Source organism: Passer montanus, unplaced genomic scaffold (genome assembly GCF_014805655.1).
Source record: "Passer montanus isolate IOZ18808 unplaced genomic scaffold, ASM1480565v1 scaffold20, whole genome shotgun sequence".
Lineage (NCBI taxonomy): Eukaryota > Metazoa > Chordata > Aves > Passeriformes > Passeridae > Passer > Passer montanus.
Genome location: NW_024366592.1, coordinates 8,340,158 through 8,401,105, shown reverse-complemented (window position 1 = coordinate 8,401,105; position 60,948 = coordinate 8,340,158). Strand labels below are relative to the sequence as shown.

The 60,948-nt window shown below is 40.1% G+C and overlaps 2 protein-coding genes across 2 annotated transcripts; one reads left to right on the top strand and one right to left on the bottom strand.

Moving 5' to 3' along the window:
* Nucleotides 1-3,054: 3,054 nt before the first annotated feature.
* LOC120501642 (protein mono-ADP-ribosyltransferase PARP12-like) lies at nucleotides 3,055-19,563 on the bottom strand. Its single transcript, XM_039708188.1, has 12 exons — nucleotides 19,208-19,563; nucleotides 18,302-18,443; nucleotides 16,386-16,680; nucleotides 15,334-15,432; nucleotides 12,640-12,763; nucleotides 11,689-11,884; nucleotides 10,996-11,116; nucleotides 9,628-9,724; nucleotides 8,478-8,556; nucleotides 7,169-7,299; nucleotides 6,392-6,543; nucleotides 3,055-5,523 (listed from the first exon to the last, which is right to left on the bottom strand). Exons 1-12 carry the CDS (start codon nucleotides 19,522-19,524, stop codon nucleotides 5,255-5,257), a joined length of 2,022 nt encoding a protein of 673 aa, XP_039564122.1. The 5' UTR covers nucleotides 19,525-19,563; the 3' UTR covers nucleotides 3,055-5,254.
* A 2,089-nt stretch (nucleotides 19,564-21,652) lies between these two features.
* SPIC (Spi-C transcription factor) lies at nucleotides 21,653-45,861 on the top strand. The gene is made up of 6 exons (XM_039707953.1): nucleotides 21,653-21,714; nucleotides 38,175-38,201; nucleotides 38,819-38,912; nucleotides 40,533-40,645; nucleotides 41,601-41,709; nucleotides 45,294-45,861. The coding sequence occupies exons 2-6, from the start codon at nucleotides 38,199-38,201 to the stop codon at nucleotides 45,719-45,721; spliced, it is 747 nt and encodes a 248-aa protein (XP_039563887.1). The 5' UTR covers nucleotides 21,653-21,714; nucleotides 38,175-38,198; the 3' UTR covers nucleotides 45,722-45,861.
* Nucleotides 45,862-60,948: the final 15,087 nt, after the last annotated feature.

Here is a 60,948-nt window from a genome sequence, read left to right as displayed (position 1 = left end):
CATGCTGCATATACTTGCAGAGAGGCATTCAAGTTGGGCTGGAGTGGCTGGAATTTCTTTGTGCTGCTCTTCAGGTGCTCTCCTGCTGAGCTATGAACCCTCTCCAGGCTCTGTGCATCTCTTGCTGGCACTGGCATCAAACTGGTATGACTGGGATGCATTGAGGTGCCTCTCCACCAACATAATTTCAAATATTGATGCCACAGGAAGATTAAACAGTCCTAAAGTGGCTGCTGGTGTGTATCACATTTTACAGGCTTGGAAAATGAACCAAGAGTCTTTCTCAGCTGCATCCACGTTGAACATGGACAGTATGTGCTCAAGTAAACTCACTTGAGTCTGTGCTAAGCATCTTTCAACCGTTCTGCAGGCTTCTGGTTAGGAAGTGTTCTGTGTTTTCACCTGTCAGTTTGTAGCACTATGGAACAGAGAAATTATTTTTGCATTTGAAGTCAGCTTTCTGGAAGTGCATCAACCCTTGTTCTACATGCAGACTGAGACAGACAGCTAGAGAAGACAGGAAAAAGCCTGCCAACTAATCCAGGAAGAGCCCCAAGCCATTTGTTCCTTCTCATTAATGGTTGGTGATACAGCCACCAGACACTGCAGACATTGCACCAGGCACTCAGTGGCGCTGGACCTCACCCTGGCTGTGTGAGCTCAGCATCACACCCACAGAGTGAGCTGTGGCAGGGATCAGTGAGCCTCTGGAAGCACACATTTCCAGGAAAACAGGGCACTAGATTGCCAGCAGCTTTCCAAAACAGAAACTGCTAATGTCACTGTAATCACGGTGTGTTTGTGCGTCCACGTTGAACATGGACAGTATGTGCTCAAGTAAACTCACTTGAGTCTGTGCTAAGCATCTTTCAACCGTTCTGCAGGCTTCTGGTTAGGAAGTGTTCTGTGTTTTCACCTGTCAGTTTGTAGCACTATGGAACAGAGAAATTATTTTTGCATTTGAAGTCAGCTTTCTGGAAGTGCATCAACCCTTGTTCTACATGCAGACTGAGACAGACAGCTAGAGAAGACAGGAAAAAGCCTGCCAACTAATCCAGGAAGAGCCCCAAGCCATTTGTTCCTTCTCATTAATGGTTGGTGATACAGCCACCAGACACTGCAGACATTGCACCAGGCACTCAGTGGCGCTGGACCTCACCCTGGCTGTGTGAGCTCAGCATCACACCCACAGAGTGAGCTGTGGCAGGGATCAGTGAGCCTCTGGAAGCACACATTTCCAGGAAAACAGGGCACTAGATTGCCAGCAGCTTTCCAAAACAGAAACTGCTGTCACTGTAATCACGGTGTGTTTGTGCACCTATATAATATGGTCCCAAACCGATCTTGAGCAGGGCTGGTTTTAGAATTAATTTTTTAAAAAACACAAAAAGAAAGCTACCAAAAAACCCTCCAGAACAAAAGCAAAAAAATAATAACAAAAAAACCCCACCCCCAGCACTATGTTTATAATTGCAATAGCAAAACATAGCTTTATATCCTTAAGTAATGGTAACTATTTAGCATTCTGGTACAACATGCTGCAGTCAGCAGCAGTTGGGTCTAGGGAGGAACAAGGAAGCTGGTTTAAAATTCCTTTCCTCAGAAACAGCAAGTGTGTTGTCTTGCATTGCTGAGCTGTGAGTTTGTTTAAAATCGGGCACGTCTGTGTTACAAAAGGGTTTTAGTCATTCTCTGACAGCTGATACGAAGCAAAGGCTGCTTGGCAAAGGAAAGCTTCTATTAAATATGTCTTCTGGTCTTTGTAATGATGACAGAAAGCTGTCAGTATGAAATGGTATTTTTAAGGAAGCTGCTGATAGCAAAAAAAGCTTTACAGTTTTGTACTTTAAAAATAGTATCCCTAGAAAAAGAGTTGGGTGGCAGAAATTATTATACTTCATGGATTGCAAATTGGAACTTTGTAGTCTTACTTAGCATTAAACTGCAAATTTCCTCTCTGTGTGAGATACTTAGGGGATCACCTCCTCATTTCCCTTTGTTAATCATCCTGGACATAGCTTCACCTGATACCAGACTCTTCCAGGTGATTACAGCAGAAAGCAGGGCAAAAGAATTTAAAGCTGATTTATAAACTGTCACTGCTTGGTTTATACTGGCCCCGCTTTCTTCTGACCTTGAAAAATATCATGTTTCTAAGATGTTTTTCTCCCTGCACTGCAGGGGGCTATGGCTACTTTCAAGGAGGGAGTATTCCCTCAGTTGCTAGGATTTCTGCATGCAGAGATGAATTTGTGATGGGCCTGAAGCTAGAGCAATGGAGCAACGGAGGCCGTGAAGTCTATCCCTTGGACAAACAGGGAAGCACCAGCTATGCTGCCCATGCAAAAGCCATCCCACCCGGATCTTCTGCTGGATGTACTCCAAGTTAAGCAGCGTTTCTGCAATTTCCACTTGCCCTTTGGCCCTAAGGCAGCCTTGGTTCCTAGAAGCAAAGCTCATTCTCCAAGCAAAGCCCAGGAGCACTGAGCACACCATGGCAGCTGGTATCTGCAGCCACCCAAGTTCCTCTCACCCACCAGCCCCTACTTTGCCAGGCTGCAGGTATCCAAACCGGATACTGCCACTCCCTTGCTGCCAACACTTAGACAGGATTTTGGCACCCACACATCATAAAATCCAGTCAGAATATCAAGACAAACCTGGCTCCAGGTAACCCTCATTAAAGGGTGGAGTGACCTGCCTTTGGCTGGCTGCCAGCCCCTCTGCAGCACAGCAGGTGGAGGATCAGGGTTCACCAAGCCCCAAGCTCCACACCCCACTGCTGGCACAGCAAAGCTGTTTGGCTTCTCTGGCTGTGCCGTCTGTCTTGCCAGGATGGACCTGTTACCGAAACAGGAAACAACCTTCACAGCTTATCTTTCTCCTCACATGGCGTGGGAGTGAGTGACAGATTACTGCACTCTTCCTGCTCAGTTGCTTAAGTAGCCAAAAGAGATAGTCCTCACTCAGAAAAGGGGATCAATATTACTTTTTGCCTAAAGTTTGGATTTAATGCGAACATCTCTTTAACGTGTTCATTTCCAAATGCAACCCAAACAGGTGTAGAGGGACTCCGACAGCTTAACAACAACCTCCAAACTCACAAGTGTATTGAAACATTGTGATTTCAGTATTGAAAGAGAGAAAACCATCAGAGGGAATTTACTGGTTTGAGTACCTGTTTGTTTACCATGCACAAGAATGTTACTTACCCCTGCAGTTTCAAAAGTGGAAAACATGGCAACTTTTCTGTGATAATGGAGAAATAACAGACAACAAAGTACAACAACCAGGCATTTTATTCTCTGTTTTACTCACACTCATACACATACAAGAATCAAGTTAGAGGTTTTAAAAATACAATAAAAAAAGTCAATAAAAATATTTCAACTTTTTGCCCAAAAAGGAATGTTTGTTTCAATTTTCTGCAGAAGATTAACATGACTTTAGCTATCCTAGTTCTTACCTGAAATTCTGCTTATTTTCAGAGGAAGAAATTCATACGACCAGTATTATTTGCCATTAACATGTAGATGAACATGGTTTTTGTTTTGGCAGAAAAACCTTATTCTGCACAGACAGGAAATCTTTCCTCCATAACTGTTATCCTCCTCAATAAAGTACTATTTGCTGACATTAGATTTATCATTTATGTTCTATTACAAATCTTCCAAAAGAAATAATAGAGTCAATTTGCCTGTCCCTATTCTGTGTTTCACTGGGATTAAACACAAATAAGAGATATTTTTCTTTAGGTATCATGCTGCTAGATTTGCAGTTTACAAAACAGGGGTCTGCACAGCCTTACTCCAGCTAATCTTGGCCAAGCTCCTGGCTCACAGTGCTGAAGTCATAAAGAGTTACCCAGTGAACACCTGGCAATCATCATCCAGATGAGTTAAAAAGAAGTATACAGAATGTAGCTGAAGATGAGCTTTTTTAGGCCATATAGAAAGTATTTCTTAAGGCTTCTGCAGTACAGTATAGCTAACTTATAGCTACTTTAGCACATTAATCCTATGATAAAGTATCTATCTATGCATCAGCAACTTTAATCTTAAAAAAATATTTGATAGCTCAAGTTTTTTGATTGCACACATGTAAGCTGACTGCTCAACACTATTATCTTCTTCTGATAGGAATAATTAAATATTCAACCTAATCTTCAGATTTTAAAGGTTTCAGCTCTGTGGCTGAAGACAACTTCCCAGGTAAGCATGTTTTTTCTTGAAAGAAGTCCAACAACAACTTGATTACACAGGAAATCTGTCAATCTCCTCCACCCAAAGAGGCAGAACCCCAAATGAGAGACAGTCACTCGCCATCCTTCCCAACAGCCGTAAGGGAACCGTAAAGTTCATCCACAGAAACAAGGTACTGATAATCAAGCAGGACAAGCAGTATATTTCTCTCCTAAGTATGGTATTAAGTAACAGTGTGAGTTGCCTCCTCTGCTTCCTCCACAGCACCTGCCAGCACTCTTCTCTTTGTAGGCACAGTGAAAGTCATGAAAAACTTGTGTTCTCAGACATGAAATACAGTATTTATTTGATAGAGTAAATCACCCAAGTCACACAGCACCAAGCAACCCCTGTTATGCTTGTATCTTTGGTAATTGTTTTAATTGAGAAACTCAACAAGTGAAAATAAGTCTTTGTTCTTTTTCAACAAGCAAGTTTAATTTTTGAGGTTTTGTTGGTGCAGATTAAGTAAGGACAAAAAGGAAGAGTGCTACTAAGAATTTACGCAATGAGTTGAGCACAGATTGTACAATCACAGTTGCAAACACCTGAATGCCTACTGTTACAGGAGATAGATTACTAAAAAAACGTGTTTTATCTAGTTTTGAGTTAAAAGATAAACAGGTAGAGGGATAGCACCTCTGACCAATGAGCACATGTAGAAATCTATCCTGAAACAATAATTAAAAACTGTTTAAACTTGGCAGTCATGGCCAATCCTCATGCTACAACTATCAGCAAGTTCTTCTAATAAATTTAGAAAGGTTCCCATAATATAGGGTAATGTGAAAGCTGCTACAAATAGGACACAGAAACAGGATTTTAGGAATTCTAAAACATCCTCTATGTCTTTTTATGCCCTGTTTTCTATTACACAGAGAAGACAGAGAAAAAGTGTTTCTGAACACTCTCCTATCTGACCACACAGCTTCTTCAAAATAAATTTTTCGCTCTCAAGCCAAAAATAAAAAACTGTTTAAACCAGTTAAACATAAGGATGACAGGTTTTACTGCTATAGAAGTCTTGCAGATGCCTGGTATTCTATGAGATACTCTGGATAAATCTGCTGCTTCTCAAAGATGACAAAGATAGAAGGGTTTGAAGAGTTATTCACACAACTGTCATAGAATTTTTGGCTGTCCTTCATGGGAGGCCGAACATAATGAGAACTACCAAGAGTGAACTCCCCCACCAGCACTCGTGCCAGAAACATGGTCTTGGTGTTTGAGTCTGCCCCACAGTAGTTGTCAGAGTAAGATGCATCCCTTGCAAAATAGCTTCCTGCAGAAGAGACACCAAGACAGAGTTTATAAGACACTGAAATGGCAGGAACAAAGTGACACTGTGTGGAAATGAATTAATAAACAAATCCATTATGCAATTCATGACCAGCCTTTCCAAAGCCTTCACTTGTCCTCTATGTCTCTCTTAGTGGAAACAACCACTATGCACTTTTTAGTTTTCACAGCACACATATTAAAACCAATGTTTAAAACATTATCATAATCTTCTAAAAGATTTCCTTCTGACCCTAGATCTCCACCTCCCCCACTATCACCACATTTCTCTCCTGGCAGAGGCTACTAATATTCATCAGCATAGTGGACTTGATCCTTGTGGGTCCCTTCCATGCTCAAAATACACTGTGATTCTCTAACATTTCTGAGAGTTACAAAGCATTCAAGCAGAAAGGTGTGTAGTCAACCAGTCAGCCTGACTCAGCTATTCCACTCGATGTGCTGGAAATTTCCTGTACATAGGATAATATAGAAGGATATAATCTGCTAACAAGGCAAAAACCTGTAACCGCAATGACATGTAGATTCTTGGGGGAAAAAAAAAGCCAGGCTGCTTTTCTGTAGGAACTGGGAGAAACTGGAAGAGCAGTAAGCCTGGAGTCTAGCAGAAACCATCCCTACAACTGACCGAAGGCTGTCTTTTCTTGCAAGTACTTAGGAGAGCAGAGATCAAGGCCTCTTAGAGTGCCTTAGCTCCAAATGACCCTTATGAAACTCAGCTCTGTTGCCCACATCATGACCCAGAGAAGCCCAGGACTGGCCAAGTTCCACTTTGTAAAGTTTACCCCTCTGCAGTGAGTACTGAGAGCTTTTTAGCAAGTCTAGGATTACTGAAAGAGCTGAAAAACAACCTTTGCCGTAGACTGTCCCATGAAGACCGCAGATTCTCCAGTCAAAGTTTTGCTGACAGATGGCATCAATGTCTTTTTTACTGGTCCCATGAAATAAAAATCGCTCATCTGCAGCCTTTCCACCATTGCTCTTCTGCATTAGGTCTTTCTGCCTGCAATGAGAAGCAGAATCTTTGCAGTTCCACAGTGGGTGTCCCCACAGGTTCCAGCCACTCAGAAACAATTTTACTCAGAGAATATTCTGAAAATCTTTACAGTAAGGCCTAATTTGGGCATACAAACATGCTTTCATATTATACATAAATGCTTTACTACAAATGTTTTCTTTCATTCACTGCCTTCGAAGCGAGAGGGAGGAACCTCTATTTTTTTCCCTGAACACAGGAGTTTATATTAAGGCTTGCTCTCCATGAGTTTCATTTAATTTTGAAGGCTGTTTCAACTTTGACCACCTGCAAAACATTGTGCTAAATGTGACTCATTACCAGCTTCAAGGTTTCACTGGAAGGAAGCTGTCATGGACAGGCCTGGCAGAAGTCAGGAGCAAGGATTCCTCCCACACAGCCCTGAATCTGACTGTTCTAAGCTCTGTGTCTTGACTGAGCTTTGGGTTTGTTGATACCTCTTTATCTAAATGTTGATACTAGGTAGGTATTTCAGTGGGAGAGTGGTAGCAGAGGCATTTCAGGAATGTGTGTTCCATCTTTAGCACAGCACATACAGCTAACTGCAGAAACAACACCATGCACACATAGCAGAGCAGTGTTTTACACTTACCATTGATACAATTCCCAGAGGGATGGGTTCTGAACTCTACAAATCTTTTTAATAGCTGCTTTGGGCATTGTGCGCTGAAAGTCCACTTTGACTTTCTTGTATTCTTCAGAAGAACAGTCAAGTTCAATCAACTGCAAGGAAAAGTTTGAAAAGTTACTTTTGCATGCTTTTGTGCAGCCACTCAACTCTTCTTAATATCTGGGTCAAGATATATTTGCATGCATCAAATAGTATCTAAATACATAGCAGAAATGAGCACGTAAATAAATAAGGAATTGAGAATTTATGTTGCAGAAAACCAGAGGATCTTTTTAGTTTCTACTCCCTACAGCCAGTGAACACACACTGCACTGCCTGCCAAGTTTCTAAATCAATTGGAGAGGCTTTATTTGAACACTTTTAGGGAAAAGCATGGTAACACTACTAAAAATCAGTTCCTTACATGACAGTTCTGAAAGCAAGCAAAGCTTACTTGCACATTTTCGTAGGAATATAAAAAATGTCAACATTAGTGTTATTTCTCAGTGACAACTTGTTGAGGATTTGTGTTTTGCAAGTTAGTGATTTTTGCGCATCAGATAACACCTTTTCTGCAGGTACAGTTACTAGAGTTGACAGAGGAGCTGGTGGAAGCAGATAGAAGTCAGAGAAGGTATGCCACACATGCATTAACTGGGTGTGTTACAAAGGTAAACAAGTTTACTCCACTGAAATGAATAAAATAATAGTACATGTAATAAAAGACCCCATCCTGAACAAGCTGCCCTGACAAGCTGTGGAGTCTCTCTGGAGATATTCAAAACCTACCTGGACACAATCCTGTGTGACCTCCTCTAGGTGAGCCTACTTTAGCAGGGGAGTTGGCTTCTGTGATCTCCTCTTCCAAGCCCAACCATTCTGTGAACTCCCCTGGTTTCAGCAGCTCTCCATACAACAGCCTACAGCTAAGGGAATGGCTGCTCTGAAGTTCAGAGGCATCATTTACCTCTGATGCTTTCAGCACATGTTGGGACTTCAGAGCTGTGTATTTTGGGCACCAGTACCAGTCTTGTTAACACAGCAAATCTGCCAAGCCAAGGGATTAATAGCAGCAGTGAAAGTCCCTGCTGCCACAGTTTTACTGGCACCATTTGTTTAAATTTGGGTCTAGTTACACCTCCAGGTCTGCCCAGTGTGGTATCAGGTTTAAATTTACCTCTGTACTACATAGAAACAGTCATTTACAAAGCCAGAAGAAACACTGAACTTGCAATGGAACAAACCTTACATGACAAAACTGACAGAAAGAAAAAACTAAAAAGCTCCAAACCTTGAATCCCAGTTCAGGCAGGGCAGATTTGTCCCAGTGAGCTGGAATGTTCTTAAACCCTTCTGTATGTTTAACACCCCTGTAGATTATAAGACATTACAAATAGACAAAATAAAACCAAACATGACATTTTATGTACATATTATACTAAAATTTTTGTCAAGCTTGGGGAGAATATAGGCAACTGAACATGTTAAAAAATATTTCAAAGCTGTCATTTCTGTTCAGCACATGAAAATATTTGTTCCAAGTCATTGTGTCAAGACTTATGTCAGAAAGCAAGATGCCAAATGAGAAAAAAAGAAATATACACTCTAAACTAAACACATAAGGATTTCTCTTGCAGAGTTGAATGTATATATAGAAGCTCTACTGCACCAGGGGAAGTAAATTCAAATGCATCCAGTATCACATCAGTATGATTGAAACAGGATAGATACAACCCTCCCCTGTACTTACACCCCAATTTTAATTAGTGTGTTTAGTTGCTAGTGTTTAGTTTTTAGTGTTTAAGCAAGGACTGTGTGCTGCAAGGGAATGTGCAAAAATTGGCTGTTAACGTGCAACTCTGTCTCCTTGCAGGCTCCCACCTTTTGCTCTACCTGTAACAACTACTGCTTTCCTTTCAGATTGTCTGGCTGCTCTCAAAAGATTTTTTCTGAACTTGCACTTAGCTTTGAAAATTACTCATCTCAGAAAGAGCTAGTACACACAAATACACTACTACATGTTGAATTATTTCCTACATTCCCACACTTCCTATGGCCAAGCCCAAATTTTCTTTACCACAGAGGTTCGTGAGTTCATTGAAAACTTCTGGCTAGGCTGCAACACTGTCCTGGCCAGACATGGTTGTGGGAAAGGTATGTCCCTTTCCTTCTCCATGTCTTTCACAATTGCCTGAACTGCTACTTCTTCACCCTGCTTGCACCCATGGAGTTTACCACAGAGGTTCGTGAGTTCATTGAAAACTTCTGGCCAGGCTGCAACACTGTCCTGGCCAGACATGGTTGTGGGAAAGGTATGTCCCTTTCCTTCTCCTTTCACAATTGCCTTAACAGCTACTCCTTCACCCTACTTGCACCCATGGAGGATTCAGCATTTACAAAGCACTAAACCCATCACCTCAGAATGAGCAGTTGTGGTTTACCTGGCTTTTATCTTTTCCACCTCTGCCTGAGAGACAAATTTAGGTCTTCTGCAAATCTTCCTCTCTGTTTTGTAGCGAAGGTTTTTCTGCATCATGGCTGGGAAAAAAAAAAACCCACAAAAAAAATCTCATGAACAATCAAAGATATTTCTGAAACCCTTCACACTGCAGCCACATTTGTCACTAAGTTGTTTTGTCAAAAACAGACAAAAAGGCTCCCTCCTCCTCATTTTGCAACTGAGATACATTTTTCCTACATTTAGTTGTAGATTTCAAACCCTGTAAACACAACCCAACATCTATCACAAACCATTTATTTTTATTGACCACCAAAAGAAACAAGTCACAGCAACCTGAATTTCAGAGGCATTCCTTCTGGATCTTGGAAACTCTGCAGCTACTGCAGAATTTCAATTAAGAGTCAGTACCAGCCAGGACAATGAGGCCTCCTCTTCAGAGCAAGATACACAGGAAAACAAACAAAAAAACCCCTTGACACTACCAAGCCTAGAAATTAAGTTCTGAAAGACATCTAAACTGCATATATAAAAGCCCAAACCTTAGAAAAGGGGTTGATTCACTATGCAATTTTCACTTCTAAGCTGGCAAAGTTTTCCCAGGATTGTTTTTGATTGAATCACAAACAACAAATAACATTTCCTTTCTGGTTTTTTGGTTTGGGGTTTTTGTGATTGGCCTTTTTTTCATGCAGAATGAGATAGTAATGAAAAGCTGGATCAAAGACAACTACACCAAACTGACAGTCCAGGCAGGCTGCTTCCCACCACTGTTCTACGTAATTTTTGAAAAGGATGCCAGGAAAAGCAACAGCTCAGAAAGGACAGTGCCATCGCAAGTGGCTTATATTTCCTGAACTCTTGGGAAACACTGCTTCCTACTTTGACATAGTCAAGGTATTTTCTCAGCCTTGCCAGACAGGATGAAAAGAAAATATGTGCAAAAATTTTGCAATGCTAAGGATTGTCTTGACCATACACCTTGTCCAAGTGGGTTTTTTTTCTGTAAACCAGTGATTAAAGTAGAGCAGAAGCTGGCTTGTCAAGTCTTCTCAAAGTTCCTCACCATTTGTGTTAGTGCCAGCATCAGTGTCAAACTTGGACATTCTGACAGAGACTTTGAAACCCAGCACAAGAACTCCTCAAAAATAAAAGCTTTGAAAGAATAGAATGCCACTTTGCTTATGTGAGCAGCTCTTATCCTGAGAACTTTGATAGAAACTCTGTCTCTGTAAACACTGCAATTCAAAGTCCAAACTTCTCTCTTCTATCTCCTGTAATAAGGTAGTTCAAAACCCAAGATATCTGGGAGGGAGGGACAAAAGAGAAAAATAAAGCAAATGCAACCTACACACAAAATTTATTTCATATTCATGTCTTCCAGCTTTGAAGGTCATCTTTGGAGAACTTTCAGCCAAATAAGCTTTCTCCAGGTCATCACTGGAGACAGTAGCAGCTGCATGAAGATCATCCTATCATGCCAAAAATAGAGAGAAAAAAAAGTTTCTCCTGGTCTGTTATAAAGCAAGTCTAAAAACCAAGTCACTTATATATGGTAGCTGCAAGATACATCAGCCTCATGCCAAAAATAGAGAGAAAAAAAAGTTTCTCCTGGTCTGTTATAGGCAAGCAAGTCTAAAAACCACCAAGTCACTTATATATGGTGGCTGCAAGATACATCAGCATATGAGAAATCCTTGATTTAGAGTGACACATTCACCAAGTAGACCAAGCAAGATGGCAGAGTACTAGAGTTCTACTGGAACTTCAGAGGAGGAGGCTTTTCTCAGAAGCAATGGAAAAAATGTATTATTACTGTGATCCTATCTGTTGATAATATTTGTGACTCACCAGTGATCAGTCCCCTACCTGAACCAATCAAAATCACAGGGAAAAGACCCCATTAGGCCTTTAATGTCCATCTGTCCAGTACAAGTGAGAGGAAGAGGGTGACAAAAGAGGGGGAGGATATAAGCACTGTCCACTTTTCAGTAGCTCTTCACTTCTCACACAGTTAGGAGTCTCTCCATTTCTCCACACTTACTTGTTTTCCATACTCCTGCCACGTGCCATATTCATCTTTCCAGTACCAGATCCATTCTGTTGTAAGGATGAAGTGAGGGGGTTTGGTCACAGAGGAGGCTGTAGAAAGACGTCTGACTTTTATCAACCCACAGCACATGCCATGAAAACAGATACTAAATGGGAAGAGGTACCCTTCAGTAAAAGCACAATCAAATCTATAAAAAAATGAGGAAAAAAAATCAGAACTGTTTGTGAAGCTTTACTCATAGATTCAGAAGCCCACTACAAATTTGCAAATTAAGGCAATCTCACCCAAAAGCAGAACTCAAAGGTGCACTTTTCACTACAATGTGTGCTGTGCACCTTGCACTTTTCACAACTCTGTATGCTAGCTCTATTTTGTGTTTGTACACACTTTGCATTACAGTATTATGTCCCACATTGGTTCTATGGGCAATGATCATAATCCACTCCTAAATTAGTGAGTTACATAAGATGAACAGAAACAGCAGAAAACAGGCACTCCCTTCTTCTTGCTGACCAGCTATATTCTAAAGAGAACACTGACATAACTTAAGAAGGGCTTCAAAGAGCCTGTAACATAAGAGAAAAAGTTTTCCAGCATGGAATGTGGCATACTGGCATGAGAGCCTTCCAATACTCTGTTGGTTGCTACCAGTTCCAAACTCTGAAAGGTATTTCCATATTCTTCACATGCTCTGCTCCCAAGAGTATATATAGCATACATCTCTCTCTCACTCTCTCCAGGTATTCTGCCAGTTCCAGGATATGGACTGTGGGAAAAGGGGAAGGGAGGAGCAAATCTCATGTAAAGTGAGGTCAGTAGAAGAATGTCAAATAAAACTACTTATGTAATGACTACATTAGAATTGCAGCAATTTATAGCCACTAAGCATCTGGTACAATACAGCAAACTCCAAACATTATAAATTTTTATAAGAGTTTATACCTGACATTTTTTGGGTCACAATATGCACCTTCTATTTCTTCCATATTTATGAAGTCCTTCCAGGTATTATCCTGAGAGTACTGCCATCTATATGGCAAGTGAAAATGGGCTCTGATACACTTTCCTGTAAAAGTTTTTTTAAAAAAAGAAGTAGGAGATGCATTATTTTGATAGGCTATGAGAGAACTCCAACATTTCAGGGCTGTGTACCCAGCTGGTGAAATCATCAAAAGGATAGCTAGGAAAGTGTTCACCTATGGCACCATTACAAGCAATAGTTCAAAATTTTTCAGCATAAGCAAGCAACATTTGAATTTTTGGGCTTAGGTAGAAGTTCAGTTTCTGTACGTACTAGACTCTCTTTGCACATTAAAATTGCACAGATCATTCTCAGTTGCAGAGACAAAAAATGATCACAGCCCCTACAAGGCTATTATTTAATAAATAGAAAAAAAAAGTATTTATGATTAACCACTAAATCACAAAGGTATTACTGAAGAAAAATCCAAAGCCTAGCACTGCTTAGTTTTAAGATAGGAGAAGGACTGTTAACTTCAGATGGTAACCAAATTCAACACAGCCATTTACTCCCATTTCTTTCAGTGAGATGGGGAGAACAGGAAAAAGGTAAATCTATGGAGGCTGAAATCAGAACAGTTTAGCAACTGAAACACAATATAGCAAGCATACGTATATATACACATATATATACATATATATACACACACTCTTGTATATCTATAATGAAGCTAACAAAAAGTGAGAGAGCAATAAAGCCCAAGAAATACAAGTGATGCACACTATGATTGCTCACCACCCACTGACTGATGCCCAGCCCCTTCTCCAGCAGCAATCTGCCCCTCCCAGCCAACTCCCACAGTTCATGCACTGAGCATGATGTTCTAGTGGTATGCAATAGCTCTTTGACAAGTTCAGGTCAACATTTGAATTTTTGGGCTTAGGTAGAAGTTCAGTTTCTGTACGTACTAGACTCTCTTTGCACATTAAAATTGCACAGATCATTCTCAGTTGCAGAGACAAAAAATGATCACAGCCCCTACAAGGCTATTATTTAATAAATAGAAAAAAAAAGTATTTATGATTAACCACTAAATCACAAAGGTATTACTGAAGAAAAATCCAAAGCCTAGCACTGCTTAGTTTTAAGATAGGAGAAGGACTGTTACTGTTAACTTCAGATGGTAACCAAGTTCAACACAGCCATTTACTCCCATTTCTTTCAGTGAGATGGGGAGAACAGGAAAAAGGTAAATCTATGGAGGCTGAAATCAGAACAGTTTAGCAACTGAAACAAAATACAATATAGCAAGCATACGTATATATACACATATATATACATATATATACACACACTCTTGTATATCTATAATGAAGCTAACAAAAAGTGAGAGAGCAATAAAGCCCAAGAAATACAAGTGATGCACACTATGATTGCTCACCACCCACTGACTGATGCCCAGCCCCTTCTCCAGCAGCAATCTGCCCCTCCCAGCCAACTCCCACAGTTCATGCACTGAGCATGATGTTCTAATGGTATGCAATAGCTCTTTGACAAGTTCAGGTCAGCTGTCCTGGCCATGCTCCTTCCCAGCTTCTTGTGCACCCCCTCATTGGCAAAACACAGGCAGCTGAAAAATTCTTGACTTTGGGTAAGTACTACTTAGCAACAACTAAAGAATCAGTGTGCAATCAATCTTAGAATCTCATACTAAATCCAGAACGCAGCACTGTACTGGCTTCCAGGAAGAAAATTAACTCTGTCCCAGCCAAAAGCAGGGATGTATCCACTATTTATTCTATACTATTTACACCATGTCTAGGTCCCACACCTTCCAACACAACCCAGTTAACAATCATCACCTTTCTCCTCCTTTGATAAATACACAGGGACTAAAGGAATTATGTGTTTTGATAAATACATCATTCCTTTAGTCCCAAAGTCCTTTGCCCTTCAGTAAGTCTCCAAGAGGGCCCACAAAGAAGAGCAATGGCAGCAGTGAGCCAGGTATCACGAGTGTTACTCAGAGTTCAAAGTGTCAGTGTGCAGTCACTCCTCAACGGGAATGAAGGTGACATCACCAGTGCACATGTGCATAAACCCGAGGCCAATTTCCACAGCAGAACAAAAGGAAACTTAACTACAGGGAAAGTCAAGGAGAAACTGCACCACACAGTTCATATGAGAAGGCATTCAGTACACAGGTCAAGAACATCAAGAAAAAAAATGATGATAAAAAAATCAACCAAAAAGCTGGCAAAGCAGCCTTGTTCCTGGACACCTTGGAACACTTTGAAAGGGAGACAGCTAAGACAGATGGAATGGAAGAGTACTAGAAGAAGCAATGGGGAATGTAGAATTCAGAGTATCTTTCATATCTTTCCTGTTTGGAAATGTGACTCCTATCATTCAGCAATCCCTTAGGTAAACACAGGTGGAATAGCCAATCTTCAGCACAAGCAGATTCCAGAGAAAAACAAAATATCCTTGTTTGGTGTGCCAGGTCAAACACTTTCCTACAGCAGTCAAGACAGCAGTGAGATTTAACTAAACATAAGCATAAACCCATGGAAAGTTTCCCCTTTCTGTGAAAGATGGCTACCATTTCCTCTTTATGACAACAGAAAAACAGGCAGGACTTGACACAGTCTGTACTGATACTTGAGACAACCTACCTTTAAAGCCACAACTTCTGTACAGATGATGTAAACATATCTGCTCTGATTCATCCTCCTTTGAAGCTGAGGAATCCCATCTAGTGCTGGGTTTTCCATCTAGAGGGGGGAATTGTAACTATTAATGCACTTCAGTCAACAATGCCTCTTAAAAGTGCTCTTATCCCTAGGGAAGAAGCCTAAAAGCAATGTTTGTAACCACCTAATTGCACTCAGCTCCAGAAAGACAAGGAAACCTTTGAGAAACTCATATACTCAAAGTCCCTTCCCTCTATCCATCCTTTCCAAACTTGATTTCCCTGTAACTGCTGAATTCCTCAGATACAGATTTTAGCTATCCCCACAAAACAGGAATATAATTCAATGCCTTTATACTTCCAGATGGACTTGAGTTAAATGTGCATTCCACACAGCTGATCACACTGGCAGCTATAAAATACAAAGTTTCAAAATCTGATACTTCTGTAAATTAAAGCACATTAAGGACAGGAAGAAGGAACTGCAGGCAGAACAGCAGAGATGAGCATATACACTTGAATTCTCCTTTGTCTTATCCTTTTTTTTCCCTGCTAAATTATACTTAACTTACAAGTCTAAAGAACTTCAAAAGAAAAGTGCAAACAAAATATTACACTTCCAAGAAATAACTAGGATAGTGCTGTTTGTGAATTATTGTGCCAGACAATCGCTACATTAAAGAAAAACAATTAAATAGTTTACAATCAACCACCACTCCTGTTCTTAAACAGGTCTCTCTACCTTTACATATTTTACCTAAAAAACTCTAAAATCATAGAGCTCCCTACTTCCAGTTCCTGTTAACACTTTTTGAACCGCAAGTTTGAGACTTTCATAAACACCAGTACACTATTTCTCAGAAACCTCTCTTGACTTCACTTGTCAAGACAAAGATCTCTGTCAATGAGATAGGTACAAGGTCCCTTCTAAAACACAAATCAAGATGTAAATTCAGTTTTATTAATGACATCAGTGAAAATATTAAATTCACTACTGTGACTCTTTTGATGTATTCAAAAGATGGTATTATTTACCTTTGCATGGTGAAGATTTGGCATCTTCTATGTCATACATGTTTCTGTTGCCATTTTTTATGTCATACATGTTTCTGTAAGTGGAAGGTAGTTTCTTAACCATCTCTGAGCTCATTCCCTGTCTCTCCAGTTTCTCAAAACATTCTGGATTTAATAAGTCATGGGACCGTTTGCAGCTAGTGCCAAATCTGCACTGACCCCGCAAAAAGTACTGGCAAACATGAAGTTTGGTGCAGGATGTTTTAAAGGAACAAGATCCATGAAGTCCATCACCTTTGTTATAATGCAAGCAGACCTTGGGAAGAAAAAGAAAAAAAGAATTTAAACACTGAAGTACAATGTGCACATTTAGACTGTCTGAATCCATGATTTTCAATTTTTTTTTACAGCTACAATGTGCATACATTTGCTTCTGAAAGAAACATTTCTTCTTGTTTCCATTTTCCAAATGATTACTTGATAGCTTTTCTTTTTCCCTGCTAATGTTTAGAAAGATCTTTCAAAAGACAACATTCTTACAGACATTCTCAAGATGGGATTTAGTGCTAAATCACACCTCTTTAATTTTCTAGTTTTGGAATTTTTTTGACCCCAACTTGATGGTAAGAGGTACTGAATCTGGCTGGGATGGAGTTAACTTTTTTCATAGCAGACCATACCACAGTATGTTTTGGGTTTGTGACCAAAACAGTGTTGATAACACATCCCTTTGGTGTGTTTGGGTCAGCTGTCCTGGCCATGCTCCCTCCCTCCCTTGTGCCCCTCCTCACTGGCAGAGCATCAGAAGCTGAAAAGGCCTTGACTGAAGGTAAGCACTCAGTGGGTTGCCAATGTGATCTTCATAATAAATCCAAACCACAGCCCTGTTCATGATACCAGTAAGAAAATTAACTCTATTACAGCTGAACCCAGAGCAGATAAACACCACACAGCCTCTCGCTCACTCCCTCCAGGGCTGAGATAAACACAGTTTAACACAGCATAAAAGGAAGAGGAAACAATAATGATGATAGAAGAATAGACAAAACAAGCAATGCACAATGCCACTGCTCACCACTCACTGACCAAAGCCCAGCCAGTCCCCATCGGTGTGGCACCACCCCTGGGCCACCTCCCCCCTGCTCCCTGTTCAGAATGATGTCATGTGGTATGGAATACCCTTTTGTCCAGTTTGGGTCAGCTCTCTTGGCTGCATTCCCTCCCAGCTTCTTGTGCTCCAAGTCTACGGGCTAGCAGGGCAGTATGAAAAGCTGAAAAGTCCTTGATTTGGAGCAAGCACTGCTCAGCAAAAACTAAAACATGAGTGTTATCAACATTGTTCTCATCCTGAATGCAAAACACAGCATTGTACCAGCTCCTAGAAAGAAAATTAACTCTATTCCAGCCAAAACTAGGAAATAGTCCAAACCGGACAAAGAGATATGATATTCCATGCCACATAATGTCATTCTCAAAAAAAAAAAAAAGAGAAAAAAAAAAGAAATAGTGGGGAAGGGGACAGAAGGAAGGTGAAAGAAGAGGGAGATGTGTCCCTACAAGGCAGCACTTGCTCAGAGACTTATTGGGCATCAGTCTGCTTTGAGGTGGTGAAGCAGAAGTGTCTTTGCAACACTTCTCCCTGCTTTCTTCCCTTTCTACACTGTCTTTATCTCTATTCACAGGTTTTGCTACTTTAGTAGCTCGTTAATGCTCAGCTCCTCTGCTTGTGACAGGGGAGTGGGTGAGGGACTGTTCAAGAGCTTAGCTGCCAGCCAGGGTCAACCCACCACAGGAGAGAACAGAAGCTGCAGATTTATTTTTAGATTTGCATTAAGCTAACTAAATTGACACCCAATATCTCCATCTCTGTCAAGCCTCTTGCACATTGTGATGCTCCCTGAAACACAAGACTAAGAAGCTGTTACAGTAACACTCACCTCTGGTAAGAGGGAAGGGTCATTTTGAAGCAGAAGCTGGCAAAGTTCATCATGGTTTAAATTCTCAAGTCCATATTGCTTTAGAACACGGAGATTGTGGTCTGAGTGGAAGCTGTGAACAAACCTGCATCCCTTCCTGGAACTCAAGAAACCCAACATCAAAACTACTGGCATTATTTTGATACCCCATGGGCATTACACTGAACAGTTGGAAAGGCACACCAAATTAGCTAGGTTCAGAAAAATCCACATTGCTCATCCATAAAACCATTATGCGATTTGCAAAGCAGATTACATAATTACTCTGAGGATAATTGCCACGCTACTTCTGATTCACAGCCATTACAGCCTCAGTGCATTCCGACAATATCCGCATTTCTGACCTGCAGCTCACAACCACGAAACCGCCCAAGCTCCAGAGCATCACCCCCTCTCAGCCGATGAGTGCACTGCCCAGGGTCCCACAGCAGGGACATGAGGGGACACACAGCTCTAGCTCATTGCCCAGGGTCCCACAGCAGGGACATGAGGGGACACCCAGCTCTAGCTCACTGCCCAGGGTCCCACAGCACAGAGACATAAGGGGACACTCAGCTCTGGCTCATTGCCCAGGGTCCCGCATCCCAGGGACGAGAGGGGACACTCAGCTCTCCCCTGGCACGGCCCTGCCCGCGGACAGGGAAGCGCCAGGGCAATGAGCCGGGGAGGAAGTGCTGCGACCCAAAGCTGCGAAACCACCGCCTATGTCTGCCTCCTTTGCAAAAAACAAACACACAAATAAAAGGAGACGGGCAATGAGCATTTCTGACGCTCATTTTTCTCTTTACTGAGAGCTCCTTCCCCTGCAGGGGCACACCGTGCCGAAGGCCGAGCCCCCCGCGATGGCGGCCGCCCCCCGCCCCTCACCTGGCCAGCTGGTTGCGGCAGAAGCCCTTCAGGTGGTACTTGCAGATGTGCAGCTGCCCGCACTGCCCCGGGCAGCCCGCGACGTGCTCCGGGCACAGCCGCACGGGGGTGGTGGCCACCACCACGGCCACCTCGGGCTCTGCCGCCGCCGCCGCCCGGCCGGGCCGCCGCACCAGCGTGAAGCGCTGCGCGTCCCGCAGCACGGCCGCCAGCTGCTCGGCCGAGGGCCGGCCCGGCAGCCGCCGCCGCAGCTCGCCCTGCTCCAGGCAGCCGCCGCTGGCGCACAGCGCCCGCAGCGCCTGGACCGCCAGCGCCATGGCCGGGAAGCCCCTCCCGAGACAGCGACGGAAACGGAAACGAAAGTGAAAGAGCCCGAGAAGGGAGCGGGGCCGCCTCGGCTCGCAGTCCCCGCTCTGCCCCCGGCGGGGAGTGGCTTGCTCTGGCTGACCCGGCGGCACGGCCCTTCGCCTCCCTCCTCTGCCCGGCTTTTAGGATGTATTGACCGTTTTCAATCACATGTCACCAAAAAGGAATGGCAGCTGGGAGGTCACACATTTCCTGTAGGAGAAGCAGGGGCAGGGATGAATGGAGCATCAGCCAGGTGAATGGAGCTTCACCACCTTAAGTTGCAGGGAGAAGGCTGGTGTCTGAATTCTGCCGTCAAAAACATCTCAGTTTAAGGTTTCTGACCTGTGCCAGTTTTCTGACGATACATCGTGAAGGCTGTTCTCACACTCATTTCAGTATCTAAATTAAAAGCTCGGTCGTGGTCACACATCTGGACACACAGCTGCCCTGCTTGCAGTGCTCATAGTACCGCGGGTGGTACACCACTGCTTCTGCCGGCGCAGCAATGTCCTCATCCTCTGGGAACTCACAAACTCTTTAGAACGGTGCCCATCTTTTAATGAAGTGCTTTTGTCTGGGGCATTTTGGCACTCCTGGTTCTGCATCACAGTCAGAAGCATGCTTTAAATGGTGGCAGAACAATGATGCAAAGTGCCATCATTTCAGTCAGACTAGCAGTGGAAGGCAGACTCTCACCAGTGGTGGCTCTCATTGAACAAAAGTCCTGCCTCGTTCCTTCTTTTGCCAGTCCTGTTCTGTTGTGCCTTTCCCCTTGTCTCGTCTTACTTCCTGCTTGCCCTGTGAGATCGGGAAGGAAATGACAAAAAGTAGAATCTAGATAAGCGCACTGAACAGAAAAACAGCTCTAGTCAGGGTACAGGTACAGGTTCACAGAGATCTGTCTGTAGCTTTCCTGTGACAGGCCATCAGCAAATGTTTAGGAGACAACATGAGAGGCTTGCAATGTCACTTGTTCTATGGAATTCCATAGCTTGGACTGTCTTTGTCATCCTTTCTTCCTAAGGACAGTCTTTACTTGAGGGGCAGACCTGCAGATGGGCATATTTGTCACTGACAGTCACCTGGTGATAAGGCATTTTAAAGAGAGAGATCACACACCACTGACAGTGATTGACAGTATCACACAACAGTTGAGGTGGTAAGAGGCCGTAGGAGGTCATCTGGCCCAAACCCAAATCCAGCTGTTTCATCATTATGGGTGGAAGCCTCCTAATTTTGGTGTTTTGTCTAATGATCTCAAATTACTGGATAGCTGTTTACTGCCCCATCAGTAGGAAACATCTTGGATGAACCAAAACTCAGGGAGCCCTTTAGCATAAAAAGCATTGAAGCAGCATTGTACTTGATAACCCTCATTCTCCCCAGCATTCATTTACTTTTTCTGACCTAAAATCCATCCTATCAAACCAGTTCCCAACTTTTTACATCTTAAAGATCTGTCCCAACATCACTGTGCTGTTCAGGTAGCTGTTTCAACTGTATGTCCATTTCCTTATGCATCTGAAAAACCCCATTCACTTGTCAGAAATATGGTAATTTTTTAATGATAAAGTTGGTTTGAATGACTACACCAATATCAACATTATATAGAGAGGAATACCAAGAAAGAAGAGCAGTGTAAGATCAGGGTTGGAGGGCTGTTTTCAGGCAGCTTTACACCAAATTCATTCCAAAGTGTTGGTGTGTGTATCACAGGAAAGTTCCTGCTTTGCAAGAACTCCTGAGTGTGTTTTTGAGGCTCTATCATTCTGTCTCTTTCTCATGGAGAACAAAAGTAGAAGTGTGAAAACAAGCAACGATTGATGCAGAGAGAAGGTTTGCAGAGGTGCCTTTGAATTACAGCACCTTCCCATGCCTGAATTCATACCCAAAATAAATTGTAGCTTATTCTTTCTCACACAAGTTTCTTGTAGTTTGTTCTGTGGCATGTTCCTCAGGAAGAATAAGAGTACCCCTTTGATTTGATAGAACTTCCCCACCTATGAATTATATATAAGCAAAATTGTACTTTCTTCAGAAGAAGAAGAGTTATAGATAACAGAAAAGTCAATTTCCATTTGTAAAATTAAATGCCATTAGACATGAAGGGCACCTAAGGCAAGTGGCTCCTCTTCACCTCTCAAATACTGTAATTAAAGGTAAGGCTGTTTTCTTAAATGCCATTGTAGCATAATTGCATATGAACTGTTCTGCCTACAGGTAATGACTGCTGTGCACATTGGTCCTGAAATAAGCTGCCTCTAAGCAGTTCCTAAAGCTCCTGTACAGCTGCTGACCTCAGAGCATGTGGGGTTTTAATAATTGTGGGACTTCAGGTACTGCAATTTCAGTGAGACACCTTTCTTAAAATCTGATGTGTTGTGCTATGAAAACTTTACTTTAGAAATTAGCAGATGTCAGTCATTAGACTAATATATTTTTAGGAACAATTTGTGGATAATCGTGTTAATTTGAACTATGGCATCATTTCTTAATCCTATTTGCATCAATATTCAAAATGTAATAGTTTTATGATTTTCCTGTGAATGTTCACGTGCATCTTTAAAACATCCATTGTTGCTATGGTGCATGGTGCCTCCACTTCCCACCCCATCCACGTGTTTCAGTCTTTCTCCCAGCTAGCATGGTGAAACTTCTATCTTTACATTGTCTGTCGTGGGAGATGATGTAAGGAAAATTGGCAGAAGAAGACAGAATATCTTCTTGATATGTTTGTTTGCGGGTGTTTTTGGTTGCCTGTCAATCTACATTTAAACACACAATTGAGGGTTAGTTAGAGTCCCAGTGATGGTCTGACAACATAGTTAAACACAGCTAAACTTTCCATTATTTTGTCTGCAAGTGGTTGGTTTATAATGCCTTGTATTTGCTGTTTATCAAACACATATAATTTATATATATTCCTTTTAAGGGTTAAGTGTAGGTGTCCCTTCCATCTTGTTCAAAATCAGTAGAATTTTATCCCAAAGAGTTGGTATGTTGGGATTCCACGTTGAATTAGTTCTTTGCTCAGAATTGTTTTGAGTGTTTTATCTGAGGACCATGCAGTCTTTGGGCTTGTACAGTTGGAATCATTCCCATCATCCTATTGTTTCTGTGTATTTACAGCTAGTGTTTCTGAAATCCCAACTACAATCCCAAGATTCTCCTAGAGACATGCTAACCTAAAAATCAACCATCCAACAGGTAACACATGCACCCACAACTGGAAAGCAAGGAACAGAAACTCGGTTCTGTTGCAGTATGTGAATAGCACCAGACTGTGGGGCTGTTGGCTGTCCCAGGGATCTTGCAGCCTCTGCAAAGAGCAGGATAAATCCTCATTTTTTACTCTTGCCTCAGGATACAAATGTAAACATATGTTTTTGCGTGCTAACAGTATAGTCTGGGCAGGGTCTAGGATAAATTGTCTGTTTTATAAGAATAAACCAGCCTAATATAACTTGCAAAAAATTTGTATAGTTTGATTCATTACATAAGTAAGTTTCAAAAGGTCTTGCTTGTGAAAATAAAAATAAAATTGGGCTGAAAATTTACGGTATAGTTAATGATGCTCTTATTTGTCACTGGCACTCTTCTAGTCTTATTCTATTTTACATTTTATTACTTGGTGCCAGTGTAAATGTCTGTTTATTGTGTAAGCCTTATGCTTTCATTCTTTTTCATACCCTCAAAAAGGTAATATATTCACACATGCCCATAACCTTGTACACTGGATTTTTCAACCTTTCAGAAACCTCCTAAGAAGCTCCTTTAAAACTATGGTGATCCTCAAATGAGCAGTAAATTGGCCCAAGTCAAAAGCCTATTGCTGCTCTCACAGGAGTTTTTCCTGCATTTGCCACTGTATTATCCACTGTCTATATTATCTACAGTTCTAACATACTGAATCTCAATGTGTCTGTTAATTCTGCCTTTAAGCATTCCACTTTCAGATGGGAGTGACCTCCCTGTTGACAGACAGTGAGCAGCAATTCTATTTTCTTTAATGTAGGAGTTGCCACCAAACCACTAATCTTTGTATCGCAATGATTTGCTTATCATGCATGCAGACCCAACAGTTCAAAACTCATCACTTTTTAAAAGTTTCTTGTGAGTGAAAAAGGAAAAATAACTTGTCAGTTATTTTTCTGACCAAGACTGTTACTGAATTCTGTCACATTTCATTCTGCACTGCAATCAGCAACAATACAGAAGTTGCCCTCATCATGTGTTGTTTCATCCTGTGCTGGACAAAATATAAAATTCCATTGGTAAGGAGTTACCTCTATCTATGAAGAGATATGTTCATGACATCAGGCAATACTTATGAATGAAAATGTTATGTCTGTAAATAGTAGTTCAAAAAACCCTTGCTATATTATGGCTAGATGATTGTTATTTTTATAAGGTCAACCTGGTGGGGAACACAAGACTGAAGGGATTCTCAATTCTAGCCACTCATAATCACAAGCAGCTAAGTTTTGAGATATCTATTTCAGAAACATCCACAATGTAATCTTCAGACACCCTGAGCCTCAGGAAGCTCTTCAGGGCTTTTGTGTGAGAGCTGGGGTGTCTGAGCACACCAAGGAAAAAGCAGGATCTTTGTCACCATAGAAGATAGACAATACATTTCAAAAGGAGAGGGTATGTTTCTCAGACATTCTGCCCAAAGCCTTTGAAGATGTGATATGGGAAGATGGCAGCTGCTTATGGGAAAGCAAATATTGAAAAACAAAACCCTTAAAACTACTTTTGCAAAAAAATCAGAAACTTCCAGCTTTATTTTCCAGCTGTTAGTCCCTACTTTTCATTGAAACTTCCTTGTGGCAGTGAAAAAAACTCTCCAAGGTTCTCTTGTGACTTTTTCTTCTATGAGTTCGTTTTATTTCCTCTGTGTTCAGCAACTAAATTCATAAATGTTTGTGCACTGACACATCACCCAGGATATCACAGGGTATTGATTTGGAGATCAGCAGAAGCTACTTGTGGTGGCAGGGGATAAACTGGAGGAACAAAGGATTTCATCAAAAGCAAGCAGCAATCAGGTGCTTTCAAAAGCATCTTGCAAGAGTGTACTGGATGTGTAACTAATGTGTTCATATTGTCTTAAATATCTGCCTAAGATTCACAATTCAAACAGAGGCTTGGTAAAGGGAGACCTCTCTTGCACATTATACTCAAGAGTGTGTAGTTTAACTGGAAGTGTAGCAGTGGATTGGGAGTATATTCAGAATATGAATCTATTAAAGGGCATTCTGCAGAAGAGTACTTCCAGTAGGACCAAAGCCAGTATGATCTGTAACATGCAGTTCACTGCTGATGTTGAAAAAAGCCTCATTTCAGAGAAGTCAGTTGCGATTTTGGTCCTTTTTGTTGAGTGATGACACATGAGAGAGGTTTGTTTTTTTCCTGGGTACCCATTCCAGCTAGCAAGATAGTCTGACTAATATGAATTATCTGTGGTTGATCTGGGCAAGGCAAGTTTTCTACACGGACACAGAGCAAGCATGGCTATCAGCTGAATTGCTTTTAGCCCATTTTTTTTAAACTTTCTTGCCACACAAGGGCAATCTACCTATGTAGTACCTTATAATTTCTGTATAAAAATACATTCTGTGTATTTTTGGTGTAACGCCTTTGAAAGACTCTTAAAATAAAAGTAATATGTCTGCTGAAATGTAGCACGTGGAAATACTGCTTTTGTTCTGCAAGAATTGTGCTAATGTATGTTAGCAAGTTTCAAGCTCCATTAAAAAAAGAGGAACTGATTTGCAATAACCATTATACTGAGTCAGATAAGTCTTCCAAAAGTAGATTTATGATTTACAATTTCCTATCATTCTCATGGGAATTCCGTACTTGCAATAGTGATTATTTTAATCAAAGCTGATGATGTTTTTTCAGGCTTATTTTCCTTTCATTTGTTGCCTTTCAGTTTCCAAGTTATTACTGGTCTGTGTAATTTTCTCAAGCAAATGTTTTTGGTTTTTTTTTCATAGTGTTCTGAGATAGCAAAAGAAAGAACTCTGACAGGCCACTTGTGGGATTTATTATCACTGATGCTAATATTTAACTGTAGGTAAATAATAATGAGTAAGAGACAGTCTGGTTACTCTGAAATGATACACAGAAAGAAATATAGACATCTGGGTTTTCTGCTTTTAATTTTGCTTATTAAAAGAAAAAGACCTTATTTTTCTCTTTCCTCATCAGTGTATAAAATTGTTGCTTGATCTTGCACTACACATATCAAGATTTTTATGTCATGTTTGTGTTAGAAGGCACGGGGCTGCTGAAAATGAATGAAAACATGAAATATGGAGAGCAGATGTACCAACTCTCTGGCTTCTTAGCCACAGGCATCTTTCAAGCTCCAACTGCATCCCACAACCAGCTGGAGTTTCCACAAAGCAAGATCAGCCCGGACCATTTCACAAATGGAACACTAGCAATGTATTTGTTGTGTCTGAACTCCAAGCTTTCCCAGAGATTCCCATTTCTACAGCTTTCTGGATTATGCTGTGTTTTTTGCTTCTAATTATTCTGAGATTTTGTTGTGTTAGTCATTTTCAGAGATGAATATTGAATATCTACCAGCTGGAGTTTCCACAAAGCAAGATCAGCCCGGACCATTTCACAAATGGAACACTAGCAATGTATTTGTTGTGTCTGAACTCCAAGCTTTCCCAGAGATTCCCCTTTCTACAGCTTTCTCGATTATGCTGTATGTGTTTTTTGCTTCTAATTATTCTGAGGTTTTGTTGTATTAGTCATTTTTAGAGATGAATATTGAATATCTGAGAACTGAGGGAAAGGAATTTTTAGCTCATTACAATTTTTTAAATGTTGTTTTATATGAATGCATCTATCAGAGTCAAAAGTCTTCAAAATATTTTTGGGAAAAATATATTGCTGCTTTTAAATCACCTCTGGTGAAGCCCCTGATTTTTATTTTTTTTTAAAGGAAGATGAAACTATATTCTACAGCAACAGATTAGTAGAAATCCCCAGTCCTTGCACATATGAAATCTTCTTCAAAAGGATATTAAGATTGCAAATAAAATAATCAAAAAGTTAATTACAACAAAAATTAATTACAACATGGCCAAATTAAGTTGACTGGTGCAGCTTTAATTTGTATTGTGGCACTATTAGGACATGATAACCAGCAGTTTCTGCTGCAAGGTTCTTTCTTTCATTCAGTACATAAACAGGCAGTTCTCTCTTAGTGTCTAATCAGCCCATGGGATTTCAACATGACTGCATCCCCAAGCCTTATCCACTACTTAGTCAGATACTTCTTTCAAGAGAGAATTATTAACCTCTTTGTAGATTTTTGTATACTTCCTCCATTACAATATGTGAATGCTATATAAAGACTAAGACATTTATAAGTGCATTGTGATGTGAAAACAATTTTTGTCCCTGCTTTACAGGGATGATGGCACAATGAGATTAAATTGGAAAATACCCACTGATTTTGTGTATTTGATCTGTTCTACCCAAGAACTCCTGTTTTGGAGAGTTCAGCATTTTTGTGGGCAGTTTGTGGGGTCAGGACTCTGTGGCTACACTTGCAGCTGGTCCTGCTCAGCATTTCTGCAATCTGATGATGGGGTCTCGAGTCAGAAGTCCCAAAAATGAGGAACATACACTAAGTGACCACCTGTGAAAGTTTGCTCGAAGGGACTTGCCTCTCATCATTTGGGAACTCTGTGGTAGAAGCAGGCTCAGAACCCAAACCCACTTCTCCAGGGTAGCATTCAGCTGCTCTAACTTTGAGAGCATCCTCTCCCTTCCTTGTTCACCAGACCATTTGTAACTTTTGCAACAGATGCAGCAGGGTTTCTGCATGTGATAGTCTTATTTACTCATTTCATTTACTCATTTACTGAGCAGGACCACTCACTATTAGTGCAAAATTTATTCCATGCACATTAAAAAATAGGGGCCTTCAAAGGAAAATGTTAAAATATACACTCATGGAGGAGGAAAGGGAGATGATAATGTTTTGATTTTATATTTTCTACCTTTGGATTAATCCCATATTCTCCTGGAAGAGGATCCTTCATGCCCCACTTTCAGATGCCTTAGTTAACAAAAATAACATTTGGAAGAAGCCTAGCATAAAAAAAAAAATCCCTTCAGTTACCTGCATCTCCACCATTTGAGTTAACTGCTGAGGTGATACAATAGCAGTTGTTGTCCTCTTGCTTCACTGAAGAATTTCACCAATATTTGTGCAGCAGGGAAGCATTCCGAGTCCAGGTGAAATCTTGGCCTTCACTGTAGTCTTGGGAGATTGGGAGTGGAAAGATGGCATTAGTCCTTCCCCCTCCATTTGCTCCCTTCTTCCCTTATCTTTCAAAATTCAGTCTTCCCTTCCCACTGTATTTGGCTTCTATTCTTCTTGCCCCCCTCAATCCAAGATATTTTGATCCAAGCTTCTCATCCCCAATCCAGCAGTCTTCAGCCAGGCCTCACAAAATTAGTGTAGATTCTTGTATGAATCTCAGCCTTCCTTTTATCTTCTTGTCAAACAGGTTCCAGTCCTCTCTTCTCAAATCCTGGTTAAATCTCCTTCTGGCACCTTTCCCCACAATTCCACTGGACACACGGGAGTTCAGAGCCAGTGTCTGTGCAGTCACCTTCCAATTACGATGACCTCCAGCTCTCAGCCTTAATTCCCAGCATCTTCTGCTCCTCTCATTATCAGTCACAGTTTCCTTCCTGGTGTCCTACACAGCAATCCCTGGTACTATTCTGGCACTGCTTCCTCCCAAATTTATCCCTTCTTGTGCCTGTGCTCCGGTCAAGCTCATCCTGTGAAGTTTTAGCATGGTCCAGGTGTCAGCAGAAGATAAAGTTGATCTGAAAGAGCAGGGAAAAAAACAGTTATTGAACTGTGAGTGTTTCTGTAACTGTACTGTGACTGTGACACTTCCTGCATCCAAGCAACAGCATTAATAGAGAGTCCTAAAGAAGATGTTTTTCAGGACAAGACCATTCTGCCTCCCATGCATTTAAGTTAACACTGAAAAAATGTTCAATGTGAGACATACAGTGGCATAAAAACATAACACCTACTCCATCATTTCTGTCATCATTTGCATTTACAGACCTTTTTCAACATATATTTAGAATCAACCTTATCCCCCCAAGTTGTTATAAGTCCCTGATGAGGGATGGAGTGAAGTTTGACCTCTTAGGGTGTGCATATGAAATGTGTAATGCTGCTGTTGCACTTAATTTAACTGAGTAGGTGCCGTATTCCTTGTATCTGAAAGTTGTTCAATACGTATTTTACATGGATAATGTTAAGAACTTGGCTTGGAATTAGATAAGTATGGCAGATGAAAAATATAATTTGATTTGAAGGTTGATGTGACGTTTGTCATTCTCCTGTGAGGTATTGTGTTAACAATGTGACTTGCAGGCTGCATGCTCTGGAATCTTATTTATATTTCTTTCTGGAAGGTGTTTGGCATCATTTTGGGGGGCTGTAATACAAAGCATTTCCTCTTACCACTCATTAATTAGGACCTCAACTTATCCAGGCGTGTTAAGCACCTGCTCAGTTTTAAGTTAAAATATGCTTCTGATTAGGTGTGAATTTAAGATTATAGCTGATTTTTTTTCTAGGACTGGGTCCCTTGCTTTAAATATCTTTGAAGTGATCTTTAAAAACTCTCTATAAATCAAAAACTCTCCTGCCTTTATTGAAGATTTTTATGTGTGACTGAACAGTGCACTTGGCTGCCCAACAGCTTAATAGCAAGTCAGGAGCCTTAGCTTATCAAGGATTCCTCATCTTGATTTTAAATTATTTTAAATATTCTTTTGTATCTACCTTAAGCAGATACATCCCATAAAACACTAGTGAGCTAAACTCACCGAGATCACATAGACATGTTTTGGGGGAATTCCATGGAAGACATTTTCAGGATATACCTAAGACAAAGTATAGTGCAAGACAATACGGTATGGTGCAACCAGGCCTCTTGCTTTATTTGTTGAATTCAATGATAATTCAAAATGCAGGCACCTCAAAGGGAAATGGAAAAGAGTGTGAAGCCATTGCTAAATGACAGTTTCATTTGAAATTTAAAATTAAAAACCATTCAGCTTTGGAAAATCCTCTTTCACAAAAGGTTCCAGGCTAGGAAACTGTTTTACTGACATGTCTCCTGCCTCACTGTCAAGATACAGGATTTCTTTAACATCAGCTTGTAAAAATCCCCAAAGTCTAAGTACTTCTTCAGCCCTTTCCTGGTAATATAGGAAGCATTATTTGCTAGTCATAGCACTTTATGCCCACATCACTGTTTGCCTCATCAAAGCATAAAACCCCATTATTTGGAGCAGCTGTTTTTCAGTCACCTTCAGAGTTTAGTAGTGACAGGAATTCTATTTCTAAAGAATTTCCTTTACTGCTCTGCAGTTCCTTAAGGGGTATTTTTAAAATCTAGAATCCTGGCAGAAATCCGACAACATTCTACTCCTTCAAAGACAGAATGTGCTGGATTTTTGTTTTGTTTTGTTTTTTGTTATATGACAATTACAACAACCAAGAATGACTATTAATAGTTTTTGTATTCTAACTACTTTGACTCAAGAGCATTTGATATATTTTTACATTCCCAAGTGAACTTTGTCAACTGGTTATCTCTCACCACTATTTATTACCATCTTCCTCACAGCTTTACAGCTTCCTTCATTGTAGATGACCCACTTTCAAGTCTTGACTAATATTTTTCATCTCAGTACTGTGTGAGAAATATCTGCCCAACTCTCTGGTGGGAATAAAGGTAGATGTCAGTCCCTGAAAATGGAGATTCTGTCAGAGGCTCAAGCAGCTCTGCTTTTGATAGTTCTGTGCTTAAATCTTTTCTTAACTTTGTGGTACCAGTCGTGTAGTATGGTAGTAACTTTCATGGAGGTGATGTCAAAATGTGATTCCACATTTTCCTTTAAGAGAAAAAATAGGAGCATATTTGTTTTGCAATGGATCTTCCTGGGAAGGGCAGCTCATCTTCCTGTTGCCTGTGGCAGTTTGGTCTAGCCTGCCAGGGTACCCTGTTTATAAATATTTAGTACAAAAATACCCGTGTAGTATGGTAGTAACTTCCATGGAGGTGATGTCAAAATGTGATTCCACATTTTCCTTAAGAGAAAAAATAGGAGCATATTTGCTTTGCAATGGATCTGCCAGGGAAGGGCAGCTGACCTTCCTGTTGCCTGTGGCAGAGTTTGGTCCAGCCTGCCAGGGTACCCTGTTTATAATTACTTAATACAAAAGTACTTGCAGCTGGAATAGCTGTAGAAAAACTCCTATGTAACACTTCATGTTTTGGTCGAAGGCCCAAAATATTTTCTCTTTTTAATTTTGAGGAGGTTAATGACAATATACAGTTGGTTTTTCTAATTCTTGGTCTTCTGATGAAATTGTTCATTTTGTGAGAAAGATGGTGCAGAAAACTTAAGATTTCCCACTCTTTTTAAATGGAGGGGGGTTTTTTATACTGTCTCATACAATTTCTGCCTATTTTGAAGTTATAAATGAAATAAACACACTTCATAGGCCTTATGCTATAATGCTGTAGATTGTTGCATTTCATTTCAGGTGAAGGTCAGTTTGTATTCTTATAGTAAAACCAGCATGTTGTATTCTTTTAATGCATAATGTCAGTATTTTCATTAATAATGACTTGTTATTTCTATCCTCAATGGACTTGGGGATTTCAGGCTGGCCCATTGATTTACTTCCACCCCTTTTTCTTATGGGCATATTCCTCCATTGCTGGTAATTTCCAGAGGATTTAAATACAATTTAAGGCCTGCTTAATGGTGAAAATTTATTTTTCTTCCTGTTCAACAGCTACAGATGCTGCGCTTCAATAGATGCTTGCTTGGTCTGTCTGCCTGAACCTGGGATGTATCTTGTCTTAAAAAGTTAGAACTCTGTTACATTTATTGTGTTTGCTTTTATATGTCTGCTACAGGTCTTTAATCCTAAATGCAGATGCTACAGCAGTTATTATATGTCTCTCTTTCCAGCTTTTCCAGAAACAGACGCAATTTCTTCCTTCCATTCTTTGTAGCTGAAAAGGCTCAATCACCCAGACTTAACATTTTTCAACTCTCAGCTTTATGGTTATGGGGGAATGGAATTGAAGTGGAGTGCTGAATTAATTCTGTGTGATCTAAGTGCCCCTCAAATCTGAAAGCATGTTTCTTCCACAAATAGCTCAGTTACTTGGAAAATTGTTAGTTTCTATTTGGCTTCCCCAGTTTCACTATTAAGGGTTATTTAAATACTGTGTTCTTCTTTCTGTCTGCTTTCTTTTTCAGGGAAAGGCTTTCACTTTTATACTTTATCAGGCTCACCTTCTAATCATCAAGTCATAGAATGGTTTAGGTTGCAAAGATCTAGAGTAGAACTCTTCCCATTATTCATTGATAGTTTTATGAAATGCTGTCATATTATTCCCATCTTGGTCTGATAGTTTTCTGCTGAAGATTTATTGGGTTTTATTTATCCCACTATTTGACACTACTCACTATACCTGTAAATGAATCAAAATTGTTTGTTCGTATTTCACTTCAGAGTCTTCTTCTTGGTCTGATAGTTTTCTGCTGAAGATTTATTGGGTTTTATTTATCCCACTATTTGACACTACTCACTAACTATACCTGTAAATGAATCAAAATTGTTCGTATTTCACTTCAGAGTCTTAGTTAGGGCTGGTTCTTGTTTTTTTCCCCAATGCACTTTTTGTTATTAGTTCCTTTTGCTTCTGTTGTGGTTTCTGGTTTTCTATCTCAACGGAGTTTCCCAGCAGAAATTCACTTCCTTTGCTTAGATGAAGCCAAAGAAGAAGCACCCTGAGAAGCCTTGCTGACATGAGCATTTGGACCAGTATACTGGGTCTAGTTGTAAGATGGGGGCTTTAGATGTGGTTTTTCCATTGAAAAACTGATCTGCCCAGTCATACAACTTCAGCTTCCATGCTGATCTTCTCTTTTTAAGCCCTGGAAGAGGTAATTCCGTGCTTAGACCTAACCTCTGCAATAATTTATCCAAATGTCTAATTTTATGACAATTATTCAATGGTTCTTAGTGAAATCTATTACAGATCTAATGTTAGCCAAATAAATAAATCTTAAGGTTGGATCATAATTTAAAATTCTTATTGAGTTGGCCTTCAAGGGGATATGCAATTGTTTCATATTTAGTGGTAAGGAAGTGAATCTGATGGAGCTATCTCTCATTCCAGGCTTAAAATTCAATTTGTAAAACATTTTCAATATATTTTATCTATTTTAAGGTAAAAAGCTTCACACATAAGATGTACTTGGAGATAATGGTTGGGCAAAGCTCTTTCAAAAAATGAGGCCCTGTAATTATAACTATAAAAGAGCTCATACCAAAAATTAAAATGCCGAAATGACATTCTTTTGGTAACCAACTGCAGTGCTTTATAAGGTAGACAAAAAATTAAAACAAATCAAGAATTCAGGGAAGTATGTGCAACCTTAAGGCTGGCACAGCATGTTTCCCCTTACTGTAGTGAAAATAACAGTGGAGTCAACCTCTGTTTGCAGAAATCATCACTGATCCTTTGCCTTTGGTGGCTCTATACCAATTTCTACCAGCTAAGGAAACAATACTAAAATTCCACCAATTACAATAAAAGTCTGCAATACTATAATTCCACCAATTACAATAAAAGTCTACCTTTTGCATTGTAGGAAGTTTCTAATTTGTAGAATTATTTATAAGGCAAGTGAAGCCTTGAAATTGGAAATTATTATATATCCTCATCTTTTGGCATTTGAAATAAAAAAAAACAACTGTGTGTTTTAATATATAGACTAAACTTTTCCAACACAAATAGGAGACTTTTAAAGTCAGTTTCATAATCTGATTTGCTAATATGATATGATGCCACAATTGGTTTTTTGTTTGTTTTTATGTTTCCCTTTCATTTTATTTGGGCTATTTTTTTATGTGTTCTATACTAAATTATCTGACCAAAATCATGGTAAATGATAGTACTGAGGCTAGTAAAAAGATGCATTTATTCCCTTTTTTGTCTTTGTTTGGCGGTTTGATTTTGGTTGTTTTGTCGGGTTTTTTTTAAATGAGGATTTTCTTCATATTCCAGGGCTAGGAATGTGAATTCAGGGATTTTCTGAACCCACTAATTTGAAGTTCAGACTGTAGACTCATTCACTGTGAGATATTCATGCCTAGATTATCATTGCACACTGCATATAAAAGAAGAGGCCTCTCTGTGTGTTCATCCCTGTTCTTCCTGCATTGAGCAAAGGCTTCATCCTTGCTGCAAGAAACTTTCCAGTTTCTTCTGAATGGAACATAAGGTTTTGAAGTTCACTGGTCAGCATGGTTAGACTCAGGAGGTGAGCACAGGCATGTGACCCCTCAACTTTTCCACTTTCAGGGAGAGAATTTCTGTGGTGGTGTAATTATTGTGAGTCTACACCCATGAGGATTCAAGGCAAAGGTTATTACAGAGCTTGGTCAGAAGAGTAGTGGCAAAGCCATCTGACAAGGGCCAGAACATGTATGGAAACACAGAAAATCTCTGTGGCTGTCACATTCAGGATATTTTTTTTTTATGAAGTGCTCTCTATTTTGAGGGGTCTATTTGGGCAGTTACAAATTACCTGATGTTAAAAAACTTCAAGAAATCTACAAATTCTGGGTGAGAAAACTTGCCATTTCAAGTTTTAAGTTCCTTTAAGAAGGGCAAGACTTCTTTTTATTCTATGTTTGAACAATGCCTCATGCAAGAATCTTTATGCTTTCTCAAACTCTCTGACAAGTGCTGTAATACACTATTTAGTTATTGGTTTTATTCAGATGTGAAAATGCTTCTTACTAGATTATCACTGTGAGGTATACTTTATGCCAAGCAGAGATAGAAGAAAGTTCTGAAACTTAAACAATAATTCTGTTGTTTGAAGTTTATTTTTGAAACATGGAGGAAGGAGAAGAGCTTGATGTTGTGGTTTCTAACAGATACTCAATTTTTTTATCAGGCACATCAATTGTTTGAGACATTAAGATGTGAGGAGTAAGTTCTCTTTCTCAGATTTTTATCTGGAATCCAACCTCCCATCCAATGCAAAAATCAAAGGAGGCTTTCTTCTCTAACAGTATGTCTTAGCAGAGGTCATCGTGCTGCCAGTCTTGGCTGCACTGTGATGTGTTGAGGAATGGTGAATGTCATCTGACACTTAATCTTCATCTGCACCTTCCTCTGCCTCTTCTGAGCACTTACAGGGAGGTAGGCTGGGCTCTTGCTCTAAGACAGTGTTGGGCCAAAGACTCAATGCACAAATGGGCTGCAGAGTTTAAAACTCCCCTTTGAGGCAGCATTTACTCTTGTTCTTATGCTGTGTGATTGTGCCGTGTATGGCACTCTCCCATTTCCTCGAAAATAAACCTTTTCCTGACCTGCCTTCTGGTGTAGCCTCTCATATGAAACAAGAACTTTCTGACAGAGCAATTTGATTTGGGAAGATGGATCATTTTAGTGGTGGTAAAACCATTAGCTTTCATCTCTTGACCTTCACCCTCTTTTAGTGCATGCAGCCAGCAGCTGCACACTCCCACTGCTGCTTGTGCACTTTGGGAATTTAATTGAACTTACTGCTATAATATATTTTGTTGCTGATTTAGGTATTGGGAAGCAAAGAAGATAAACATTAAAATATTTTTCCTTCCCCTTTCCCAGGCTCAACTGCACTCCAGACACATCTCCTCCCCTCTTGTTATCTCCACAGGTTATACTCGGTTCCTTTGGTGAGGCAATGAGTGGTGCAGGGGTTTGGGGTCAAGACATCGTGGTTTCCCTCTGCTGCTCCTTGTTTCTCACCCTTTTCTTCCACTGCTGCTTCCTTCTTACTAATTTCCTCTACTCCACTATGGTCATTCTGTGGGCCACAATCTCTTTGGTGTTGCGGCTGCTCAGTTATGGAGCACCTCCAACTCATTCTCTTGTTTCTCTCCTTGTCACATTCCCTCCTTGTCCCCTCTGGTTGCCAGTTAATTTTCTTTTATAGGCCCAAGTCAGACCAGAGAAGTGGTGCAAAATAGAACCTGAAGTTCAAAAAAAGGCATATATATATATATTAATGTATTTCACTAAAAAAAAAGATATCCTGAAACTTTTTGGTGCAAAATTTGAAAAGGCAGCTTGCATTTAAAACCAACAGAAATGTTTGGTGGCTTAAAACTGCTTTCACAACAAGGCTGGTTCTTGTCTAGGTTCTTGGTTGAGAGAATATACATAAATAATGTAAGAGGTAATTACTATTTTACAGCAGTTTTGTGGTAAATGCTGAGGAAATTCTGCAAAATATGCCTCTCAAAGACTTGGCTGGAAAGAGCTATGGCACAGACTAGATTTTGTCAGCAATAAGAAGCTCTGAGCTGAAAAACACAGAGTTCTGCTCCTGTAGGATGCAACAGCATGCTTTGGAGCTGCTCAGAAAGTGTTTGGCAGATCACCTACAGCTTGTCTGAATCTGTGCTGAGGGCTGCAGTCAATGCTCTAGAGCTGGGCATGGGCTACAGACATGAGCCTTGAAGCAGAACTCTGAAATTCCTTCAAACTTTTATTTTGAGGTCTAGTTTGCTCCTTACACTGAGCTAACCAGAAGGTTCAGATAAAAAGCTCAAAGTCCACTGCAGTCTGTGTGGGACAGATGAGGGATGTGGAATTTTGCCCTAGATTCATCCTACCATGAGGCCAGTGACAGAATTGTTACAAGGTGCCATAGATAAAAGGAATCTCTTTGAATGCTTAAACCCCACATGTTTTGGACAATAGTTAAAACATTTAATTTTATTTATTTTAGTGTAAATCACCCTCTTTTGTGCAGAATGAAGGGACATGCTAGCAGTTTACTATACCTATACTCTCAAAAAAATCCCTGGGCAAAACACTTCCCTAAATTCAGCTATTTAATGCAACCCCTTTGCCAGCCCTTTGCTGTGGGAACTCAGTCTTTCTTTCATTTCTGAAACCAGACAGATTCTTGTTTTGTGTGTGGAACTGAATTTCTAGGTAAGTGCCCAGGTTGTTTTTTTGTTTTTTTTTTTAAGCTTACTAAAGGTGTGCTTTTTTCTTCTTTGGTATGAATTCATTGGTGTAAGTGGTATGACCATTCAAAAATACCTTGCCTATACTTGTGCATTTAAGACTTTGCAAAGCATTGAGGTGGCTGTAGATCTTCTGTCAATTTATCAGTTTGGAGTCTGAGTTAAAAAAAATCACTTTAAGGAAAGTGAATTACTTAAAATTATGGGGAAATTCATGAGTAATCCTTACAAAGCAGATTCCTGTCTTTAATTTCTGTAGCCCTGTGCCCCAGGAATCTGTGGCCACCATTGCAGCTAAGTAAATGATTGACATTGTCCATGCTGGTTTTAGAATAGATTTGGATCAGATGAATCAAAATAGTCATTGCACTGTACACAGAGTCTTTAATTTCTGTAGCCCTGTGCCCCAGGAATCTGTGGCCACCATTGCAGCTAAGTAAATGATTGACATTGTCCATGCTGGTTTTAGAATAGATTTGGATCAGATGAATCAAATAGTCATTGCTCTGTGCACAGAGACAAATATGCCACTGATTTCAGTGAGTTGCTAGGATTCCACCATATACTTGTCTAGATCTAAAAATGCTTCTGCAAATTTTGACTGTACCCTATAACATACTTACCTGAGGCAAAATTCCCAGCTTAGAACATTCATGATTAATGTCGGATAAAATTCTTCCTCAGTAATATTTGTGTACCCTGTCTCTTCTTTGTATTTTGAAGCATCACACACAACAATCAAGTATTTAATGAGTAAAATATTGATATATTGATTATTATGTTTACAGCTTTGAAATAATAATGTAAACTATAATGAGGGGGAAAACCAGCAAGGCAAAAAAAATCTGATTATGGTTTTCTTTAAGAAATATAAAATAAAAAGGAGTTACTAAATATATGTTTCTGAGTAATATTGTTCATATTAAACTGGCTGAAAATATGTCTATTTACACTGTTTATTAAACTATCAAATTTGCCTCTGGAACTCACAATTAGTCTGAGTGTTTATGTATGTTCATACACAGTCATATGCTAATCTATATTAGAAAAAAAACTAAACTTGTTTTGACTGGCTGTGAACCAAAGAGAATTAAACACATGCATTTAATGTGTACTTTTATGGGCAAATTAGAAGTTATGTTGACTAAGACTTGATGTCTACAATAACACATTTTCACTTTATAATGTCTTTAAAAATGCATTTGCGATGGTGTGGATAATAATCTAAAAGTTGTGGAATTAATGAAACTGTAAATTATTTTTAAAAATTGATTAAAAAAATACAATGTCACAAGTATTTAATTTAATTTAAATATCAGCTTCTAATAATAAATCCATTTTATCTTGTTATTAAAAATATTTTACCTTGTAACTGGAAACAATACAGAGATTTTTCATTTAGTTATTTTAATTTATGCTCAGATAATTATTATTTGTTTTGAAACATACAATATTAAAAATATTTGTTCTTTTGAACAGGATTCAAGTCTTGATCTCTAAATAATGGTAAGTCTACAACACCTATATTCTCTTTCATTATTGAGTGTTTCAAATATGCTGCAGAAGATTGTCAAACTCAAATTAGAGGGTGTCTTTAGCTTTTTACAACAAGGTGTTCTAAAAATTATGATGAACAGTTTTCTGAAAATCCACGCTTGGTTTCCTGTAGTGGCATAGTGTAGCATTTTCTCTGCATAACTGCTTCAGAAATTATGTGTAATTATTTTTGTCGTGTCAATGTTATTGAAAGATAACTCTGGCTTCATTAACAATGTTACACAAGTGATACAAACATCTCTGTATTACAGACTATAAAACTCTCCACCATCAGTAACACCCTTTATGTAAACATCTTTTGCAAATTAAGGAAATGAACCTTGAAACATTTGACGGAGTGAGTTGAATAATGTTGCCTGTGTGAATTATCTCACTGACCTCAAAGGAGTGAGAACTTTCTCATAATAGTAAAGGATTGTGGTGATGCCTTGGTGCCTGTCAAAGATCAGTTCCAGGAGGATGTGTATTCTATAGCATCACTGCATTTATTTAGGATGGGCTGATTGACAGCTTTGAAGGAACTAGCCTGGTCTTTTCTGGGTCCTGACTGCAAAATGTTCTTGCAGAGCTTTCCTGACCACGACGTGCTGGGACAGGCTTTTGAAGATGCTCTAGAAGTGCTGCAGCAGCACTCTGACAGAGAAATGCAGTGTCCACCAGGTAACAAACACCCTTCTTCTGCTCCATTTCCCAGCTCCTTTTTTACAGGAAAGCACCTCTTGAAACATACAGGTGGGGGAGTAATTTCCCAGAAGTGAATTAATGGGATGTTTTGTAAGGATGAAAAGGAGGTAAATTATTTGGAGGATTTTTACCTCTCCATGACTACTGCCCAGTCTAGTGAATATCTTCCAGGTCACAGCACAGGGAAACTGTTGGACTGGCCCCATTTACCTTCTCCCAGCAGCAGCCCAGGTGCATTGAGCTCACTTTGCCTATAATCAGAGGATATATGACTGTTGTGCAACAGCCTTTTTCCAGCTTTAATGTTTTAACTTCAAAATTCCCCTCTGCTATGCCGTGAATCCCAATGCAAAAGAAAAAAATAGACCAGCAAGTAAAATTAATTTCCTAATTTAATTTTTTTGTGCACTAATAATAACCTTAAATATTTTAATGAAGGAATGATAGTTTGAGTCTGGACAATTAATAGAAAATTGTTTTCCTTGACTTCAAGAGTTATATACTTTACAAAACCTACAATGCAAGGAAGCTGTAAATTGTTCCAGTTCTGGCAAGGTTTTGGTAACTAAATTACTATAAAATTTAAAATTTGTGCTTTTGTTTTTACACCGTAAGCAGAAGTGCAAGGAAAGGAAAACAAACCCTCTATGTCCAGAAAAAAATACCTGCTGTCTTTTGTGTAAAAAGCCTTTCATACGAGGAAGCTGATTTACATATTATGTATTATAAAATGAAATGTAAATAAGACCAGTAGGGCTGTATCTTCAGCTGTTAACAATTTTTTGGCTCCACTGCACTGGTAATTTACACATGCTGGAGGATTCACTATATATAATTAATTGAAATCTTCTTCCTTATATATATATTGTTAGGGCTGATGGAGTTATTAAACCCTTGCAATGCAGTGTTTAGTCTGTCCCCAGCTGCACCCACATTTCCACTTGCAATAGATGTACCCATACCCTCCAGTATCTTCTTCTGACCACTTGAAGTAGGTAATTTTTTTCAAATGTCTTTAGTCTGGTGTTCTCCTCTTCTTCTTTAAGCATCACAACTTCTTGGGTTCCCTCTATGTCATTCTTTCAGGCACTGCAGATGTTCTGATGCTCCTTTATGTCATTCACCACTGGGGACTCTGACTTGCATTGTACTAATGGCCTGCAGAACTGCCTGACACAGTCCCTTTTCCTTTCTAGGTGTATTATTGTTGTCTATATTTATCCCATTCATATTGGATAACCACCACCTATGTCTGGTGGTCAGTATGGCCCTCTGTTATCCAGTAACCAAAAAATTTCATGATGCTATGAAATATCTGATATTTTATCTTAAAAAAAATTGCTTTCCATGTTTGTGAAGGCTAACAAAACCAGCCCAAGGGTGTGATCAGCAGCAGCAGTATCCAGATTTTGCTGGATAACCTACTGATGTGGAACATCTTGGCTCTGGACACTTTATTGTCTAGAAGGCAGCTACAGGATAAATGCTTTTTGACAGGCCCAGCACCATGTCAAATTATTTGCTGTTGTGGTTTTCTTTTTTCCTCTTCTCTCTTTTTTACTCACTTGGTTTTTGCTCCCTCCTCCTAAATCCCAGGTTATAAAAACTGCCTGACTGTGATCAACCATCACCACCACCTCCAAGCAAGTCCCAGTTACTGTGCAGCACCATCTGGGGAGGAGCAAGGGTATAGCTGGAGAAACGTGATTGTGAGTGAACTCATTTCTGATAATAGTCAGACATAACTGGAAGACTGATTGCTCATTTGGGATTTCTGATACAAATCATTATGCTAACACTGACAGAAATTTGGTCTGGTCAGGCATGATTCAGATGAAACAGCCTTGGGAAATATTTGCAAAATGTGGTTAATAATGTCTTTTCAGGAGTCAGCAGTTTGCTTCTGATGCTTTTCTGTGGTTCATCACATAACATGACAACAAACAAGCAAACCTACTACAGAATTATTTATAGCACAAAAGGCTTCTTTGTATTACTTGGAAACAGGCAGAGAACAACAACTTCCAATGCTGATGTAGCTTCTGCCACTGTGAAAAAGAACCATTTGATTTCTCCAACAGCAGTTCTAAAAGTTCTAGAAAGACCAGCATTATCTGAGCACAGCTTCAGCCATTAGAGTCCATATACTCTAATGCACTTAAATACTTAAATTACTAATACTTAAACACTCAAAAAGCACTGGGAGTGTGGTCTTCAAGAGTTATGGAAAATGAATTTTGCAGGGGAAATAATTTCAGGGAAACAGATTCCACAAAAGCCCATTTTCACCCAACAGATTAACAACAACACAGCATGGGAACTACAGGGTCTGTAGGTGCTACATGTGGCCCTTGTCTTTTCCTAGCTCTGAAAGCTGCTCCTGCTCTGGTTCCAGCAGCAGGGTTGAAGGTCCAGGGTGAGGCAGTTATTCTGTTTTCCCTCTCAGCTTCTCCTCTGGTGGGCAGCTCTTGCCCCTGGACAAGAATTAGTGCTGCTTGTTGCTGGTACACTAAACTGAGCGCCTTCATGGCTGAGAAAAGTCTTCCATGGGTGGAGTGAGGAAAAGCTGCCTTTTGAAGGCCTCAGGCAATTAATTGCCACAAGTTTCTTTTTATTCAGAGAATGTACTCTATTAGTAACTTTTTATTGTCTTAATTCTTGAAGAACAGTGCAGCGGATTTTTATGCAGATGAGACTGTCTACCATACACTGCAGAATACTCCAGAAAGTCAAGTGATGCATGCTGCTGCTGGCCAGCCAAAAGCAGGGAAAGGTCTGTAAAAAGATCATATCTTGATGTGTAATTTATGTTACTTTAAAAAACCTCTTAGCAAATCCTGTTTTCTCCTTTATATTTTTTTTAAAGTTTCAACGGGAAAAAGAAGTGAACATTTACTAGTGACTAGGATACAACTGCTAGTGTTCAATCTCCATCTGCTAAATCTTATAAGATTATAATAAATGATAAATCTATTATTAAATTATTCCATAATTTCTTAGCGCATGGAAAACAAAACCAGAGATATGTTTCACTTCAAATCATTTAGGATGAAGTCTGATGCAGAGAAGTAAATCTAGCTATCAGTGACATCTTTATCCTTTTATACCACTTATTTTATTTCATGTGGCCTAACAAGCAGTAATTTTCTTAAAGGTTTTTTACATACATGAATATTTTTGCATGCCAGATTTTATGCCTTTCTTAGTTTACTTCTCAAATCACCTTTCAGTTTTTGTCACTTCCAGTGACAAAATATCATTTTTATGGCTATTTTTCTGCTCCTGGTTGAATTTACTTGAATTGATATCTATTTTGCAAAGAATTGGTCATGTAACATTGTTTTTGCAGTACTCCATTTTTTTTTATTGCATTCATTATTTGGGTTTTTGGCGGGGAGGGACTCAGCAGCCTTTCTGTGGCTGCTGGATGAGATTTTCACAGCTTCAACTCTGAGATGTTGTACCTACTTTTGGCCATGAGGCCTTTTTAAGTAGCTTCCTGATTTAGCTGGTTTTTTGAAATCCCCTTTTCTCAGCTTTAACCACATGGTGTCAGTTTTGGGTGCTGTCTCTGCTCATTGATGCTGAACACTGTGGTCTCTGTTGTTTAATAGCTGCTACTACTACAACTACAACCACAACCACCACCACTACTATTACTACTACTACTATTGCTACCATAGACTCTTTAGTATGGTGGTAAGAGTAGCCTCTGTTTCTCAGTTTTCTATTTCAGATATCTCAAATTCACCATTGCAAATGAAAACCTTTCAAATACAGAAATGTTGCTTTTCCAAGTCTTATCCGGGGTTGCATTGGGGAATTTTATATGTCAGTATCTGATTTGACCTTCAGTTATTACTGCTCTGTTAAACTTCATTTCCTGTTTCCTATTTCTTTTACACTGTCATCGATCTTTTTCAGGAGACAACCTGCACATATTTGCAGAGTGATTAACTCTTCTTATGGGGTAATTTTGTGTCCATGGTGTATTCCTGACAGAAACTGTGTTTTGGGGGACTATTTTCACTGTACTAAATTAATTTAGTCCTCCAAGTTTATTTTTGAGATGTAAGAGATCTTCTGTACACTAGCAATTAGTGTGGCTTTTTGGGAATAGAGCTGTAGATAAAACCATCAGAACTAAGAGCCCAAATCCTGTGTTTAAAGTGTTTCACAACATTTTATTTAGGGCAGTCTTTAGAGGCTGGTCACAAGTTCTGAAGGGTACACTGACATAGATATGCTTTTGGAAAGTATCTTTTGAGATAGGTTTCCTCTGAAAAGAGTCCAGTTCAGTCACGACAACACCATTCCATGATCTGAACTCATGCTCAGTGGAGTGGAGGCAGTCAAGAGAGACATTTCAGAATTTAATGGGATGCATTTTCCCTGAGAAAATTAGGTGGCTTCAGGACCATTCAGCACTGAAATCTAATGCAGATGCTCTGAAACACCTTCTGGAGGAACCTGCTTCTCTCCAATCACCACAAAGGAGCCTGCAGGCACTCACCTGATGGCTAAGACTGATGTTTAGGTTCTGAGAATGAACATCACTGGCTTATGCAATGAGATACAGTACAAAGATCTGTTAACTGACCCCATCTCAAACTGGTGTGTAGCACTTTGGGGTTAACAGCTGGGCTCTGGAACATAAGAGCATAAGGGCAAATTAGCCCTCTCCAATAAAGACATCAGCTATAGGTGATGTGTCTAGAAATAAAAACTTGGGCAGAAATGACCACTGAACTAAGAGGCCAAACAGCACTAAATCAAGTGCTGCTGCAGACAAGGCTACACTGTTCTTTTCCAGCAGAAATTTAGTCCACAGTAGTCCATGGATTTTCCCCTGGTCTTGTTTGTTCTACCATCAGTTTGTAGGATAATTCAGGTTGGAGGGGACCTAAGGGGGTCACCTACTAAGAAGTGTCCATTGTGGCAAGGCAGTGTCCTTCACAGGTTTCCTTTTAGGCTTCCTAGTAATCTATATGTATTTCTAGTAGAATATGTACTTCGAGCCTCAGGCCAATTTCTACTTAGATAATGAAACTTTATTAATTTTTTGGAAAGTACCTCTGATTTCAGGCTCTTCTTCTTCCCAGTCTGACTGTTACTTCTCTCCTCTTTCCTTATCATCAGATACAGAGTTACTGTCATCCCTGACAGATGTCTTGGCTTGACCTCAGTGTTCCTTAGCAACTGTCACTTTTCCCCTGTTCCTAGTTTAAAATAGCCACACAAGACAAGACTTTATGAGCTTTAGGTGCAGCTGCTTATTTCCACTTTGGTTAAAGTGGAAGATGTTCTTCTGCATAGATTCTCTCTTCTGCAAAATGTTCCCCTTTGTCTGATAATCTTAAACTCTTCCTCCTTACAGCAGCTTCTTGATCACCCTTGGCTTTGGGAAGGGAACTAGAAATACTTCATAGAGTAGAATCCACAAGATCTGTGTGAAACTAAATAAGCCTCACTAGGAAACTGAAGTTTGAGAACTGAGCCTGTGGAGAGAAGCACTTAGTTAACTGGCAAATATTTCAGTACCAAGCTTGCTATTTTCTGCAAGGGAATGCAAACTGGCATTTCTGCAGATTTTTACAATATCACAGGGTACCAGAAGATCTAGCTCCTTCTTGATTACATGAGGTTTCTGGTTAAAAACTAACCTGCTTTTCCTGCTCACCCACTTACCCTTTCTTATATCAGAGACTACCTTGCATCACTAAAACATTCCTGAAACAAGCCCAACAAAACCGAGCCATCTCAAAATCTCTGAGTTTTGAATAAACAGGGAAACCATTTATTCAAACATTCAGATTGGCTCTCTAGAACCTCTTTCTTGCCTTCTCTGAGAATGTAATTTCCTACTGTGAGTTCCTTGAGTGTGCATCCTGCACAGCATGTGTCTGCAGACTGATGCTTCTGAGGCCTACCACACAGTGAAGTCACCAGATATTTGTCATGATCCCCACATAGCCTGCTCTTGAAGCTCTAATGACAAATCCCCTTCTGTCACCACAGATCTGTACACCCTTCAGAACCAGAGGGTGGTGCTGATAATGTCAAGGTTGTGGATTTGATCCCTATATGAGCCATTCTCTTAAGAATTGGACTTGATTATCCTTCTGGGTCCCTTCCCACTCGGTCTATGCCATGATTCTGTTTTGCTCACATCTCTATGATCCCATTTGCTCTTGCTGGTTCTCCACTGAACAGTTTATAGTGATCTTTTAATTTGGGGCAACGTACTAGGTTTAGCTATGCTTTTGCCTGTTAGACCCTTTCCAGGAAAAAGACAACTGCTCATCTTTTAAAACAAGACAAGTTCTGTTCTGACCTTTTGTGATTTATTTCTTATAGGTAGAAAAAAGCTTCGACTATTTGAATACCTCCACGAGTCTCTCTATGATCCAGCTATGGCAAACTGCATCCAGTGGGTGGATAAACCAAATGGTGTCTTCCAGTTTGTCTCCAAAAACAAGGAGAAACTTGCAGAACTGTGGGGAGAAAGAAAGGGAAACCGCAAGATCATGACATACCAGAAAATGGCCAGAGCACTGAGGAATTATGGAAGAACAGGTGAAATCATTAAGATCCGTAGGAAGCTGACATACCAGTTCAGTGCTGTTGTTTTGAAGAGACTCGCTCCATCTTATTTCTTGGGAAAAGAAACAGTTTATCATCCCTACATTCAGTCTAATCAAGAATATCAATGTGCAGATGACTGGACCAGTTACAATAATTACATGTACAACAATGGTTATGCATTACAGCATGCTAACAGCTAGACTTACCTGTCACATGAGCAGGCCTTTGTTATCCAGCAATCCTTTCCAGCACAGAAACTCTTCTCTCTACATGGCTTTTCCTTTAAGATATCATAAAAACACATGATGAGGAAGGGTTAAAAAATTATATTGGCCTATGGTTTTTTTTTCATTTTGAAGTTAGTGATATGCAGTCATTGCGTCTTGAGGAAATCTAGCAGCTATAGAACACATTCTATTCTCCATGATGCTAGTCAAAGGAATTATTGTAGTTTCAAGCTGATCTATTCAAGAATAGGTTCAATGCTTTTGTCTGTTAGTGGACATTGAAGATCCCATTGTGACAATACTCACTGTAAGTTTTATGCATATCTACAATCAGAATTTAAGTGATATTGTACCACAGCTGCTGCATCTCTAAGCTAGAAAGGGAAGAGATTTGCCAACTGCATGAAGCTGCTGTCTGCTGTTTTCACCGATGTTCTTTATAAAAGGACATTTTCTGAGTGAATACCTGGCTGAATGATAGAGTCCACATGAGGGTGCACCTGTTGACCAACTTGTTAATCCTTAATCACTTAAATTAACATATCTTAGCACAGATCCTGACATGTGGTATTAGGATTGCCAGGTGCACATTATACTGTTGGCAGTGGATTCATTGGGACCATGAGAGAGTTAATAAAGGATTTGTGCTTTTGATTAATTTTTTATTAAGTTTTGTACGGTTCTTCCCCCACTAATATGAGGAGCTCCACTTTTATCCAGCAGTTCTGTACTGACCTAAAAGACATATCTTTGCCATTTATTTTAGGTGCTATAACTTTATAAATAAAATTTCACTTTTCCAGCTCTTTTTCTAAATGGGAATATAGCTGAAAGGCTCAGTAATTTTACATTCTCTTCCTGGGGAAGAAGAACTAAATTTAGGCAAAAAGAGAATAGTGGACCCTTATGTCAGGATAATACCTATAAATCTACTTTTTCTCATACCTGACTACTTTTTCTGTTACCTGACCAGCTTGTCTCTTCACATGAGTTGTCTTTTGTGCTGAAATATTTCCATTCAATTGCGTTCAGTTCCAACTTCTGCATTTTGCAGTGTGTAGGCTTGGATATTAATAAAGACAGAAATAATTTCTGTGGAGAGCTATAAATGGTGGGCTGATATGTTTGATGAAACTCATTGACTCTGATAGTTGCCCTTTGCTCTGACTCCTGTTCACTTGTAAAGGGTTTTAATTTTATGTAGTAGACACAATGCAATGCCCTCTGCCTGAGCAAAATTCACGGTTTAGGGCTGCTACTTTGGAAAGATGACAGATGTTAGCTCTTAGAAATATGAAGCACGTTAAATAGCACTAAAAAGAGACCCAGACTTTAAGTCGGGGAGGTTGGACCTCGGTGGAGTGAGCTCTGCCTCTTTGGCACGGGGGTGGCTCTGGACCCACAAGGTGGCACCAGTGGACAGCTTTTCACACCGGCACTGTGACACTTGCAGGCCTCCAGGTCATTTGTTCTTCCAGTGTCCCTTTAGGTTTTTTCACTCCCCCACCGTGTTTAGTTTTTTCATCTTCCTGCGGAGCACTGCTGCAGATGTGGCAGAAGCAGCGCTGTGCCTTTGGAAATCACTACCTGTCCAGTTCCAGCTGTGGCAAATGCAGGAAATGTTGTGACACATTGGTGACACAAAACCCACGAAGTAAAGCAGATACAGATGGGTGCTGACTGCCCTGGGCAGTGGTCAGCTCTACATCTGAAGCTCAGTGTCTTCTGCAAAATAAATGTGGCTCAGCCAATGTGGCTGAGGGTGATGCCTGAGGAAGAAAGAAAGCTGATCTTTCATTTAGACTTCAGGATTCCTGCAAGCAGAAATTACATCAAGAGCCTTACATACTCTATGAAGGAGGCAGAACTAGAGCACTTCAACAACATATTTTATCTACCTGGCCTATACAGTACTTACATATTTGTGTGTTGTTCAATAGACCAAAACCAGAGGAGACACTTAGCTTCCAGATTAAAAATAATTTGATTTCATTTATTTTGGCTTGAATTTGACTCCAGTGGAAGTTCTTCATTTTTTCAGAACTTTGAGCACCCATCAAGTACCTGCCCCCACCTTGTCAGACACCAGATGTGCATTCTGGTGGCAGATGGGTCACACTGCCCTGCCATCCCCATGTGCAGGAGGGGGCTGTCTCATGGAGAGCACTGGGTTACCAATCCCACTACTTACAAGCTGATGTCTTCTATCACATCACAGACCTGCATGTATGGGTTGACTATTAGTGCATTGCTTAGTGAGTGTAAAAATAATGGAAAATATTAAAACAGCAGGTAGCTTTTTTTCCCCCAAGAAACTGCCCCATGATTGTTGAAGCATCCTAAGTGCCACATGTAAACAAAACTGTGTATTATTCTTTTTTAATTCTTTTTTTTCCTCTTTTTTTTTTTTTTGGTTAGTGAGAGCTACCCTTCACTCTTGGTAACATCTAAACAATCATAGATTAATTGCCTAATAGATGACTGACTGCAAACACTCACTGGTGTATGAAGGTAACACTGAAGCTCAAGCTGACAGTTCAGGCTATTTTCTAGTTATGTTCCATTAATGGCAATTTTCCCACTTTCCAAAGTTTTTTCTGTGGAGATCAAGTCAAAAGCCCACATTGTCTCTAAACTGCAGGAGCAGATTCCTACATCCATGACTAAGCTGAGGGCAATGAGATTGTATGTGCCCGCTGCTGTCTGCATGAACAGATTTGATCAAGAAACTGGACAGAGTATGGGATCAGGAAACAAAATTTGCATTTTAGATATTTTTTTGGACAATGATCTTCACTTTTCCTTTCACTCTACATTTCAGACTGAAAAATTTCCCGTATTATTCCACATTGTGGTTAAGGTCTCACATATGTTACAGAAAACCTGGCAAACTGAATAGTGAGTGCACCGTGTAGAAAAATCCCTTGTTAACAATGACAGCAGAGGGCGTTTGCTGAGAGGATTCATTTTCTTGGGTTTCTTAGGTCCAGCAGAGTTCCCTGTGAGTTACCAGCAGGCCTCCTGCAAGTGGTGCTTCACAGGCACTTCACTTCCACCTGTGTGAGGTCCTCTGCTGAAATCTGCCACCCTTCTAGATCTTATTTCACCCAGCCTTTAGCTGTCTTACCTGCTGTTGTGTAATTTCTTGTGGTGTAATTTGGACCAAACACTGTCAGCAGTGCCTGTGAACTCATCCATGGTTTATAAATGTCATCAACCAGCAGCCCAGAGCCTGTCTTGCGATATTATCCTGTCTTGCATTGCCTTCACCTTCACTGGTAGATTTCAAAAGGCTCTGTAAAAATCCTGATATCCCGATGATATCTGCAGGTATCAGCAGTGCCTGTGAACTCATCCATGGTTTATAAATGTCATCAACCAGCAGCCCAGAGCCTGTCTTACAATATTATCCTGTCTTTTCTTGCATCACCTTCACCTTCACCGGTATATTTCAAAGGGCTCTGTAAAAATCCTGATATCCCCATGGTATCTGCAGGTTGGGCAGGGCACGCATGAGGCATGGTCAGATGTGCATGGATCAGTGGAAGGTGAGGAGAATTCCAGCATTCAGAGCCTGTCCTACAGCCAACAGTCAGGCCTGCCATGTGCTGATCCAATTTCCTGCTCTTTCTGAGGCATCAAATCAAATAAGCAAAATAATTAACAGAATCCAATCCATGTACTGAAAGTGCCCAAAACAGAAGTGAGCAGTGCCCCACAGACTCATGCAGCACACCTGGAGGGAACATAAGCTTTTTGTGATACTCAACAACTCACATGACGTTTGAAATGTAGGATCATAGAATCTAGGACTGCTGGAAAAGAACTTCTAGATCATCAGGTCCAACCCAGCACTGCCACATTCACCACAAAACCATGTCCCAAAGCACCACATCCAAATGTTTTTTAAATACCTCCAGAGATGGTGGTTCAATCAGTTCCCTGGGCAGCCTGGTCCAGAGCTTGGCAACCCTGTCAGTGAATAAATAATTTTTCCTAATTTCCAGTCTAAACATTCTCTCGAACAATTTGAGGTCATTTCCTCTTGTTCTATGGACACCTTTTTGCTTGAGCAGAGCATTTCTTTTGCTTTTGTCTAGTGAAGGAAGTTATATCTAATTATGACAGCTGGGAACTCCAGACCAGGCAGGTTTGATGCTGGGCACACATTTTAAAATGCAACTCTCCCAAGGCAACCCAGCACCTAAGAGGCACCAGCCACCTTGTTAGGAAGTCACACATTGAACAGTCAGTGTTGATACAATGGATTATAAGGTGAATTACAGTGCAACCAGGCTGTATTAGCAAGATGCCATCAAACTGCATGCAGAGTGTAAACTGATGGACGGAAAAGTAAATTCCTTATTTGACATTCCAGAAACACATAACCTGAGCCAAGAGTTCAAGAACCACAATGAAATAAAAAAGACAGACAGCTGCTTGTTTGTCAGGATATCTCTGTGTAGAATTAGAGGCTTTAATTACATATGGGGAATATTATTAACAGTTCAAAGTGGAATGTAGCTAATCATTACGGTGGGATCTCCAAGCAGAGTGATGGTGAAGCCATACAAGATTTTCTTTCAGAGGAAATGAAAACTCAGCAAATCTATTTAGGGTACTAGCAATGTGTAGTAGTCCGAGGATCTAGGTAGACTTTTCCGCCTCATTAGAGCAGAAAAAGTCAATCACAATCAGAAGACACAATTCTTTACAGATTTGGCTAACCTCTCTAATCATCCTGAGATCCAGAAAACGCAGGAAGGAGATGGCTTAAAAACAATTATTATTATTAATAATAATAATAATAATAATAATTATTATTATTATTATTATAGCATTAGGTCATTGGCCTTCTATTTTTTAAGCTATTAAATTTTATGTTTACTGTCTGTACCCAGCAATTTTGAGGCTAACACTCTTCAGATAGGAACCTGCCTGGCAGATCTGAGGTTTTTGGAAAAGCAGCACATTTGAAGAGATGCAGAATACTGAGGAGAACTCCATCTTCTAAACAAGAAGCAACATGTTTCATAATGAGGCAAACTCATCCACTACAAGGGGTTATTGACTCCCAGAGAGGGATGAAGGAAATGCTTCTCCAGGGTTTTGTTTGGCATATGGGAAGAATTTAATTCCCTCTCTGATCTCTGCAAAAAATTCGCTTCCTACATAGCTCTGGTCTACAGAGCTGAACTGTTTGCCAAACTTTATATTTAAACCCCTGTTGTTACATCAGTATTTTTCTCCTTGTGTGAGTTCTTATTCTTTTTGGGTCTCTGAGAAATCCACATTTCTCTGGAATATGCATTACACGAGTATACTGCCAGTGCTCAAAGTGGCAGGAATTCTTTACCTGGACTAAGCAAAGAAATGTTTTAATGAAACAGCTCTGCAGGATTTGGACTGTTGCAGGCTGCAAGTAACTGGAAACATAAGTCTTTCTGATTTCTGTATTGATTTCTCTCAGATAGAGCATGCTTTAATTTCCAGTGTGTACCTGTCAGTTTGATTTCTTCTCATCTTTTGGAGTCCCTGGGTAGCCATAATTTAGCCCTTGGCCTGCCCTGTGACATGGTGAGGACAGCAGCACACAATCAATGGCAGACTTGCTCCTATTAATCTTGTTCAGTAAGGGCCTGATTCTCCTTCTGCAAAGGGCAAGAGGACAGTTCACACCATCTTCAGAGGAGGCAGGAGAGTGTCCCAAGCACTAATGGCTTCAGCAGCAGGTGTTCCAGGGTACCCACATTAATCTTCCCCTTTGCTGAGATTTCAACTTTTGCCACCCTCTACTTGGCTGAAGTCAAATACCCATGAAACCTGACCCTCCAGCAGAAGGTGTGAAAGGTGTTGCCACCTGCCATAAATCTCTCCATTCATTTTAATGGCAAGAAAAAATAACAACCAGCTCACTTGAAAAAATGACACATTTAAAAGTGCTTAAAATTCCTTAAGCTCTTATAATAATGGTCTTTTAATGAGACTGGAAGGAAGAAAACTGATCTACCATGAGGAAGGTGAATTTCTTATCTTCCAGTGGCAAAGATCTGCCACTCTTATGTTTTTTATGCTGCCAGATACAGATGTTGGGTTTGGATCAGAGAAATGACTCATCAGCCTGAGACTTGGACCAGAACCTTTTGGAAGCAGAGGAGCCCTCATTTGACAGCCACAGGCTGCCCAGGCCATGAATGCCAGAGGAGCCCTCATTTGACAGCCACAGGCCATGAATGCTGCACTGGGACTGGACGTGAACATGTGCCTTCATCCTACTGTGTCATAGTCAATTTTTCAACAGCAGCTGTTAAAAGATATTCAGAGGCCTGGAATGCAGCAGTACTTCCCAGGAAGGTGGCTTAAACTTCAGTCCTGCAGGGATTTCCATCTGTAAATCTTAATTTTGTATGGGGGAAACTCATGTAAGTCTTTCTAGGCACAGGCTTGTACAGAGGAGACCCACTGGCTAAATGCAGTCCAGCTGGTCAGGAGCTCAAGAAATATGCAATTTATGTGATTACACAACCAAACATGACATTTATTTCATGTGGATTTTCAAACAGTTAGGGCATACATATGTCCCTAACTCAAGCACTCAAAGTGAAGTGTTTAGTTTTAATATATTTGCATATTTTTTGTTGATTAAGACGGTACATATGCATTCACATCAGAGTTTATGTGTGATTCTTGGACACCAAAATGGTGAATATTTAGATTTTCTGTGTAGATTGAAATGGAAAGAGAGACAGGGATGGGCTATTTGAGCCCTTTCTACCCCTTTAATATGATATCTATTTGTTGCCATTTAACTGTTTGTGTTCGTGGTTTATCAGATACATGAACTGTAGCTCATTAAAATAATTTTCATATTGTGTTGCCCTTTGAATTTATTTTTAAATTTTTTTATGATTTACCTGTGTTGGACAGGATCTGGTGAAAGGTGCAGGGAAGGCTGTCAGGGTTTGGTGGTGAGGATAGCATCACTTCTTTGGTGTTATTTGGTAGCTGGAGCATTGCAGGAGGGTTGGAGCTCTTACCCACTCCCAGAGGAGTCACAATGCTCTGTTTAATCAGAGCATTTCAAAAAGAGGCATGCAAAGCCCTCATATACTGCTTTGATCATGATCTGAATGCTCCCAGTTAATTAATTGTCTTATTATGACTAGTCTGGCTGAGGAGTCACAAAATCAATGTTTCAAATTCCAAAAGGCATTGGGAATTGTCTTCTCCATTTAGGGACAAGCACATTGGGAAGTCTGTGCTCAGACCCAACTCCATAAGAATGAGGGTTATTAAAAATTGGTGTTTGCATTTGATTGTTTCTTCAGCTCAATGTTGTCAGGAAGCACTCTTTTGGATAGGGGTATTTATTGCTGTTTGGTTTTCAGCCTTTTTCTCTCTTGCCCAGTACCAACACATGTCATGCTCCTAATACCTTGCAAATATACTCACTAGGTAACAGAGAAACAATGCAAGCTCTTGCCAGTTGTCAATCATATGATCAAAAAGCTCAGCACTCTGTGTCCCAGGTCAGTGATGAATTTCCATCCAGTCTTTTCTGACACTTTCTTACTCTGGATACTAAACAGAGTATTTAGATGTGAAAAACTTGGAATCAGAGCCTTTGTCACAAACTTATGAGCTGAAGTCCTCCACAGGTCACTGCAGAGATCAGTACTTTTTTTATCTGAGCCAGGTAGAAGCAATGTCACCTTCACCACTTCACCCTGCATGTGACTTCAGTTGATCTTGACCCACAGCCAAGATGCTGAGTGCTAGCTTTATGATTCAAGCTTTGGCATGCTGAAGATGGGAACAAAAATGTAAGACTTCAGATTACACTTTGGCAAGGTCTGTAAAATTCAGCATTAAATCCCTTTAAATCCATTTGGTTAAATCGTCATTTTTTAAAGGTTAATGACTTTTTGATCACCAGAATGAGTTGCTGCTGCAAATAAAGGGCATAAATTAGATCACAGTAGAGATGTTAATATTCCTTTCATGTTCTTTGTATGCCATTTAAGATTTAGCTTTAAGAGATGGGTTTACTGTCATGTACAGAAGAATTTGCTCTGCAGTCCTCTTTAGGAAAACATGAGATGCCAGCTAAATGACAAGTTCTGCTTGTAGGGAGCTGAGAGCTACAGTGGAAACCATTGTCCAGGGACCTTGGGTTTATTGTATTTCCAGCAGGAAGGACAGATAAGATGCAATAGGATCCTTAATTTTGCTAGAGTTTGATTTCAAATATCTGTGGGAAAACATATCTGTGGGAAGGAAAGATTCCTGTTTCAGGATAAAGCAATTGAGGCAGTGTTCTAACAGTGTCCATGAGCTCATGTACATGGCATTTCTGTAAGGAACCTTAGGCCAGTGTGTGCCTAGCTCAGTGTACTGTTAACATAATTCCTAACACCTTTTCCTCCATCCTTTTCCCTCCTCTATGGTCATCTCCCATATTTTGGCCCTTTTTAGTCCCATGTTCCTAAACTTACTAATGTTTTTTGCAGTCCTTCCAAAAGCTTCTAGCCTCTCTGTCTAGCAGCCTTCCATGGGATGGGTTCATGTCTGACATTGGATGGACCTAGGGAAAGTTTTAGCATGCCTTTGATCCAGGACAGCTCCATGCTCAGTGTGCTAGCAATGCACCCAGATCAGCTTTTCCCTTTTCCAGTAACTGCACCACATATCTGTGTGTAAGGCACACCTCATCTGTTTCCTCTTGCTAGACATGAATGTTTTATAGCTTTGTATAGAAATTTTTCAGCAATGAAAATAGAAACACTGATGTCAGTTCTTGATAAGTTGCTCATATCAAATCACATCCCACTGGTAATCTGGCATAGCTCTTTCTTACAAAAGTATTATGTGAATGGATGCCCAAAATAACATTTGGTGTTATTAGGAGTATCAAGGTCTCAACTGTAATAACAATAACTACTGAAAATTCTGCAGGAATAAAACAGATGATGGTTTGTAAATAATTTTTTTAAATTATGTGAATTTCTTTTTAATTTCTTTGTGTGATTTATTGAGATTGTTGCAACCTCGTCGTTACATGTCACCAGTGATAACATAAACTGCAGAAAAAGCAATCCTCATGAACTTTTCAGGCTTTTTCTCCAGCAACAAAAATTATATAAGAGGAATTTCTCAAATGCTAAGATAAAGAGTCCATTACTTTCTTCCATAGTTTCCCTGAAAGCATTTCTTCTGCCACCTAAAAGTCAGCATTTGCCACTATGGTATCAGGTGAATTAGCAAGCAGGATTCAGTTCAGGTGTCAGGAAAAATGGAGTGTGAAGGCAGTGAAGCAATGCAGGACATCTCCAGGGAAGGTATGTGAACCCTTCAGCCCTGGAGGTGTTTGTGCTCAGGTTAGGAAAAGTCCCCAGGAATCATGCAATGGTAGGTGATTTTTTCTTAGGATAGGGACTGCATGAAACAATCTTTTGAGATTTCTTTTACAATTTTATGTTACAACACTTGCTATTGCAAATAATTTATAGGATAATAAGTAATCTTAAATTATAACTGCAGGATAGGAGCAGTTGATAAACATTGAAACCCGTAAGTACAAGAGAAAAGGTGTCAAAACTTATGAAAATGATTAAATAAATTACTACTATAGCTTATTTATTTAAAATTGAATAAAGTCCAGCTGAAGTAAACTGAAATAAAATTCTGAGACCACTAGAAACTTAATGGTTCCTCTGTTTACCTCTGAGCATCCAATGATAAATAAATTTAAATATTCATATGGCACATGCACATATGGATAGGAGTTTTTATTTGGACTGGGTGTAAGGCAAAGCTGAATGAACATAGGTACTGAGCACCACCCTTCTCAGATCAGAGGTTGGAATAAAGAATTTTTGTGTAATATAGGTTCTGTCTTCACAATATGCTAAGGCCCTGCTCTGCTTGGCCTCGCAATACATGCAAGAGGAGGCTGCCTTAAGTCTGGCAGGGTTTTGCCTGCTTAGGCACCGTTGGGAATCAGCTGGGGATGAAGCCTTGGTCATTTGGGAAGGTGTCTCTGTGCTGAAGCTCAAAAAACTGACTGGTCCTACTTGAATTTGAGGATTTAATCTCCACCATTGCTCTCTGGAAGTGATGGGGTGCTCTGAATGAATGATTCTGATGCTCAAAAATTATTAGGTGAGCCTTGGCAGAGAGGGGAAATGCAGCATACCTGTGTGGTTCACAATTCTTTCTCATCCAAGTATTTGCAAGAGTTTCCAAAAGGGGAAAGAACTTCAGGTTTTTGTCATTTTACTCTGTCCTTGGCTTCACTCACAATTTCTGCAATAAAATCCCCATGCCTGGAGAGTTATTCAGTGCTCACCTCAGCCTCCAGCCTGAACTGTGGCTCTCAGTTTTGACTGAGTGGCAAGTCCTGCCCTGAAACTGCTAAGCAAAGAAGGCAATAGTACGTTCACACCAGAGCAGGGAGCACGACCTTTCCTTCTTATACCATTGCACATGTTACAGCTGTGACAGCTTCTCACTCTGGGTCCTGCATTAAGCACAAGGCAGGGAGAACTGCCCTGCAAACAGTTGCTCCAGTCAACATACTCATTCCCATGGAGAGTCATTAAAGCCAATTTTCCACAGGATTGTCCTCAAGGAAGTAAAACTGGCACTTGTAAAGGCCTGGGTGAACATGCTTCCAGGAGGTCTCATTGCCAGAGCTCTCTGCAGCTCTACACAGTGCTCAGAGAAGGGACTGAATAAATTTTGCAGAGCTAGCAGGGATTAAATTCTCTGTGCCAGACACAGACAACTTTAGAACCTCATCCTTCAATTTTTCGTCTTTTTTTTTTTTTCCCCCCATCCTTAGATCCTAAAGGGCAAAGACATTGATAGGCAGCAGTTAGGCACAGAACCATGCCTAATCAGACAGTCTCTATGTATTAGATTTCCATATACAAATTCATTAGCAATGATGACATTTCAAGGGGTTTTCTAGAATTTCCATAATCTTTCTCTCTGTATCTGCTGTGTATGCTAATGGAGACATGAGTACATGAACAACATTGCTGTTCTGAAATTTTGCCTGTGATCCCATCCATCCAGCCATTACAGGCGTCCAGAAATCCTAGAGAAATATATAAAGCTCTCAGAATCCATCTGTGAAAAGTTATTAAAAAATAAGGTGTGTCAGAGAAACTGCAGGTATGTGAGAAGCTCAGTTGTTCAGGAAGACTTGGTAAAATTTATTGGATCTCCACCAAATGCAGGTGCAGTGGCCTTGCATTGCCAGGAGGGAGAAAGCAAAGCAGAGCACAGCAGAGAGAATGGGAACCTGCCAGTGGCTGCTGCCTTGCTCTGTGGGGGAATAAAGCTGTGCCATGGCACACAGATAACACTTTGCTTGAGGAGAGTGGGGAAGGAGATCAGCCAGCCCATGGCTGAGCTATGGCAGCAGCTGAGACTAGAACATTCCTTTTCAATTGAATTTTCCTGGCGTGCAGCTTCTAATGTTTTCTCCCCTAGAACTGCAAGGAAAAATCAAAGTGGTTTTAATATCTTCCAATCTGAAAAAAAAAAAAAAAAGGAGGAGGGATTACCATGGCACTCCATTGCTTTATTGGCTTATGGAAAGAAAGAAGAATTTCTTTTGATCCCACACAAGAACAACCATGTCTGGTTCTTACTGTGAATTCAAAACCCATGCATAAGGCAAAGGAAACCAAACTTGCTGTAGCTCTGTCCAACCCATATTAAAACAGGCTCTGTCCAGATTATTGCCTGGTTTTGCCAAGAAATGCTTTCCAGTGAGCCCATCCCATGCATAGTGGAGTGGAGTAAATCTGTTCTAATGCAGTTTTGGTTCACTTCAGTACTGCCATGGCTTTATCCCAGTAAAATGTTTGATGTGAACATAATAATCCATGGGTATAATTCATTAGTAAATTAAGCACTGATTCCACCTCTTGAGGCACTGAATATTGAGTTTCTTTTAAGTTCTTCTAAGTGTGCTCCTTCAGTGTAGCCCATCTCGGCCGCCTGTGGTCAGCATTCCAACAAAATGGAAGGAAGCATGAAATCATGAGTTTACATGCAAAGCATGTATGAGAGGGCAAATAAGGGCAAGAGAAAGAAAAAAAGAACTAGAAAGAGAAAATGAGAAAAAGAGAGAACAGGCGAAAGAGAAGGATGGAAGGAAGAGAGAGACAGGGGAGGAAAAGAGAGATAGAAATTTCAAGCAGGAGGGTCTACTCTATTTCATTATGTCTAACCCATGTTTAATTTCTGAATTATGTTGATCAAAATCCATTTTGCCTTGTTATGAAGAAAACACCTGGGCAAAAAGACATCTTTTAAAGAAACAAAAGGGCTTTCTGTAAGGACAGAAATGTGTGTAAAGTGTTTGCTTGTCACTTTATTGAATTCTTATCCAGGCATTATTTAAACTGTTTCCATAGGGCACAGGTCTTTTTTATAAAAACCCACCCACTCAGATACCATATTAAAACAGGCTATCAGATTTCTTTGGCATTGTCTCATTCACAAATCCCCCTTGGCTTTAAGCCAATATGTTTGTCTGCTTTATCCAAGTAAAAATAGATGCTCCTCTCAGGTTTTGCTAATATTCTACCTGGAACTGAAGTCAGACTGCCAGATCTAGAGTTACCCAGTTTTCTTTCTGGTTTGTTTAACAATCACAACATTTCTGTTCTTTCCCTTTGTCTCTTTTCCAACTTTTGACATTTACAGAAGCTTAGGCTTTCTTCTGAACATGTGCAGAAGTGTCAGTGTTGCTAGAATAATTTTATGCTATCACCTCTTCAATGATAGCCTGGACTTCTTTTTTTGTTATTATACCCTTGTAAGAATTAAGAATTGTCAAATTGTAATTCTCTTGCATCAGTGCTGTGCTGTCCTTCTCTACAAAGTCAGTTTCCGTCTTTTTTCTCCCTTTCTCTGGTGTAAGAGGCCTAGGATGCAGCTTTTGTGCAGAGCTCTTTGGAGCAGGTGAGATGACCTCAGCTGGGACAGGAGTGAGCTGGCCGTCTGAGTCGGAGGCACCTCCGAGCAGAGGGATCCTCCTTGCATCACCCTTGCTTCCAGGAGTTGCAGGGCAGAGTAATCTGTCACTAATCTGCTTTCTCATGCTAGCTTAGCCACTCTGCAGGACAGGCCCTGGTGAGGGGCAGAGCCAGCCACTGTCTCTTCCTCCCCAGCTCTGAGCTGGCCCTACCGAGGCTGCTCTCCTAACCCACGAACCCAACTGCCCCTGCTGTGTGCAAAAAGCTTCTCCTTCCTCTGATACTCTGAATTAGACAGCTAGAGAAGTGCCTAGTTATATTTTTAATAAGTGCCAAAGCTGCAGTGATTATTCAAGTCTTGTCAGAGCCTCTTGGCTCGAGTTATCACGAAACCTCTCATTAAATAGAAATCCTGTGGTTTTGGCACAATATGTGCTTCTAGTTTCTAGCAGGGAAACAGCTGTCCTTCCTCCAGAGCTCTGGCCATAGCCAGCAGTGGGGAATAAAGAGATAAACACAAATTAAAGAGACCTTTAAAACAGCATGCAGGAAAGCCTAGGGCTGTTGCAAAATCTTGGACCCACTCCTGTTTTAGCTGACTTTAGATATGTCCTCTCTGATTTCCAAGAGCACAGTGACTACTATGCAAAGTAGCCCTTGCCTGCGGCGTGGGTGCCTCCTGCCTTGTGATTCCAGGGATAGTATGAAGACTTCCATCGTGCCATCACCTTGACATCATCAGGAACAGCAACTGCTCATTCTCCTTGTGATATATTGCTCTGAAACAACATAAATGTCAACTGGCTGCCTGCACATAATGCACTGGGAGAGCACAGCATTGCCCTGAGCCTCCAGCTTCGTTCTGGGCCAGCTGGAGTACTGGTATCTTTTAAAAAATAAACAGAAGTAGAATATTGCAATGCAAGTAATAGTCAAAATCAAATTAACTTTTTATTTTGTGTGACACCTCCTCTTTCACACTGCCAGGAGAATTTTCCATACATTTTTATTTCTTGGTGCCAGCCAGTTTCACATTGCTTGTGTTGGTCCTGGTCATTGACATAAAGCTGTATTCATTTGTCTCAGAATTCTGTCTGAGAAAATGGTCCCAAACAAAAACCACTTAATTCTGTTTCCTCCCTCACTGCTGTGGGTGTCTTGAGACATGTTTCATTTTGAGGAAAATGTTTTATAAAAAAAGAGTGAGATTCAGTCATTGTGTTGTCATCAAAAATCAATCTGAAAGGGAACCCATGGCAGTTCTTGAATGACAGAACTATCTTAGGCAAAAAAAATAAGTATAAAAATACTAAAATTAAATAGGAATCTCGCTATTCTTCAACAAAGAATTACTATTTTTCTGTAATGACTGAGTGAGATTCAGTCATTGTGTTGTCATCAAAAATCAATCTGAAAGGAAACCCATGGCTGTTCTTGAATGACAGAGCTATCTTTGGCAAAAAAAAAGAAGTATAAAAATACGAAAATTAAATAGTAATCTTTCTATTCTTCAACAAAGAGTTACTATTTTTTCTGTAATGACCTCAACAATTCTGTAAAAGATTAGTTCTTTTCACAGAAACACATGTTTGATACACCATAATTATCCTAGTTTGGAATTGCATAAATAATTGTTCATGATAAATCTGGTTTATTTTAAAGGGTGAACATAGGAAAACTGAAGTTTTAAAAGTTGTCTCCTAAGTAGGCATAACCTGTGTTCTACTATGCATACATATACATATACAAACATATAATACACCTATTCTTTTTCTTCAGTTCCTGGCTGGGGTGGTGGAAACAGATTTGTGACTGTTCTCAGGACAATTCAGAAGCAGCAGATTAGAGCTGAGCCACCAGATATTCAGAGATTAAATCTGAATGCATGGCAGTCAGTTTTAAGAGAACTATTTCAGGGACTGATTACAGTATAGTCACAGTAACACAGAGCTCTGTACAGCCTCCAAAACCCCTCCAAATACCTAGCTAACCTCTTGTATGGCTTTTGCAGCCTGTACTGTATTCCTGCCTGCCACAGTTAATCTGCTACCACTATCCAGTTTAAATACAGATAGGTGTCCTTTAAAAAGGTAAGTTTACATGGCAGGACTGACAGGGCACTCATCAGTGGAGTGCAAGTTCTCATGTTGAAATTAGTAAACCTATTCTTGCAAACAGAGTTATCCACACACTTGACATGTTCAC

Excerpts from the sequence above, each read along its gene's own strand:
- LOC120501642 (XM_039708188.1), bottom strand. The coding sequence starts at position 19,524 with ATGGCGCTGGCGGTCCAGGCGCTGCGGGCGCTGTGCGCCAGCGGCGGC. Across the intron at positions 12,764-15,333 it reads CAGAAGTTGTGGCTTTAAAG|GAAAGTGTATCAGAGCCCAT; the intron begins GTAGGTTGTCTC and ends AAACTTTTACAG. Across the intron at positions 5,524-6,391 it reads TGGGACAGTCTACGGCAAAG|GAAGCTATTTTGCAAGGGAT; the intron begins GTTGTTTTTCAG and ends TCTCTTCTGCAG.
- SPIC (XM_039707953.1), top strand. Across the intron at positions 40,646-41,600 it reads ATAGCTGGAGAAACGTGATT|AACAGTGCAGCGGATTTTTA; the intron begins GTGAGTGAACTC and ends TAATTCTTGAAG. Across the intron at positions 41,710-45,293 it reads CCAGCCAAAAGCAGGGAAAG|GTAGAAAAAAGCTTCGACTA; the intron begins GTCTGTAAAAAG and ends TATTTCTTATAG.